Raw genomic sequence first — 69,773 nt, forward strand, 5'->3', positions numbered from 1 at the left:
GGTGAAATGCTGGTGGGAGGTTTGGCTGGAGCCGGAACGTGGAGCTGAGGTCTACGGGGATGAAGGAGGCTGCCAGCTCCTGGCCTGACCTGCTGCTGAGGAAGAGGAGGAGATCCACCTCCAGCCCTGTGGGTCAGTTAACGACCTAGTAAAATGAAATGGGTTTGTGCTCCGTGGACCTCTCAATGAGGACAAAAATAGCCCCCCCAAAAATTTAATCTGAATTTAGTGATAGTTCCCGGGTTTTCATGCTAGTTTTTCTTTCATGTTGTGTTAAATGCAGCATGCCTTTTTTTTTTTTTTTTTAGGTTGTAAAATTAATTCATCCCCTTGTAATGCTTCCTTTAAGAGATCTTCAGAAAGTCCCTCATTTAGCATGCTGAATTTCTCCTTGATAAGAGGCTCTTTCAGTTCTCCTTTTTCTTGAAATGCATCTCTTGGAGTGTCCCCCTCGGAGGATGCTGGTTCCATCCCCAGCCCCTGTCCTGGGAGATGTACGGGCCAATCCAAGGCTGGTCCTGAGTCCCCTTCGCAGAAATCCTGTGGAGCAACTGCTTATATCATAATTAATGATCTTTTGAGATGCTATGTGCTCTCTAGCTGCTTTTCAGTGAAGCCCTATTGGGTTGATTTGGACTGGGGTCCCACTTCAGCAGCAGAGCCAGGGGCAGCCCCCAGTGCACTGGAGAACTCGGAGCAGGTGTCATTTTTATGTTAAAAAGCATTTTCTGTAGATAATGTGCAGGCACGTCAGGGCTTCACAATGCACCAGGTACTGCCAGCACGCTATGGCAAAGGGTATGTGTCAGAAATGTATTTTTTTAGCGAAGTGCATCTCAGATGTGCTTTTTGCAGTTACGAGCAGCCTTCTCCGTTTCTCCCTTATTGCCCAATGGGAAGTGATGCAGGAAAACGCTCTGCTCCTCTCCTAAATGAGCTCATTCCTTGAAAATGAGTAAATCAGCAGCTGCAGGAGAGCTACAGCCTTTTTGTTAAGCAACAACCAGACGGCCTTTATGTTTTTAGTTAGCTCTGCAAATCAGATGCAGCGTCCTCAAGCTGTTGAAGTTCCAGGACAGTCAGAGTCCTTTAACTAGTTGAATTACCATGTGGCAGTACACCCTTCCAACTCATTTGGATTTCCTGGCTCATCTGATTTTCTCACCTCCCTGTTTTGAATGCAAATCCATTGGAAAGCTATTAAAGAAAAAAAAAAAAGTCAAAAGCACACAAAATAACCAAAACAAAACAAAAAACAAACAAAAAACCCCAAACAAACAAACAAACAAACAAAAACCAACCAAACAAACAAACAAAGAAAAAAAAAACCACACCAAAACAAAACAACTAACTCCATCCTGATTCCGGCTGTGTGGCAGCTGCTGGAAAAGCAATTAAAAGGAATGGAAACTGAAAAAAAAAAAAAAAATAAAATAAAAACAAAGGGGAAATGAGAAACAAGAAATAAAAATTCCATTGGTACTCAGATGCAGGATTCACCTCTGCAGAGGAAGGAGCACTTGCTGCCTCAGGCTCTGAGCAAGATGGGGAGAAGGTGGTGATGTTTTCCCTCCAGAGACGCTTGGGCAGGGACCAGGTTGCTTTGCCACCGATCAGGAGCTCGCGTTCGCCCCGTCTCAGGGCACGCAGCTCCCCTGCTGCGGCTCTCCCCGGGACTCGTAAGCCTGGTGAAAACACGCTGTTATATTGCACACAGTGCACGTGTTACATGAAACACTGCAAAAATGTAGTGTTGATATCTGCAAGCTCGGGGCCAGCTGGTTGTAGGTATTGCTCCCCGGTTGGGTCATCACTCCAGAAGTGTTGAGAGTGTTTGCACGGCCGGGACGGGCCTCTGACGTCAGGCTGGAGGGGGGCATGGCCATCGGGCTGGGCTACAGCACTGAACCCTCTCCAGGACTGCAAGGGGATGAAAAGCCCAGACATCTCAGAGCTGTAAGAGACATCTTTCTAATGGAGAACACATCACCAGGTAAGGAGCTTCATATTCCTCTTTTGTGAAGTGAAAAATTATACCTAGGGTATTTTCATGCAGAGGTGGTGTTTGATGATTAAGTTTTCCTTGTTTTTTTAATACAGTGTTATGCTGAATGCAGAAGTGCTGTACTGTCCAGCTCTGCTTTCTGACAAACACTGAGCTTTGCATCAAAACGTTTAAGAGGCAAAGGAGCAAAAATATTCTGCTTTTTGGGGTGTACGTGGATTTTGATTCTCGCCACTGATGTATTTTGGCTCCAGGTGAGGAGCCACAGGTTGAGCACTGGGTCCTTCCAACTAATCATCCCTCCCTCCACTCCAATAAAGACTTCTAAAAATGTAGCTTCCCCCCCCCATTTCACTTCTCTGTATGAATTAAAGTGTTGAACTTTGATGCAGGGCAGGCTTAGAACTGTTTTTCTCGAGAGTAGGAAAAAAACTTTTCTCAAAAACTGTGTGTTTAAGAGTAGAATCAGTACAAATCTGTCTTGTGTTTCTCAGGAATTAAAGACAGGGCTGCAGAGGGGCCGGGTGAAGTTTTTTTGTGTTTGCAGTAGCTGGTGAACAGGAGGGTAGGGAGAGGGCACGCTCAGCTCTGCGCTCCCCACGTGCAGGGATTAATCATCTGTCTCAGAACACCGGCAGCTCCTCCGGGGAGCCCGAGATGCAGCGCACGTTGCTCTCTCCGTAGCCAGCATCGAGAGGTTCCTGCCAGTGCTCCTGAAGAGCAACTTGCTTTTAGGAATTAGTCTCAATATGGGCTGTTCAGTTCTTATTAGAGGGGAAAAAAAAAAAAAAAGAAAAGTCTGAGGAGGTGCCAAGTAGGAAATCCCTGAGACGGTAAATAAATTAAGCGGTTTTATGGGACACACCTTCCTGGGATAATTTTTGGTGTAACAGAACTAGACCCAGGATCCCAGTAACAGTTATCGCAGTGCCCAGGGAGCGCGTTCCTCGAGAGCAAGAAGTTTGGGTGAATTTACTGAGCCCTCAGGAGGGGAATGATTCCAGAGACACCCAGTTTTACACGTGATGCTTGTAACTGGCTTAAAGCTTCTCAGACATCATTGCCTACAAATAAATTTCTGATTTTTTTTTTTTGTCTTCTGAATCTGAAGTTTTGAAACTCAGGGCTTGTAGAGGCGTCTCTCCTGCTTACATTTTATGTGTTCTGCTACCTGATTGAAAGTTAAATTCTTATTGATGAAGTTCGTGCATTTGTAGGCAGCACCACTTGTTTGAATTTCTGGCTTCATGTTTCAGCTTCCAGTGCTATCTGCTTCTTGCTCCACAGGCAAAAAAAAAAAAAAAAAGATTAAAGCTGGTAGAAATTTAGTTGGAATTTTCTAAAAATTTTTAGAATTACTCCATCCTTTTTTTTTTTTTAATGAAGTGTTTGTTACATGTGTTGAGGTTCAGTGCAGTTTTTACAAGACCATCATGTTTTCCATGTTGTTCAAATACTCCAACATGAACCTCTGTTTACTGACCCAACATCCTGGGCTGGGCGGCTGCTTTCAGTTCTCAATGACTGAAATCCAAACCTGGGCAAAAAAAGTAGCACATCCTAGAAATCCCTTCCTAATTGCCTTTAACCTTCACTGTAGGCTGCGGTGGGGAAGCACGGGAGAAAGCTCCAGGCAGGGAAAGCAGAGCACTGGGGAGATAAGCCTTGTGCTAACAGTCAGAGGGTAAACAAGGATTCTGGATCCATCGCCCCTGGAGTATGCAAATATTTAATTCTTCCAAAAACAAACAATGAAGGGAACAGAGTAGTAGAACCGTTTATTAACTCCAGCTGCCCAATCCGTGAAATCAGGAAATAATGTCCAAGGGGAAAAGAGCACTACGCTTTTGAGGTTGCTTTGATTTTTGGTTTCAGCCATTTTAAAGGATTAAAATACAAAAACATGTTCCGAGGTTCCCTCCCCTGCTCTCCTTCTGGGAAGGTCATGAAACCAGTCACTCTGAAATTGCTGTTGTTCTTGCACAGGATATTTGCTGCTTGGCCATATGATCAAAGTTGAAGCTGAAATAAATACTCCCCATAAAAATATCCTCAATAAATGCTTCCTGCTCAGTATTTAGGAGGATATCAAGCAACACATTGGTGTTTTGATGCTGCCCTGCTCTAGCTATACTAGAGTTATAAATCATTATATTAGCATTTGGGAGAAACAGAATAAAACACTCTCTTATCAGCCTGCTTAAGGGAGGCAGTGGCAGCATCTATTTTAGGCTACTTGTAGCATCTAACCAGTGCTTCTAACTTGGCCTCCTGGGTGGCAGCTGCCTTCCCCCTATAGACAATAGGGGCACAAGGCATGTTGGGGAACAATGGGGATGTTTTAGGGGCTAGTTACAATATCTAGAGCAGATGAGTAGTGGCTTGCCAACAAACCACATGTTTAAGGCAAGACATAAATTCACTGCAAGAAATGCAGAATCTGAGGCTCAGCTCAGATGTGCGGCGTAAACCAGAGCTACTGCACACAGGAGCTGGACTTGGCCCTGCTGCTGTAGATCATGTGTGTTTTAAGCATTTTGGATAACTGCATTAAAAAAAAAAAAAAAAAATGTATCTTCTTTCTTCTATATGCCATTCGATCTTCTCACATTTTTAGTACAGGATAGACTGGCTTTTCTGTTGTTAATTTTATGCAGATGAAGAATCAAACTACAGCCAGTTGAATGTCTCTGTCTACAAAGCTTGTTTGGGATGAAGAAGGATGAATCTGTGCACGTGGAAGAGGCAGCTGATAACCTTTGGCATGTTACTGGCTTCCTCTGAAGTGATGTTTACCCAAGTAAATATATTAACTTCCAGTGATCTGTTTTATTCTAAATTATATTATTTTCTTTCTCATCCTAGGTGGGAAAATGCAGGGGATATTCAAGAAAGCATCAAAAATATTTCAGCAAACCCATGCTCTACTATGGAAAAATATTCTTCTGGTGTGGAGGCTGAAGACAGAAAGTTTTCAGGCAAGTATCAGTTCTTCCCAAGGGAAGTTAAGATTTCCACTACATAGTATTTTTACATTGCATTGTTTTTATGCTAGGTGATATATGAGAAGCCTCAGCTGGCAGTGTGGTTCTGTGGAAAATGTCAGCAGTTATGCTTCTTCCTGAGGCACTACAGTATCACAGCATAATAAGGGTTTGTTACGAAGCTGGCTTGTTGCTTTTGGTTGTTGATCCCATTTCTGCACTGTCCAGAGGAACACAATGTCCGATTCATGATTACGGGTGCAAAATTATCATCAGACCTTGTTGGCGCCGGTACTAAGAAAACATGTTTTTCACTTGGAACATTCCTCATATTTTAAAATTATTACACCTGTGAAACAGCTCTTCCTCATTTACAGAAAGAAGGCATTCATGGCTGGAGGAGCTGGACCATGGAGCCAGACCAGTGCTGGATGAGAAGGGTCCTTGACACTTACCGTGCCACCCAACCTCCAAGTCACTAGGCTGCCACTCACCTTTGCATTTCCTTCCTTTCATCTAGGAATGGATTACATTGGTGATTTTGCTTTTAATAATAAAAACATCAACAACTATGATATTCCACTATCCAAGGCAAGAAATCCCTTACAGCTTCCTCGGCCGATTAGATGATCCAGCCTTTAATGCTACGGGAGTTACACTCGCGTACACGCCTGTAACAAACACCACCAGGCAAATAATGAGCAAAGTGGCTTCGGATTCTGCAATGACGGGTAATGCTGCTCTTAAATCCTTGTTACAGCTGCATTGTCTGAACTGGCCCTGACACATCCCTCCCTCCTTGTGGTGGTGGGGGGAAAGCATTTGGACAGCACAATTTTACAGTTTCTGAGGGTGCAAATTGTGGCTGATGCCCATGTTTATGTTGTTGCATGACAAATCAAAATTCCAGCTGTGGTGATGTTATTCTTTTTGGGTTTCTTAATGACAGGTATAATAATAGAAGAGGTGGAAAATGAGAAAAAACTGGAAACAAGAGGAATTTTTGAGGAAGACGTTATTGGCGTTGTTTTTAAGGATGATTTCTCCTACCGTCTCAGATTTCAAAGCTACAGTTTGATGACTTCAAATGATGCCTTTGAACACATCGGTAATGACCAAACAGATGAAATCAGAGAATTTGATTCTACATTTAAAAATGCTTGGATTTTTGTGCTGCCATGCCACTCAGAAGGGATCAAGGCTGTATGTGCTAAATGCTTCAAGAAATATATTAATTAGAATTTGAGGTTTTGTTCACTTAAAAGGAAACAAATGACAGAGAACAAAGTTTTTAAGAGCACATACACATTATCCACAGTCCTTTTTGTCCCTTTCATTTCTACATCTTACCATGTTAAATCATGCCTGAAAAGTGAGCATTGTGTGTGCAGTAGTGCACTAACATATAGCACACAGGCATATATTTTATACATTAAAACATAAACCTGAATACACATTTGTACACATTACTGCTACTTTGACCAAACATACCCCTATTTACTGACTAAAAGTAGTAAACTATCCGAAACTGAAAGTAAGCTTATTATCAGATAAGAATCAAATGAGTTCATCAATTGATGGGCAAAAAGAAAGTATTTTGCTAAGAACTGGTCTTGGAAAATGGAAATGATGGAGAGGCTATTTATTTTGTCTACACAAGTCAGGAGTTCTTTGCGGATGTGACACCACCTCCAGCGTGCTCTGGATTTCCTAGAGGTGCTCCTCTCCCACCCTTGGCCGTGGGCACGTTTACGGTCGCTGTACGTTGAGCCTGGGCTCCTGCCAAAACACTCGAGCTGAGCGCGGCTGGCTCTTCTGAGCCGTGGAGACAGGGTTGGTGCCACATCAGGTGGCCCATCAGCCAAAGCCACCAGCTCCCAGTCCTGCATTATTCTTGGAGAAAAATGACAGCTCCAGGAAAAAGGCTGAGTAAAACTAAATGTTGGTTTCCTGACTCTTAGGTCAAATACATTTTCAACCCACACTTTATGCATAAGCATTTATATACACATATATATGGAAATATATATCAAAAATTCTTCTATTTTTTTTCTTTCTCGCAGATACCTGCTTCAATTTTTCATCAAGTTACTGCAAAGTTCCTGCATACTGGTATGTGGGTTTCCTATCAGTGCAGTCCAGCATTGATGCAGCACTCATAGAAGTAAGTATAATTATGATGTAAAATATGTTTTCTGCTGTTTCTAGAGTTAGCTGTAAACCTGAAAGAAACAACCAGCCAAAAAAACCCCATCACCAAACCAGTTCATTTCCTGTGATCATTAACTTTTTAAATACACAGTGTGATTCAAAAATTAAAGGAATGATAGATCATTCTCATGGCTCAAGGCAGTGTTAGTGTTTATTACAAGGCAATACAAAAAGATACTAAAGATTGAGGTTATTTGCCACTTATAAATGTAACATTGCTATTGACTAATAATTTTAATGCCTATGAAAACCTGTTTGCTCTGATGTTGGCTGTTTCATTACAGAAAATCAAATTAATGGTTAATTTCTTTTCTTTAGATGAAAACAAACCATTCCGTGTGGGAAGAGATGAAGTCAATAAGCGGCATTCGTCTGAAATCACCTTTGATCAAACCTCTGTACAAACTGGATTATATTTGGTTCATTATTTTCACTACATTGTGCTTCTCCCCATATATGTACTTTTTATCAGTGAAAGTTATAAGAGAGAAAAAGAAGCTCAAGGTATTAATGAGAGCAATGGGTTTGCAAGATATTGCATTCTGGTAAGTCTTATTAAAATGAACTGTGTAATTACAGGAATTATATTATCGTGTGTATATAAGATAATTCCCCAGGCCCCAGCAGCAGTTGTCTGCAAGCGCCTACCCATTCGTCTGGGCCCTCTGAAGCCAAGTTTTATATGTTGTTGGAGCAAAACCTTTGCTGTTTTTATCTGTAAATTTGTTTTTATCTGTCCGTTTGCTTTAGGACCTCAGTTTCCAAACTCATTGCTCTGATGCAGGATTTTTTGTTGTTTGTTATACTTAGCTCTGCTTTCCTCTCCCCAAAAAAAAGAGAAAGAGCACTCTTCATGTAGCGGAGATGTGCGTAGCAAGGTTCTTGGGGTTGAGGTGTTCCTTGCCTCCAGGAAACTGGTGGATGCACACAGACAACAAAAAGGAACGACAAATTTTGGTGAAAATTGCAAATGATGAAGCACAGGAGGAACATAGGGTCTATCAAAACAGGCTTCCAAAGCCACCTGAGCATAAGTATTTCATGTTATTAGGAAAAGCATCAGAATAAATGATGCTGGCTGCAGAGCCTCTGCCAAGATACCCTGTGGCTCTTCGCTGGCATCGTTGCCTCTGCAGAGACCTGGGTAGGTGCAAGACATGGATATTTGCACCTTTCCAGTCTGGAAACTGTAAATGGGAGTGTATTTGGAATTATGAAGTATTTGACTTTTTAAAAGTGTCTTGTATCTGTTATGTCCTGGCAAATTCTGTCCTGTACAGAGGCAAAAATAACTGTGCCTTCATTTGTAGGTTATCCTGGAGCTTGCTGTACACCGTTTACATTTCAATCACGGCAAGTCTGCTGACACTGTTCACGATTACAGGAGTCATCCATGATCACAGCTTTTTTAAAATATATTTTTTTTATTTCTTTTATGGCATATCATCTGTAAGTCTGCTTTTGTGTTCTTAAATGATGCACATTTTTTCCCATTTCCTAATTAAAACCTCTGAAAATCAAAGACTGCAGAGTACTCTAGGGTTGGGCATTATATGAGAAAGCAACAAAAACTTCTCCACTACTGGGATTTACTGTTGTAATTTGTAGGCTAATATATCACTCCTATTACATTTTGGGAGATTCTGACTTGAAATTGGAGTAAGGAGAGGTACTAACAGCAGCATTAATGGGAAGGCTGGGGCTGCCTCTTTGCATCCTTGGGAGGCTGAGAGGGGTCTGATCTGTCTGCCCCTATAAACCTGCCCTAAATATCAGAGCTGCCTGCTGAATGATGCAAGCCTTATGCTGTGTCATGCGCATTCGTAGGGGACAACTGAAACTCAACTGGGGCTTTAATTTTGCTCGTTGGATGTTCATGTTTTTTTTTTTTATCACCGGCAGAAATGCATCCTGCTAACTACTGGTTTCCTCTGCTGCAGATTCACTTCTGTTTCATGCTCAGCTCGTTGTTAAAACAGCCGAATATTGCCAGTTTCGTTGGATTTGTCCTTCACATCATCTTTGGATTGCTGGGCTTTTTGACATTGTTTGGAAAACTACCACCGTCTTCGGAATGGATTTTAAATCTGTTCAGTCCGTTTGCCTTTACAGCTGGCATCTCAAAGGTATGTTCAAATAAAAGCCAGCACATCATAAAAATCCAGCCCACAGCTAACGTGCTGGAGACTTCTGTCAAATAACAATAGGTGCCATATATAATTTTCTTTGCAGTAATGACCCAATCACACCCCTCTGCCCTAGATGTTTTGTAAAAAGAAAACTTGACTCCAAAAAGTACATGCTTATTCATAAAAAATATAGCTGGACTTTCAACTGCATCATAAATTTTACCAACTCTGCATAGACAATACATTTTGATCTCTGGAAAATTATCACAGCAGTGGGATGTGTCTGGTGGGTACCAAGATCTGCAAGAACCGTAAGGTCTTGAAGAGCTGACTTAGCAAATACCATGTACATAACTCTTCTGGTGGTGTAACTTCTTCTGCATAATTTTGAATTCAGCTTACTGAAGCACTTCTGATTATGTGTGGTCATAATAAAGTGTTACCTTGCTTAGAAAAGGCATTGTGATCACGAGTGGAAGTGGTTTTCTGGCAAAAACAGTCATGATGACACAGCATTGACTTACACACAGTGTTTCTGGCTAAAGGAAGTGTTCTATCTGGCTTGTGCTTTCTTTTCCCCTTAGATGGTAAAATTGGGAAAATATGGACCAGCCTTTTCAGCAGAATTGTACCCTTTCTTTAATCTATACATCATACTGAGCCTTGACAGTGTCTTGTATTTGCTGTTGGCCATCTACTTCGATAAGGTTTTGCCTGGTAAGTAGAAATGTGAGGGAAAGAATACAAATTTTCTTGCATTTTTCTTCTATAATCCTCTCCCCTCATAGGGGGAAAGCTACCAAAGGGGCCATGGGATAGAGCTGAGAAAACTGTAATCTACATGAAGCAACAAAAAGTGTCCCAGTAACAAGCTAGTCAGGTTGTGGAAGGGCATCTTAACACCAGTGAGCCTTGCCATGTTATGTTAGGGGATGAAAACTGGAATTTCTGTATTGCTCAAGAAAAAAATGGTTGAAAAGAATCCCGTTTTCCCAGAAGCTGGGTGTATGTAGCTGCCTCATTTGGTCCTGCCTCAAAAACAGGCTCCAAAAGGAATATTAAAACCCTCCAGTGGGGCACTGAGATTCTACTCCAACAGCCCTAACCACTGGGTTTAAAAGGATGTTGTAGGACTTGATCTGATTTTCCTATATGCTCTGGGCCAAGGAGGTGGTCAGTGAGGTCTCTGCTGTGATTGTTCCCCACCTGCATTTACAGATATGGACAAGAGGACAACTTATATTGCGGAACTTCTCAATCCTTTTACACAGCTGAAAGCCTGTATTGTGCAGCTATAGAGGAAGGGATGGCTGAACATGGCATTTGTGAAAGTTGAGTTGTCAGATAGCAGGTTTTGGTTGATATTTCACCTTCTCTGTTTCTGAATTAGGCAAGTATGGAGTACCATATCCACCTTCATTCTTCCTGAGACCATCATACTGGTTCAAGCCCAGGACTGGGTACGTGGGGCTGCGAGCTGGCAGCGAGAGAAGCCACGATCCTATTCCCAACAATAACATCGAGCCAATGCCTCCAGGCTTTGATGGGAAGGAAGCAATTAGGTAAAGACTCCCGTAGGCATGAAAAATATATGACTAAGCATTATATTTGACTCTAGAGAGCATAGCCATGTTGCACTGGTAAATGTTAGACCAAGCCATCCTACACATACAGATAAGGTTAATGGCAAACATGTGGAGGGGAGGGTTTGTTCAGTGTTTCATTCTCCTCCAGAGCTTGATTTGAGTATTTCTTGGATGTGGTGCATCCTCTGTGCCGAGGACCGACTTGCTGCCCAGCACTTTCCTCTTGGCAGAGCAGCACCAGTGAGGCTGCTCCCCTTCACCATTGTCTTTAAGAACACTGTGGATGGAGTGTGCTCAATAAGATACCGTTATTTACATCCTTACTGGGCTTGGTTTGGCCCATTGCTGCTGCTGCCCATTGCTTATTACTAGAAAGCAAAAATAAATCTGCTAAAATAACAGCTAGGTCATCACTTTATATAACCACGTGTTATCTCGTTCCCTAGGGCTTCCTGCTTCATCCACTAAGTGTTCACTGCATTTGACTTTGAAACCTTTTAAACATCTTCTCTAAAAGTAGGTTAGCTAATTCTGCTGGACCAGTTTGAGGAGGAGGCTGAGAAATATGCTTCCAATAGCTTTCAAAGGTTATTTTGAGGCAGGGGAAACATGCCAAAATTGTGAGATTCAATAGTAATGGCTTGTTTACTTTCCTTTAGACTAAATAATATTACAAAAATATACAAGAAGAAGGACAAGAGAACTGAAGCTTTAAGGGGTAAGAGAGGTTTCGTAATTCTTTTAATGTTATTTTTCACTAGATATAAACCCAAACTGTTTTGAAATGTACTGGATGTACTCAATTTTGCATCCAGCACTGTTAAAATACATTATGCAATGGTTATTTCTGCTGGGGTAAATTACTGGCAAATTTCTACCAGGTTGTTATCTTCCCGTTCACTCCAGGAAAATTACTATTTATTATTTTCTGCAACAGCAGAAGTGTCCGTAAAAGATGTGGGGTTTGCAGCTGTGAACCACTCTAAAATTCCACTCCTAAACCTCCCTTTCAAAATGTAAACTATTTTGGGCAAACAAAACTTGGTTTTTTGGTCTCTAGCTGTAGCTGAGTCTGCTGTCAGTGGCTCAGCTGTGTTCTCAAGGCACTTGCACATCTGCCAACTGCAGGTATACAAGTAGTTGGGATAGTCATAGCATGGTTGTGAGATATTTGTTAAATGCCTTTGGTTAACAAGATCTCCAAGTGACAGTGAAAATACCAATACAGTCTCAAAGGTATATATTGAGTAAACTCAAACAATCCACAGAAATACAGAATAAGTTTTTGAGGTTTGGTTGGTTTTTGGTTTTGTTTTTTTTTTTTTTGGCTTTTTTTGTTTTTGTTTTTTTGTTTTTTGTTTGTTTGTTTGTGGGTGTTTTTTTGTTTGTTTTTTGTTTTTTGTTTTTTAAAAGGAAACTATGTAGCAAAGTCTGGTTGCTTTGAAATATCTCCTGAAATCTCACACGTTGGAAAAGCTGTGAGCTCTTCACTTTCTTTGTACTTTCTCTTGAGCCATGATAAAATAAAAGGTCATAAATCTTGTAGAAAACGGAAGTCAAATTCTTTAAATATTGAAGTTAATACACTTTAATCAAGACATGACTGCAAGTTCCTTACTAAGTTTAGTCCTAACTTCTGAAGAGTGCAACCCATGTTTTTGATCTGTGTTTTTGCCTCTTAGCTTCAAAAAAAATGTCACTCCTCTGTCATACTCTGTCATACACTCAGCATACTACAGGTACAAGTCTATTTCTCACAAAATTCCTTCCTAATGTTATCTTATTTCTATTCTAGGTTTGTCCTTAAATATATATGAAGGCCAGATCACTGCATTACTTGGTCACAGTGGATCTGGAAAAACTTCTCTCTTAAATGTGCTCAGTGGATTTTCCAAGCCTTCAGCAGGTAAGATGATGGACCTTAATGCTGAAGAGGAGAAGCTGGGTTTTTTTCCAAGTGTAAGGGGGTGAGGATGCAAAAAAAAATCAAGTTTTCCCTCAGTTATTCGCTCTGGTTTGTTGTCAGAGCAGATTGCTCCTTTGACACGAGCTTCAAGGCTAATGCGTCCCTCGTGGATATACTCATGTGTGCAAGCACACACAGCTGGTTAGTTCTCCATCTGGATAGCCTGATGTTTTCCATGAGCTGCATACCTGTAGGAAATATTTTTTAGTTCTTAAGGGAGAAATTTGGTGCTCTGAAATCTTTTGGAGTGATATTAAAGCGTTGGACAACACATAGTTATTTTGCCTTTTTTTTTTAAAAAAAAAAAAAAAAACACTTGAGAAACATCACAATGCTGGAATTAATGTCAAAGGTATGAACACAAACCAGTCTGCTTTCCCTTTGTAACTGGGAAATACTGTACAGTCTGAGATTTCTTTCATTCATTCCTGTGTGCAGGTTCTGCAACAATATACAACTACAAAGTTTCTGAAGTATCGGATATGGAAGAAATTCAGGCAATGGTTGGGATTTGCCCCCAGTTCAATTTGCATTTTGAAGCCTTAACGGTGAAAGAAAACCTGAGAACTTTTGCTCACGTCAAGGGGATTCAGTGGAAGGAAGTAGAGCAAGAGGTTGGTATGTGCTTGTCAGTCACTGACCTCTGTTTTGCGGCAGCTTGGGCAGTTTGAGCTTTACAGAAGATCATCACCAGCATCTTGTTCTATGGAAATTAGAACAGCCCTAATTTATGGTAGAAGTGTTTTTCAATTCTTTCCTAGCTTCATGTTATAAGAGTTAGAATTCAGATTTGGAGTATTTATTTCTAAGCAAAGCCATTTAAAGTAAATAAGCTTTAAATCTTGGAGTTATACTCTCCTTCACAGTGTGTAGCCACTTACGAATTAAAATGTGACCAGTGCTTTGGAAATCTTGTCTTTGTATATTGTCAAGGTGCAGAAAGTTCTTGTGATGTTGGATCTCACCGACCTTCAAGACGTTCACGCCAATACTCTGAGTGGAGGACAAAAAAGAAAATTATCGCTTGGAATTGCAATTTTAGGGAATCCCCAGGTAGGGATGGGTCATATTTACACACGCACACAACATGTACTGTTTTAGCACATAATTTTGCTTTTTGACTTGGCACACAGACATTCATACTTTTCCCCTGGCATTTCAAGTCTGCTGACATACTAATTCACTTGGCTGCCAGAAGGATTAAGGAGCCTAGGTCAATGAGGACCGTATTTTAAATTAAAAGGGTAAGAATATTGTAAGAGGAGACAGAGAAATAAAAATGGCTGATATTTAAAGATGTGTTTTATTCTTAGAGTGAGATCATCAAAAGCATGAAATGAAATAAAATAATGTAAACATGGAACTGCCAGCTCAGACACAAGGAGGTCTGATCTGTTTGCCTTTGCAGGTGTTGCTTTTAGACGAGCCGACGGCTGGGTTAGATCCCTGCTCCAGGCACCACGTGTGGAGCCTTCTGAAGGAACGCCAGGCTGGATGCGTGACGCTCTTCACGACCCAGTCCATGGAGGAGGCCGATGCTCATGCTGGTGAGCCCAGATTTTCACCCGGTGGTTGACTACAGTTTGCAAACGAGGGTTTCCCGTTGCAGAGCCCACGCACAGGTCCTGCCGTGATGCAGTCTGTGCTTGCTGGACACGTTTTGTCTGATAGCAGCCACCCAACCCAGGCTGAGCAAAGGCTAAAACTGATGTCTAGCCCCTCCAAGACCTTGTTTGTGCTCTGCTTCAAGATAAAGCAGTTGCATATTATCTGGATATACCACTACCAGCATCTATACAAATCAGTGATATTGTTTGAATTAATATCTCTCCTATTTCTTCATTGCTCCTGGGCTGTGTGGGAAATTTTCCACAAACCTTTAAGAATGCATAATTAAAAGATTAAAACCTGGATGCCCAGGAGAAAGGCAGCAGTTTAAAAAGAAAAAAATCTTCAGCACTGGCCTGGTTTTATTCCTCTCGACTTGATTATGAAAATGTCTGTTGAGTTCGGGAGCACAGTGAGGTCAGTCTACTGCACAGTTGTAAATCCCCCCCTAAATCCTTTGTATCCGTATCTCCTTAGATCGGAAAGCTTTCCTCTCAAATGGGACATTACAGTGTGTTGGCTCATCTATGTACTTGAAGAGAAAATGGGGAATTGGCTATCACTTAAGGTAAATCCTTTTCTTATTGGTCATCACTCTTTTTATGAAAAGTTTCTAGTTCATGTGAGTATTTTCTTGTAATGTCTGTGTCTCTATAGAATTTCTGTATAAAGTAGTAGAAATCTTGACTGTTCATTGTAGAGGACTTTTGAGACTGTCCAAAATATCTTGCTCTGGATAGCAAGCTAGTTTTCTTTGGACCCCAATTCTGAAAGCTCTGAGCATGTAGCTAAAATGATTTTGCAACTTCCTTTGCCAAAGGGGGACCAGAGTAAGCTGAATTGAAGTTTCCGCATATTCTGTGGTGCCGGAGTGTTGTAGAACATCTTTAATGTGAAGTTGTTTTTCTTTGGATTTTAATTTCTGTGTTCTTGGTTTAGCAGTACTGGCCACGATCATTATTCTTAACCTCAACTATTTCTTGCATGCATAGCAAAACCAAAGGCTCTGCAGATGTCTAAAAATTCCCAACAAAATTCTGCCCAGGTTTGGATGTTTCCCTATGGCTTGAGGAACAATCGCTGGCTTTGTATTTTAAATGGATGGTGCATGCATTTTTTTTTTCTCATTTAATATTATAGCAATTGCTTTTTAATGCAAACAGGATGCACATAAATGACCTGTGTGACCCTGAGCTTACGTCGTCCCTGGTCAGACAGTACGTCCCTGATGCTGTGCTCAAAGGACAGAAGCGGGGCGAGCTGTGTTATATGCTACCTCTGGAAAACACTGATAGCTTCCCAGGTAAGAAAAGCTGTCGTTGTGCCAGGGTTGTAAAGGGAAACCAAGTGGTGGGAAAAGCAGAAAGCAAAGTTGCTGTGAAGGGGATAACTATATTCCCTGGTCTGTACTGCATGGGATTAGGAATCCCAGAGCTGCATAAACATCAGCTTTAAAGAAAGCCTTTAATGGACATGCTAATATTAATAATGCAGATGAACAAAAGAAAATCCACCGGCTAGTCTACAAACTAAATTCCACTGAGTCTCCTCTGGTTTCAGGATGAGATTTCTCCCACCAGAAAGAAAGGTCCATGGTAATCAAGAGCACTGAATTTTCTACTACTTATCTCTAAAGAGTGCAATAATTTTGCCATTGCTTTTAAACTATGGAGATCAATTATGTGAATGCTAGAACATACAATATTAATCATGCCAGTCTGAGTTTCTGCTCAACATTAGCCTTGGTCACTGGGCTGAGTCTGGTTGTTTCTATCGTGCAGATCTGTTCAGCCATCTCGAGAGCAGTCTTTTGCAGGGGATTGTTAGTTATGAGGTTAGCAGGACAACGCTGGAAGATGTTTTCCTGAAGCTGGAGGGTGAGGAAGCCATCAGTCAAGAAGGTAAAACATTGGCTCCAATTTGCAAGTGTGGTATGATTAAGATTCCATATATACATATGTTTTAATTGAATATCTAATGAGTTTGTTAAATGTGAATTTTGATACTTTTTGGTAGGTCGAGTTGTAGTTGTATTCAACTTTCCTCTAGTGAAGAATATCTCCTTGGAGAAGTCTAGATGATTCAGTCTAGACTTCACAAAGGCTTTTAAGCACAAGAGTTGAAGACTGATGTTGGAAGGGTATTTGCCTTTGAAGGGTATACTGCCCAGACCAGGAGGTGGGAAGGGATAAACTAGACAGAAGGCACATCACAAAACCAGTGAAGATATTGGATGTGTTGCCATATGAGCCCAGGTTCAGCCAGTCTGAATTCACGGTTTCAAATTATGTTCTGGATAAATTATGGACCCTTTTCTCTGCCCTTGTTTCTTTTCTGGCTAAAAAAATAAAAGTGTCCCTATATTCAGAACAGAAGACCCTTGTTGATTGTTTGCAATTAAAATGTGTCCTTTGAATGCTCTGTGTGGATAATGGTATTTCTCATGATGAACATGCAGAAGATGGAGACCTCGAGGAGAGGGACCAAAGCCATCTGGTGTTCTCCGAGCAGGAGAGCACAGCAGTGAGCGGGATGGCTCTCTGGAGGCAGCAAGTGTGTGCCGTGATGAGAGTTCGCCTCTTAAAACTAAAGCACGAAGGAAAGTTGCTAAGGTCCATGTAAGTACAGGAGCTCTCGCCTACTCTGCAGCCCTCGGGCTGGCTTGGGGACTTTCCTAGGATTTGATTATTCCCCTGAGTGATTGAGGGAAGGCTTAAATACCGGTGGAGATGTTTGGAAGCAGAGAATTATGTGGAAAATTACTAAAAGCTTCAGTAATAAGGACAGTTGGCACTTACTGGTAGAGCTCTGAATTGCTTAAGTTCTAAATTTCCCCTTGTCTTTCTCAACATGAATCACACAATTCGTTAAAGGTGAAGTTCCTGTGGGCCCACTTATCGTCTGTTTTTCCATCTAGATTGCTGTTCTTTGGAATATTTATCCTTCCAATGATGATGCTGTTCACTGCATTTCAACTGTGGGACAGCTCCAGTAACTGGGAAATCACATCTAGCTTGTATTTTCTTCCCACTGAAGAGAAAATACTAAATAAGTCGACAAACCTTCTCATCTTCAATGATACAGGTGAAGAAGAACATGTGATGTTGATTTGCTTTCTGCACCACTCTGAGTCCTCTTAGAGTTGATAGACCAACCTTGTCTTACTCTTTCTGTGCATTCCTTTGTGGCTTTGGGAGGTATTTCCTTTTGAGCTAAAGCAAATTCAATTTTAGTGATGATAACCGAGTAGCTGATATTTAAAAGAGTAATGAACCAGGCAAATTGAAAAAAAAAAAAAAAAAAAGTCAATAAACAAAATAAGGAAACATATATTGTGTTTAACCAGTTCAATTAAAATAGAAAAAGATAGAGAAAGTGTTTGCTTAGGTTCTGAATGGCTTAGGTTTTTTAAACATACCTCTGCTTTGCAATGGGAACTTGTCTATAGGAAATGGTTATACTTAAAGGAAAAAACTCTAACTACTCTGATTTCTGTTCTTGACTTGATTTCAGGATCAGAAATTGAGGATTTCATTGCTGCTTTGAAGTCACAAAACATAATCCCAGAGATAAGTCTTGAGAAAAACATCACAAGCATTCTGCTATATAATGGAGCTATAAAAATATCCTTGGAAGGCAAAGTGAGGGATATTTTTGTTTCTTTCATCTTGTGTGTCTGAAATGTGTTTAAATGAGGCACAGCAAAATACACACACCAGTGAAATACACACACCAAATTATATCGGTAGTCCTGTTTGTGGGAAACCAGGATTATATTTGATTCTTTTCACTGGAGGCTTCTTTACAGTGATCTTTTGAGAAGCACTAATGACAGTCTTTTGTGCTTTTCTCCAGAAATTACTGTCTTTATCAATCATTTTGCTCGTGGTCCCACCAATAAAACTGCCTGATTGCCTTTATCATTGCTTTGCTCTAAAGCCCTCACTGAGGTCAGCTCCTCCTCACACCTCTCATGGGCATGAAGGTAACACCTTTTGCTCTTCCTTCTTCAGAGCTACCGATTCACGGTCATGTGCAGCGCAGAGCCTGTCAACTGCTTCCCCGTGCTCCTGAATATCCTCAGCAACACCTTCCTAAAGCTCTTCAATTCCACCGCGCGCATCCGCGTCTGGAATGAGCCTTTTTACAGTGTGAGTGTCCTGCCTTTCTCGGTGAAAATGAAATAAAATAGCCATGCTGAAGTGATGAGGACTGGAGGGGTTGGAAGCCTGGTTGGATGAGCAGCCTCCAAGGGGTTGGGGTCAGTGGTCCAACTGCTGGCTGGTTCCTGGGGGCATTGCTCAGCGGTCAACGCTGGTGCTATTTAATGGCCATTTCTTCTGTAGCGTTTAAGAGCGCTATAGGGTTTCAGTGCCATTAGACATTTAAGCTTGTGCTATGTGTCAATATGGTAGGAATACAGCAATAATAATTGCAAGCCCCACCTTCCTTCAGCATCTATTGGCAAGAATCAACATCAAAAAGATGTTTTTTCTTCTCAACAGTTTATAGTAATTCCATTACTTTTTACAAATTCTAAGAGGCTAAATGTTTTTTCATATTGCCTTGTTTTGTGTTCTTAAACACAAATGACTTACTATTAGTCTTATTGCTCACTTGTGTGTTTAACCATCCTATGAGTGTCAAGCTAGCCAGATTTTCCCTGTAGGCAGTAGCTGATTACTGATGACTCTGAATTTCTCTCTCACAGACAGAAAACCCAGAAATAAAGGGCAATATTTTTTTCATCTGTCTCAGCTACATGCTGATTTTGGTTGCTGGTTTGCCTCCTCAGTTTGCAATGAGCAGCATGAAGGATTACAAGGTAAAAAAGTGTGTGCTGAACGTGGTCTTACACAAGAAGTGAATGTAAATGCAATGTCCCCGGAGAGCAGTTCATGTACTGGTGGGCTGGCCAGTATTCCTAGGTAGGATGCTAGAAAAAGATACAGCCACATGAGCAAAATGTGGTACCAAAGCACGTTACCCTGCACCTTGGGGAATCAGCTGGGGTTCGGGGCAATTTAGGTGTTGGTAAAGATTTGGGGGTCAGGAGGATTTTTTTTTTTATTGTTATTACTTCTAAGAATGTTGTGGGCTTAAACAATAGTAGAAGTAAGAAAGAATTGAAAGTGCTTGGAAAGGAGAGGAAGGCTCATCCAGGGAAGGCAGGAGCAAGGGTAATGGAGGAGGAATGATGTTGTAGGCTCTTCTAAATCAGCTCTCTTTCCCACTTGCTTTCGCAGCTCCGGGCTCGTGCCCAGCTGCGGCTCGCGGGGCTCTTCCCCTCGGCATACTGGTGCGGGCAGGCGCTGGTGGACGTCCCGCTCTTCTGGACCCTGATGTGCCTCATGTTCGGGGTCATGATGATCTTCAACCACACCTGCCTCTTGCAGCCCAGCACCATGCTGCCCCTGGTGAGCTCTTTGCGTGCGGGAAAACGGGCAGATGCAAATCCCCCTCCCTCGCTTCGCAGTGAGTTTTTGCTTCAGATATTTTAATCAGAACAGACTGCTTTAGGCAGGTTTTTATATATCCACACCCATCTTCTTGTCACTGACATCACTCTCTCTCTCTAGATAATTTGCGCCATTGGCTATGGAGTATCTCTTGTCCTCCTCGTCTATTTAATTGCCTTTAAATTTCGCACGGGACGAAGCAATCGTTACATTTGGTCTTCCATCTTCATTCTGGTAAGTGAAGTGAATCTTCACTCTGAAGTGATTGATTTATACATCTTACCACTCGAGGTTTCATTTCAAATATACCGATATTCAGCAGAATAACCCAAATCAATGACAAATAGCCTATTTTTTAACATCAATACTTTAATGTTGGAAATACTTTTTTATTCCAGGTGAACTTCACTCTCTGTATGTTCAGTGACCATCACATGACACTTTACTTCACCTTCTGTACTTTAATTCCTGTGTTTCCACCACTGGGCTGGTTGCTCTTCTCTACACCAGTAAGTAAACTTGTCTTACTAAATTCAGTAATGGTCCTAATGGTGCAAACTGGAAAAGCAAGAAGTGCTTTCCAAATTCCCTGTCTCAAAGTTCCAACTGTCACAGAGTGAGAAAAGACAAGAGGAGAAGAAAAGGTCCAGGCTGATGAGTGAGAGAAGAGACTAAGAATTGATTTGTTAATCCTTTGTTTGATTGGGATATTTTTAGTTTGCTTGGTTACAAGAAGCTGTTACAAAGACTGTATTTTGGCAGCCAGGGTAGCATGGGAGGAGGGGAAGGTGGTGGAGTGGAAAGAGCTGGAGGGATGAAGTGAGCTGACAGGAGGTGAAAGGATTGGGAAGAGCGAATCAGTGATGGATAAAGGTCAATCTAACCTGGCTAATATTAGAATTAGCTGTAGCCAAGGAAGCCACAGCTCTCTGAGGCAGTATGAACCCCCCAAAATAATTACAGATCAAAGCTCCTTTGTTCCATCCTGAAGAAAAGCTAAGCAGCCCTACATCCCACACCTCCTCTGACTCTGCACTGAGGCACACCATGCTAAGGAATTTTTCTAATTGACTGATATTTTTTTCTTATAGAATTTGTCCTTGTTTCCCAGTAGCCATCTTCTCGACTCCTGGAATCATATCTTCATAGCTGTCTTTTCAGTAAGGAGCAATTTGATGATGGTTGTTTTGGAAAGGATGACTGTTCTAATGCAAGGGACTTGCTCTGGGCTTGTATAACTCTCCCCATAAATAAAGAATGGGTTATGTGGTCAAAGTTTCACATTAAATGTTGGCAGGGGAGGTACATCCAAGTAATCATGGGCTTGTGTCTCATGTGACCCCTGGATACTGAACCATATGCATTAAAATGGTGGGGGGATTAAGTGGAGCTTATGTATAAGGCAGATATTATTAATCAACCAAGTAGTCTAATGCTGCTTCTACAGAAGAAAAATGTGATCTCTGACCCTGCAGGATGTCTGTTGGGGTGCAGATTATCTGAGCTAAAAGTGCAGGATGAAGCCAAGGCTTTTGCAAATAATCTGTGTATGAGATGGAAACGTATGCAAAACATCAGTTTAACTTCTTCCCCTTTTAGACCTTTTCAATAGCTGAAGTAAATGTGAGAGGTCCCCCCATCCCCTTATAATTAAAACTGATCGAATGTGTTATTACCTTGTCTCCATACAAACCTAATTAATTTTTGCTTTTTAGCCTTACATCCACTGTGTGATTTTTGCTTTTCTCCTGCGCTGTTTGGAGATGAGATGTGGAGAAGCAGTTATGAGCCTTGACCCCGTCTTCAGGTGTGTCCCAGGAGCCGGCGTGCCTTGCAAGCCAGTTATCCCAGTCTGCAGAATGGGCTCAGTGCTGCACAACCAGGCAGGACCCTTCTGGCTCACCCCTGACAGCAGGAGGAGGGAACTTAAAACATTTTGCAAAGTGTGGATAAAGCTCATATTTTTAGTTTCAACCTGTTTATCTGGAGGGGAGGAAATTGAGGATGAAGGGAGGATTCCTTTGGGTCATTACAGTTTCCAACTTTACTTATTGGAGCTTCCCTGTATGTGTCTGGAGGCAAAATCCCACCCAGTGTGTTGCAACAGAAGGTCGGTTGAACTACAATGTCCTAGAGAGAATAATGAATGTCATTTAAGCTTTTCTTTATTAAATTTCATAGCTGAGGTTTCAGGACACTTCAATGCAGCTGGCTGAATTAATAGTTAGGAATTGAACTCCAACATTTTAACTCCTTTTCAAATATGTTGGTATGGTATTGCTCTCTGTAGGACTGAGACTTCCCCTAAAGCTTCATCAGGCTGGGGTTGTCTGCTACCTGCTCTCTGCTGATCTGTCTCCAACAGCATGAGACTGACCACTGAAGTCATGTGGAAGAATCTTTGTAAAAAAATATGAAGTTTTCAGACATTAACAAATGTGGCTCAGCTACGAGTCAGATGCACAAAGGGCTTTGAAACGTATTTTAATTCTCCTTGAACAGATCATTGGCACAAGTTGAGCAGGGGACCAGTCAATATTTACTGATGAAGGAAAAACTAAAGCAGGACTTTATTTTCTCATGCGTGTCAGTGGGATTTTTTTTTCTTCCCCCCCTCCGCCCCGAGTAAATATTTGAGGTGTGGAAAAGCCCCCTGAATTCAAATAAATTTTGTGGGGTGCTGCACTGGTGCTGCCTTAGGAGCCAATTTGTAAACCTAAGCCTTTTTGGAAGTGTTTCCCAGTAACACCATCTATCCTCCTCCTTGTAGGATCCAGCAGAGGCGAGCAGTTGCCCACCAGAACAGGGACCACCCTGGGGATGAGTCCCCAGAAGTCCAGGCAGAGAGGGAGAGGGTGAGGAGCATGATGGCCTCTCTGCAGCAGGAGGAGGTGAAGCCAGCCTTTTGGTTTGTTTTCTTTTTCACTCTCCATCTTCAGGTCTGTCTCTACTTTCTTAGCTCATGTATTTATTGTTTACTGATCCGATGCCCAAGTGCACCTCTCACCATCCAGCTCACGGTCACCCTGACACCAGAAGGAATTTAGCTGGCACTATATTTTTATTCCCATTCTGCTTTTTAATTTTTTCTCTGTTGTTCTGTTTCCTGGATTTTTCATTTAGAAATTTTCTCCTTAAAAAGTCATACTTAATGGTAAGAACAGATGAGTTCTCTCATGGAGGAGAGTTATTTCCCACTTCATCTCTTCACAGGAGTCGGTTATTGTGGTCAACAGTTTGCGCAAGGAATATGAAGACAAGAAAGCCAGTTCCATCTTTAAGAAAAAGAAGAAAGTTGCTGTCAAAAACCTCTCTTTTAGTGTCAAAAAAGGTTCAAGTATTTTTCTGCACTCCCTATAAATGACTAAAATCTGTGAAGGTCACATTTGGAGACCATATTTTTGTTAGAATTTTCTTTTGTGCAACCAGACCCAACACACCCAAGCTCCTGCATTCACAGTTTTAATTTATGGGATAAGTTAATGAGCAACCCTTTCTCCTACTGTACTTTTAGACGTTGCCTAGCACACAGGGAATAATAATTATTAACAATAATTATTATTAACAATTCTTGCATATTTGTTCCAGGAGAAGTATTAGGTCTGATAGGACCCAATGGAGCTGGAAAAAGCACAACTATAAACATGATTTCTGGAGACATAATGGTGACTGCTGGGGAGGTAAGTGATTCCTCTGCAGCTGGGGAGACGACCTTGATGCTTTTATAAATTAAGGATGTGATAAGGCAAGCTGGAAATGTAGCCCTTAAGTCAGGGAATTGATATACATGCAATCCTGGATATTTACAGAAGTAATAATAAAGTGTTGAATTACTCAAAGCATATTCTAGTTTTCATCAAAATCAATGTTACAGATTTAAGGGTCTGAGCTACACAAAATCTCTGCTGTGCATTTGAAACCCATCATGAAATTTCACAAGCCCTGTAAGAAATGTTGACATCTTAAAAAAAAAAAAAAAAAACACTCTTCATAAACAGCCTTGCAAAACCAGGAAATTGAAAACGAATGTGAACAGGGTTGGGCCAGTAACAATCCGTCACTTAATTATGTGCTGATTAATGACATGAGCTGGGGGGAGGGGAAATACCATTGCTGTTACAGATTTGGGACTGAATGTTTGAAATAGGCAAGTATTACTAGGAAAAGATTGTTTCATGTTGGTACTGAAACCCAAAGTTTTACGGTAGTAGATACTGTTTGGTTTTGTGAAAACGCTCTCCTGGACTCAGGAGAGAAGCCGTGGTGGCTGGAGATGGTCACTCCGAGGATGCTGGCCTTCCTTTCCCACGTGCTAACGAGCTTCCTCGCAAGGCAGGAGAAAACACTGCCGCGTTCCCAGGGGGTTCGCTATCTCATCCCAGGGTAACCCACCGAATTAGGGAGGCGTGTGTGTCCGTGCAGGTGCTGCTCCAGGGCCGCGCCGCGGCGGCCGCCTGCCCGGGGCGCCTGGGCTGGTGCCCGCAGCAGGACCCGCTCTGGCCAGACCTCACCGTGCGCCAGCACCTGGAGGCGTTCGCCGCCGTGAGAGGGATGAGCAAAGAAGATGCAGCTGTCAGCATCAGCCGGTACGAAGCCTGAAAGGTTCTATAGCTTTCGGTGATTCTTCTCTTCAGAGATACAGGACCGGGAAAGGGTTTTCTGCAAACCGACCTGGTGAGCTGGTGTGATTAACAGACGGCACCCTACAAGGCCTCTTCACCTTGGAGCTCCTTCTGATGAGATCTTCTACTTTATACTGTTCTCAAACCCTTGTCAATTAAGATTTTAGCCCTAGTTTATCTAGGCAACTTCAGAAAAAAAAAAAAAAAAAAAAAAAAAAAAAACCAACTTGCTCCAGTTCATGGCCAGTTACATGAGTAACTCACTTCATTCATCATCTTACTGTCTTGAGTTTCTGCAAAAACTCCTTATTTTACTGAGCTAAGAGTAAAATCAGCAGGTAACCCAAGATGATATGTATCAGCCAAACCAAGTATGTTAGTCTGATTCTTCTGTACCCCAGACCACAGCGTTAGCAGACAGAAATGGCCATCTCAGTATTTTTCCTTTCCATTCCTCACAGCATAGAAAATGCCTTGGATCTCCAGAAGCATTTAAAAACCCCAGTTAGGAGATTATCTGCTGGAGAAGCCAGAAAGGTATGTGTTATTTGCATTTGCGACTTGAAGCAAATCCTGCTCTTTCTTCCTTGAACAAGGTGCACAGGAAACCTTCAGCAGTGTGGGTTTCTGGCATGATTTGTTTTCATCAATAGCTTTTGCTTCCAGCCTGGCAGGATCCCCCTCTCTCCTCTTCCCACACTCTCCTGCATTGTGTGTTTAATAAAGGCTAACCACAAATTAGATTTACAAGGTAATCACCTCTTCATGCCCTACCATGTGCATCTACCAGTAAATTCAATGGAAAATCACATTCAGATCTTTGGCAGGCTTAAGAGTTTTAGGGAAAGCTGATTTGGGGAGATTAAAGTGTTAACTAAGAACACCTGAGGTGGCTTTTTTTTGAAACCCTGTTCCTCCTGCATTTTGGAATCTAGAGCTTCAGCTTCTAAAAGATTCATAGGGATTGATGTAGCAGTACAACTCACCAGTTTTGCAGGTAAAGTACAAGCAGACCTGACCTGACCTTGGTGTCTTTCCCATTTCAGCTGTGTTTTGCACTGAGTGTCCTGGGAGATCCGACGGTGATGCTTTGGGATGAGCCATCAGTGGGCATGGACCTGAAAGGGCAGCGTCGTATGTGGTGAGCAGCCGTGGCTTAGCAGAACTGAGACTTCTGTAACAGAGCAAACAGGATGCGTCTTATCCTCCCTATTGTAGCAACTGCTGGGCAGGCAAAGAGGTTCTGCCTCAGTGGCAGAGTACATCTGTATTTTCACTATTTCCTAATGCACAGGGGATGGGGTACCACTCGCTAAACTCCTCACTCAGCAGGCCGTAAGCTCTTGCTAACCATCAGGTATAATCTTAATGATAGCGCACCCAAAAAAACCTGCGTAGACACCAGATGAACCCATACATTTGGTACAAAAGACAAAAATTCCTGTTTTTTTCAGAGCAAGAGAAAAAATTATAGTTAATCCTTCCTTTTCGTCATTCCCCCCAGTGCTTGCTCTAGCTTTTCATCAACAGTTTACACTGGAAGTGAAAAATTTGAAGGGATGCTGACGTTCTAAATTGCAACATAGCATTGACATCCATGTCATCTTTAAGCAAGATAATGGAAGTCTTTTAAACAGTCATCCACTTTTTTATAATTTTATCATTCCAGTTGGCTTTTGGGAGAGAGACATAAACCGGGAGATTTTCTTTGGTTATTCCTGGGAAGTGACTGTGATTCCTCTGTTCCCAGGAAGGTGATTCAGACTGCCATGAAAAGCAAGGAGCGGGCAGCCGTCCTCAGCACGCAGTACCTGGAGGAGGCGGCGGTGATGTGTGACCGGGTGGCCATCCTGGGGCTGGGGCAGCTACGGTGGGCACCGGGGTCGCATCGCCGTCACATCGGTCACTGGGATACCCCTTGCTTTTTAGTCTGGGGCTTTTTGAGTTTTGTTTGGGTCTGGGTTTGTTTTTTTTTTTTTCTTAATCTAATAGAAAAAGTTGGTTTGGATTGTCCCAAGTATGTACCGACTGCGAGGAGGTAGGTTGTTGTAGCAGCACGGTACAAACAGCTGATGAATAAGATGACGTACATCTGCTGCTCATATCCAGTGATTGGTTTATTTGCTGGTTATGATGGCTTGAGCAATGTTTTCCCACCTCTGCAGGTACATCGGTTCCCTTGAGGACCTGAAAAGTAAGTTTGGCACAAGTTACCACCTAGAAGTCAAAATGACAGACATGGAGCAAAGCGATGCTCTCCACACAGAAATTCTGCGTCTCTTCCCCTGCGCGGCTCGGCAAGAAAGGTCACTACCCCATGGGCTGCACACCCAGCCCAGACTCGTGCTGGGACGCTCTGTTGCTCCTACTGACCTTGCTCGATAATTTACCTGGGAGTACAGTAGCCCTACAGAGCATCCCTAAACCTTGGTGCCGAGGCACAAAATGATTAATTAATTTTTTTTGCTACTTTTTCAGGACTTCTTCTTTTCTCATCTACAAGATACCAATGGAAGATGCGCTACCTCTGTCGCAATCTTTCTCCAAGCTAGAAGCAGGTACAAGGAAACAATCAATTAAGTAATGATTGTTTTTAAATTGTTCATATGGATTTGTTTTTTAAGGATGCCTTCTCCATCCCTCCACAGCTAAACGGAATTTCAGGCTTGAGGAGTACAGCTTGTCATTGCACACTTTGCAACAGGTATGTTGATGTAGAAGTTACAGGTTAGAAACTTCCTATATAAAAAGAGGAAATAGCCTGTGACAAGTGTAAATTTTGTCAGTCCTCGGCAATAACGGGGTTGTTTCCCCTGTGGCATGTTTTAGGCATTTGTAGACCTCACCAGGGACCTGGAGGAGCACAACCTGGATGCGGCATCCGATGGGGCTGTGGAGCGGAGACTACTTCACCCCTGAGCTCTTGGAACCACAAAGGAAAATATTCAGCATATTTAATCAGTGTTACTGGTACATGTGATCAGATATAGCCCTAGGACTTAGTTACCCATGTCACAACACATACCACTCTTCAGGTTTTCTGCCTTAAGAAGAAAAAAAGAGTTATTATTTTGATAAATAAAGCCTTTATCCTTTGACAAATTGATGCCTGCCGTTCATCTGTACCCCTGCTCAAACTGAGTTGTGAAGATCTGCTGTGCTGAGGAATAACCCTGCTGGGATGGAGTGCTGGCCCCAAGGCATCAAGGTGGGGACTGCAGCTGTGCACAGGGCTTGGTTGTTGGAGAGAATCATGTGCAAACTCAGACAGGGCTCTGAAACCCTTGCTCATCTGTGGCAGGAGGACACCGGGGCTTTGGCGTGCTCAATCCTGAGAAGCATCTTTCTGGCTGGCGTAGTGTGGCCAACAAAGGTGGTGTTTTCTGCTGGAGGGGTGTGGGGATGTGATTTGACCCAAAAAGCTGCTGTGGCTGTGTGTTCCAGCCCAGACCACCTTGCCCAACCTCTGGTCCCCACCACTGGGGACATGGAGAGAAGAAAGGACTCAGCAGTTCCTGGAAAAGAGTCATGAAAGCTGGCAGCTCTTAGATCACCATCTTTAAGAAACCAGTTATTATCTGAAGTCAAAATAAGATGTGCTTTGACCCACAGTAAAGCTGGAGCAAGACAGTAGGTTGAACAGGTTCTCCAGCCATAGCACGTGTGTCTGACTTGCTTTGGTGATTGGGAAGACAGGGTGAGCTCCTCACTAGCACCCACCCTCTGTGGGGGCACTGGTGGGGCGATGGGGGCAAGCACCAGCACCCTGACCTTGTCTGATCAGATTAGCATTTCTTTTTACATATCTGCCTGCCAGAACTAGCATTAAATAATAAATAAACATATAAAAACATTAAATAGAAACTCCCTGCATTCAGGTGTCCAGGTGTTCTCCCTGTTGCCCTGTCCCCCAGCACTCCCAGTCTCGAAAGGCTGGGCTGGGGACCCACTGGAGGATAGGGATATTGCCACCCCATGGGGACAGATGCAGCAGCAAGACCCTCATGCAGGCTGTGGGCTCCCCCCATTTGTGAGGATGATGCTGGTGATGCAGGCACAGATGGTGCAGGTCCAGGCCATGCAGGCAAGGAGGATGCCAGTGGCAGGAGATGTGCCCAGGCAGGGATGCAGGCAAGCAGGTACCAGGAGGTGGCTGCTCTGGCTTAGTGATGGGCTGCTCCTGCCAGGAAAAGCCTCCAGAGCAGCCACCCCACACACCCAGCGAGCTGCTTTCCATATGGATCTCCAAACATCAGTTCCTCTGTCGAGGAGATGGGCAGGGGGGTGTCTTTGCTTGAGATTCACTGACTGAGACCTGGTGTATCCACTTCTCCACCTAAGGTGTTGTTTTTCCCTTTGTGAGGAGGGGCTGAAAGTGGAGGAGAAGGTTTGTGCACCTAGGAGATGTACTGGGGACAGGTCTAAACTTCATTCTGTTTCCTAATTTATTATGCCTCTGGAGTCTGCCTAGCTCTGAAACATCTGAATGTTGTTTAAATCCAAGGGGTGACTTTTTTCCCTGTAGGCAGAGCAAAGGGAAGCAGATTCAGCTCCTCCATGGAAGAGCTTCACTGCTCTTCCTGCACTGGGGCTGGTGGCACTAAAACAGTTTGCAAACACAACCTTTGTCATAAACAAGGGTCACCGTTTGCTTCTCCACCCACAGCAGTGTGCCATGGTACTGCTGTTGACTTCAGCCTCTCTTGCTGCACCGAGAAACATAATGGAGTTTGCCAGAGAAAGGATTTTTGTGTGGTTTGTTGTTGGGCTCATTTTTCCTCTCTTGGCCAAGACTCAAGAATTTTCTGAGTAACTTTTCAGAGAATCTGCTCCAGCAACTCAACAGCAATATGCTCTGTTTGCTTTTTATAACATAAATAAATCTGAAGATCTGCCAAGGAGGAAGGGGGGAGGAACCCAGGGAAAAGCAAAGTGATGGTGTGAGGAATGCCTTTTGGCAGAAGTGTCTGAGTGAAAAAACGAGTGCGTGGACAAAGGAGCACTGAGAGTCGCTGGGACAACCAGCAAGTTCATCCCAGGGAGGCTCAGCATCTCCACTTTTACAGCAACGCTGCAGACAACAGGCTCTGGATTCCTTTCAAACCTGCCCGCTAAGGTAAGGCTTAAACATTCTTCTTAAAGCAAATAAAAAATGTTATTTAGAAGGTATGAAAGCATCCAGTAATTAGTAACACCATTACTAATACTGGGTGAGAATACGAATGTGTAGGTGGGACACTGGCCATCTTTCTAACAGGCTGAGTTCATCTTGTGATTAAGCTTAGTAACTGTTTAAAGGCAATAAAGTCTTTTTAACTTAACTTTGATACAAAATAACACACAAATTGAGCTCAGTTTACCGCAGAGGTCTATTTCCAGTTTTTCTCTGTACTAAAAGAATGCAATAGGTTCGGCTCAGCTCAGTATTGTAAGTAATCCAGCACACATGAGGAACAGATTTTCCCCCCAACATTCAATGTAAGATAAAGGTTGAATTTTAAAAGTCTTCTGTCCATCTTATGCTCTTAAAACTTCCCCCAGAAATAGTGAAGGAGCAAGGAAATCAGTTCTGCCACATTTCCCTCTACTGCCCAAATTTTGCAGCAGCGCTGTTGGGGGTCAGGCAGCACTGTGGGGTAATGAGGAGGGGGGACAGATGGGACATCTGTGATGGGTACCTGGCGCAGCTCTCCATCCCTCCCAGGATCTCCTGAGTGTGAAGCTGAAAGTCCAGGGGTGTGTCAGCTTGTCGGGGTTACTCTATGTGACTATTAAAATGAAGGACAAACTGGAAACCTGCTTTAGCTGTGACAAAATCCCATTTCAGCTGTGGAGATGCATACAGGTGACACACCGTCTTACACCTTGCTTCTGTTAGGTGAAAGAGCGACCAAGCGCTTGCAAGTTTCCTTTCACAGTTTCCTCAAGGAGATCTAGAGATCATTAGCACGGGCTAAATTTAAGTTTGTATACGCCTGGATTTAGTGAGATCATCTGTAAGAGAGAAATCTATTCAGAGTGATGGCAAAATAGCAGATTTCTGACACTTAGACAATGTTCCTGCCCCATCCTCCCGACGGCCCATGCCAGCGCGTGTGTTTGCAGCACATACCTGGGGAAGATCATTTCTTGTAGCAGCTTTTCCAGCATTTCAGTGCCTGCTGCCTTGTTACAGCAGAGACATGCCTCTCCTGTGGGCTGAATATAAATATTTGGAAGAAGATAAACTCTGTCTTGCCTGTCAGCACTGTGAGGTGCCATCCCCCAAAGGGAACAGGACAACGTAAAACCTCCTTCCGTATGACAGGAAGGTTTGAAAGGATTAGGTCTATAAGTGCTCTGATATTTCTACCCGAGACTTCACTTATTGAAGATCAAGATCTTGTTTGAAAGCATATTTTAGCTATGTATGTGACAGAAGAGCAGTTTGGCTATGTGAGTGTAGCTCTTTCACGTTTGGGTACTTTTGCTCATAATTATTTTACTGATGGTTAATATGGACATAGCTCATCTGCAAAACTTACTCTGGCAGAGAGCTTTATCCCTACTTCTTTAAGTTTCTGCCACCAGCATTAATCCAGGCAACAAATCCTTGTTTTGCTTTGACCACGTCTTTTTAAGGATGCTGCCACATCTTTTGCAGTAACACACCAGTGCATGCTCGTGTCTACCTGTTTCTCCCTTGTTTTTCATTAATAACCCTGACAACAACAGCTCTCCAGACACACTTCCAAGAATTTGTTCTCTTGTAGCTCTGAGTCGTCTTCAATAGACGCTGTTTTCTGTATGAGCTCAGCTCCCACCGCAGCCAGGAGCTGCTCAACACTTCTTGGTGTGAAGCCTATAACATGTTAAAATTACATGCAAAAAAAAAATTTGGTGGTTTTAATTGACCATATTGTTGTCATTTCTTGGATATTAAAGCCACCCAAGCCAATTAGGTCATGTAGTCTGATCTGCCATTTTTTATTTCATAAATAACTCCTCCCAGCCTTACCATGCTACAGCACAGAAGTGTGAAATTCTGGTTATAATCAGTGTCTTACCGTTGAGCTGCGAGGGTTGGGAGTATGTGGAGGACAGCGAGGTCTCCTGGTCCCTCTGAAAGAAGCTGTGCCGCAGGGCTGGCTTGTGCTCAGCGCACAAGGTCTGGGTTCCTTCAGCTCTCTCTCTTACAGTAAAAAGGGAAGGAAAGTATCACTGTGCACATGCAAAGACCGTGCAAATAAAATCCCTCACTGCTGTTGTAGCTTTTGTTGTATTTGAAAGTAATTTTTTTAAAAAACTGTAGGTTCAAAGATGAAGACACTTCAGAGAAATATGAGTGTATTCCAGCAAACTAAAATTCTCTTATGGAAAAATGTACTTATCAAGTGGAGGATGAAAATGCAGGGCTTTCAGGTAAGCTAAAAAAAAAAATAAAAATGTGAGTAGCTAACCATTGAGACTGTCCAATCCCTGCCTGCCCCTATACACCGATTTCTTTTTGTAAAGTTAAGAGTTAAAGTACTTCTGAAAAGCCTGGCTGGTAACAAACACTTTGAGACTCTACTTTTTTGACTGATAATACTTCTGTCTTTTATGTGACATATGAGAGCGCAGATGGGCTCTTTGAGCAGAGTAATTTACTGAGGTGACAGGCACGATGCAGAGACCTTGTTAGCTAGCCAGCATCTAAGAAGCTGGTGTGACTGAGTGCCTCTTGTTTATATTTTAATCCCACAGAGAATATGCTCGTACCCTGTTGTATTATTAAACTCCCTTCTCTGCTCTCCCCCTTCCCTAGGAGTGGATGCTGTCTCTGCTCTTTCTGCCGCTGACGTTCATAACGTGCATATTCATGATGAACATCCGCTACCCCGAAGTGCCTTACAGCTACCTCGGGCAGTTAGATGATCCTGCCTATGACGCCACTGGGGTCACCATCGCTTTTACACCCATCACTGTGACCACAAGGCAGATAATGAATAAAGTGGCCCTGAACTCTGTAATGACAGGTATGTTTTGCTTTTTAAATATTTGGCTTTGTCATTATTTAACCTATTCTACATGTATTGTGGTTTAGTGGTTCTCCAGCATCTTTGGACAGTAGACAAAATTTATCCCAAATCCTCCATTCTCAAAAATATTTTTTCTCTAGTATTTAAATTACTAGTGAGACCAGAGTGTGCTTCCGAACTGTAAAGCTCTACCTTACCTGATATTCACTATGTAGATAACCTTGGTAAGACCCCTGGGTTCATTCTTTTGAGATAGACTTCTCAACTGGTAAAGCGTGAAGTATTTAAAGGTGCCACCCTGTCCAGTGCAGGGAACAGGAAAGGAAGAGTTGCAATGCCAAAAAAGAAGAATATACAACCAGTGCCTGTGCACACATTTCTAGACCTACTGAAACTCATTGCAATATTTTTCTTACACACTACAGGTATAAAATTAGAGGCGCTGGACAATGAGAGAGCCCTGGAAGAAGCCTGGATTTCAAATAAAGAAATTATAGGGGTTGTATTTAAGGACAACTTCTCCTATTACCTAAGGTTTCCTTCTGAGAATGTGGCTATTCCAAATGAAAACTTTGGATATATAGGTAATACAAAATGAGAATCTATGGGTGGGTGATTGTCTGGTATGGATAGGCATCACTTTTTTGAAATAATCCATATATGTTAAGGGATTTAATAAATTGTTAATTTTTGATTTTTTTTTTTTTTTGTCAGTGGGCCACTGTCTATTTGAAGAATTTCCCATAGTGCATATGCATGCTTATTATCTGCTTTTTAGTGAAAACCAATTACGTTTCACTGCTCTTACCTGTGATGCCCTTAACCTCTCACCCTTGCAGATAACTGTTACAATTTCTCATCGCACTACTGTGACAGCCCAAGGTATTGGTACAAAGGCTTCCTGTCCCTGCAGTCCAGCATCGATGCTGCTATTATAGAGGTAAATTGAATTTATGAGCTGATGTAGGTCTCCTGTTATTTTAAACTTGGTCCAGAAAAGACAAATTGTTCTGTGGCAATAGCAAGGGATGTGCTTGTCAGAAAATTTTGCAGAAAAACAAATATTTTAAAATACTCAGCCATCTGAGTATTACTGGCAGTGACAGTGAGAACTTGAATGCACTTGGCAGTTCCTGCAGAAAAAGACTGCTTCCAATTTAATTTTGGAGATTTGTACTAACTTTCTTTTTTCTTCAGAATGACTATTTCTCTTAAAGGCTAGCCACCAAGTGTGATACCTTTATTTTATTTATAGTATTTCTCAGATACCAAGGAAAAGGCAGTTCTTGCAGGAGACTGGGATCTTTCTAGTATGCATATCTGCTAGATGACTTGGTTTCAAAGTAGGCATGTCTGTCATTTCTTGTCTTTCCAAATTATTCCTCAAAAGTATACCAGGGTCAGGGTCATTCCTCCTGGCTGTGCACCTCCAGCTGCCCAGGCTGCTTTCATGCCTGGGGAGAGAAACAGGATCTTGGGGATCATGAGTCATTTGTGTGTCTGGATCCGTACCTCTGGATGGGTGCTGAAAGATTTATCTCTCTCAATAGAAAAGTGAGGGTGTCTATAAGAGTTGCAGACACAATAGTGAGTGAGATGAGCCCTTCCCATAGGGCTTTATTGCATTACTTGTTGATGTTTTCTATAGAGTTGCATCAAAAAAAAAAAAAAAAAAAAATCTAGGACTGATGAATCAGAAAGTTCCTATATAAATATGCCTCACTGTAGAAAATAGTTAAATACTAAGATGTTGACCTTGAATTCCTTTAGGTGGTGGCAAATCATTCTGTCTGGGGAGAAATGAAATCAATTGCTGGTGTCCGTATGAAGTCACGGAGTGTCATCTTCTCGATTACATTAGAGTATGGTTATTTCATGATTACTGTCGTGATGTGTTTCTCTCCGTTCATGTATTTCTTATCCATGAATGTTGTAAGAGAAAAGAAGAAGCTCAAAGTATTGATGAAGACAATGGGGCTGCAGGATATTGCATTTTGGTGAGTTCTTTTTTAACTAGAGTATCTGTTTGCCAAAAATCAGTATGCTCTTGGGCATTTGTGCAATGAGCTAGTAAGTGAAATGAGTTCACAAGTTTTCCCCAGTACTCTAAGGACAAACCAGAAGGCTTGAGCGTGGCAGCTGCATATTCTTCTTCCTTAGGTGTTTCCTCCTAAAGTGGGTCATGTTATCTGTTCTGCATAGAGTATAAAAGAATTGACCTTGGGGAATAATTGGTATTTTAATTTAAAATGGTTCTGCCGTGCAGATGAAGTTGTAACAACAGTTCTTAGTTAAACAGAAGTGTAATTCCACCTTTTCATCCTCAGGCTCTCCTGGAGTCTGCTCTATGCTATTTATGTGATGGTCCTCTCCTGCCTGATGACAGCTCTCGTGGTGCATGAGGCTTTCTACCTCAGCAGCTTCCCTGCGGTCTTACTGCTGTTTTTCCTGTACGGCCTAGCATGTGTAAGTCAGGTTTTAAAGCCAAATTTTCTCACCATATGACGTATTACTATGACAATGAGGCTAAAGGTTACTCCAGAGCTTTTTTCACAGTGCTCAGGATTGTATCCTTTGCATGGTCATACTAATTGAAATAGCTGAGCGGATTCTCTGACTCAGCAGCAGTGATTTGAATTGCAGGCTGGAGGTCTGACAGGCAGTAGGTTGGCTACAAAAGACCTGATTTGAAACTCTCAGCTATTTTGAAACTCTCAAAAAGCTTTCATGTATTTTATTGCATGGACCCAGCTCACCAGTGATCTGTTTGCCTGGCAAAGGGCGGTGTTACTGTTAAAGATATTTATTTCCTTCAGTGACTGAAGGAAACTTCTGTTCTTACAGATCCACCTGGTTTTCATGCTCTGCTCCCTCTTAAGGACCTCCAAACTCGCCGGTTCCATGGGGTTCCTCATCACCTTTCTCTTCGGATGTGTGAGCCTCGTAGTGCTGATAGAAAATCTTCCAGATCCATTGAAGTGGTTTCTCGGGCTCTTCTGTCCTTTTGCATTTAATGCTGGCATTGCAAAGGTATGGGGCATGTTCTCTGCAGCTGAACCTCCTTAGTAGTTTTCTGCCCGTGGCCCTCTCAGTGGGACAGAGTACTTTTTGTCACAGACAGTGGTGATAAAAGATCCTGCTGTACTTCACTGATAGAGAAAGGCATAGGGAGTCGTAGTCCTCATTTCAAAAGACCAGCTTTTCCACATCTGTAAAATCTTCAGGTTACTTCCCATTCACATCCACGTCCTGTTTTGAAACGTCCATGCCAGCTGAGCTGCTGTTAGGCAGCAGAGAGGCGCTCCAATGCCCCTATCCTATTTCCTGTTTGAAAAGATAATGAATGCAAAGAAAACCACAGCCCTCATCACAAATAATCTGCCGTTGTGCACTTCTGTAGCGTCCGCGTGAACCCGAGGAAGCCCCGGCGAGCCCATTGCTGCACACAACAGCTCCATTATCCGCCGGGGCCAGGCCCAGGCAGCCGGCAGCGGGCTCGGGGACATCAGCTCTTCACCACCCGGTCATTCCCCTCTCACTACAGCGACTCTTCCTGGCAACAGAGGCCGTGTAATCATAATTTGAGTTTTCTGTTGCAGTCAACTTTCCTCCATCCCCGCTTTGGATAATTCTGTGCAGTTTCCCAGTTTTCCATCAGTCATAACTCCTTAGCTCTAAGTGATGCTTTCTAGCTCCAGTTATTTAATATTTGATTTCCTGATATATATAAAAAAAATCTGCCTGGGAGAGGAGATTTCTGCACCAGCAGAAAAAGAAACTGAGTTCACTGCTAATTTACCATATGGTTAAATCAATTGCTATGCAAAATTATACTGTTTTCGTCGTGACTCTGTCACGTCAAGGGTGCCAATATGTTTCTTGAATGATTCTCTATAAAACTGTGATCTTTTCTGCTACTTCTGGATTGTTCTGGAAAATTAGGAAAGAAAACAGAAGATCTCTGCATGGAGTAAATTTATTTCCCTTCCTCACTAGAAAGAAAGGATGAAAAATTGGTTGGCGCTGCAGATGATTTCTGGGTTAACAAAGTCAGTTGCATCCATGGTTTGATGGCATGTGCATAGTTTTCCAGCCTGAAAATTATTCTTCTTTGACCTTTATTTCAGGTTTTCCACTTAGAAAAATATGGATTGGGTTTCTCTTTTTCTAACCTTATGGAGGAATCATACTTTTTATTTTCTACTTACATTATGCTGGTCTTTGACTCAGTCTTGTACATGCTGTTAGCTATGTATTTCGACAAAGTTCTGCCAGGTAGGTGTGATTTATGCTTAAGATCATACTTTCTTCTTTTATACTTTTGATTTATACAGATTGCATGTAATAGCTCCTCAAGGAAATGATGGGCTGCTCCATTCTCTGAGTCAACCAAAATAGGTTTTGGACTAAAAAAAAAATGTATTATATCACTGAGTGGCTTTTCTGCACCTGGCACACACTGGTAATTCCCAAATCAAAGGCAACAAAGTATTTAATGGTTTTTTTATTTCTAAATATACTGCTCTTGAACTGTTTATGAGAAAATAGTGTAATGGGATGTAAAAGTGTCTGGGACAATATTTGAATTCATTAAATAAAATATTGAATTCATTAGATATAGCCCTGAAGCCAAACTTCTTGTCTTGTCTACCCCAGCTCCAAACTTCTTCTCTTTACTGCACAAAGTACCAATTTTGAGGCAGCCAAGTACTTATTTAGAACCTCCTAAATGGTCTAGGATGGTGTCTTGGTTGTGGCTTTGCTTAATGACGGGTGATCTTCTTTGCTTTCCTGTCAGGCAAATACGGCATCCCAGATCCCCCTCTTTTCTGCCTGAAGCTCTCGTACTGGGTGCGGAGCAGGAGAGGCTCCGCCAGGGAGATGCCCAGAACAGCAGCGAGTCCTGAGGAGCTCCTTGGTGATGACGTAGAGCCGGTGCCCTCAGAATTCATGGGAAAGGAGGCCATCAGGTTAAGAGAGAAGGAATTGCTGTTCATGTTTTTTGAGTTGGGTAGCTTGGGTATAACGCTCCCGCAGATCACTGCTTCTGCCATCAGCTTTGGTTTGACTTATCCAGACAGTTTTTGTGTTCGTAAGGCTCCTGCAAAACATTTTGTTTCACAAAGAGAAGTGAGAGATAAAATGCAGATGAGATAAATATATAATTCAGACTGATCATTAGTGGTGAAATGCAGATAAGTTCAGATTTTTAAAAATAGCAGGTTTTTTTTTGCTGCGGACTTTGTTAAATGTCCATTAGGGACAACAAGGAGAATGCGGGGGGCAGCCCATTGCAAAACAGCCATCTGCTGCAATGGGCTTGACTTCGCAAGGCTTGGAGCTCCAGTATTGAGTGCCAGGTAGTGATACTCCTGCCTGTGTATAGAGCACGCCAAACCCTGCCGAATCTCAGGGTCGCTTCCCAGGACCTATTATTTTCATGCCATTGCTATCATTTTAAATAGAGGTCCATAAAAATGAAAAAGAGCACCAGGGAAGTGTATTTACAGGAATCCTGAAATAATATCCCTCTTACCTTCCTTTTAGACTCAAAAATATTAAAAAAGCATATAAAAAGAAGGACAAGAAGACAGAAGCTTTAAGAGGTATGAAAGCTGTGATATTGATTCCTGTTAAGAGGAGAAAAACAGTTGTGCAAACATTTCAGTCAGTCAAAGAAATAAAACAATATTTGCATTACTTGAAAATTTATGTAAAATATTAATTGGTGTGACTGATTACTATTTTATTCAGTTTTTACTGATTTTCCATTTTTAATAAGAGTAAAGAGAAGAAAGATTTTTTTTTTCCTATTGTATTTATATCTTTTCTGTTAAATACAGAGCAGCTTCCTATGCCTTTAGTTAAAGTTTTGCAGAACTTTGCACCACATTGCTTAGTGCACTTTTGGCTAATTATTGATACTTAGTTCCTATATTTCTTGACTTGTCTTGCCTTCAACAATGAGTTAGAGGCAAGTCAAACCTCATTTCTTCTCAAACTTGTTTTTTGTTTTCATTTTAGGTTTGTCTTTAAATATTTACGAAGGTCAAATCACTGCCTTACTTGGCCACAGTGGGGCTGGAAAGACAACGCTGTTAAACGTGCTCAGTGGACTCACTTTGCCTTCTGAAGGTAGGATGGCAAATGGTGAGATGGGGTGGGCTTGATACAAAAGCTGTAAAGACCGGTTCGTTCCACCTCATTATGTTTATTCCTGCAAGCAGGCTCTGCAACCATATACAACTACAAACTCTCTGAAATAGGAGATAGGGAAGAGATTAGAGAGATGATTGGCATTTGCCCACAGTTCAACATACAGTTTGAAGTCTTAACGGTGAAAGAAAACTTGAAAACTTTTGCAGAAATCAAGGGCATCAAGTCCAAAGAGGTAGAGCAAGAGGTGAGTGTGTGTTCCCCTGGAAAACATCACTGCGCAGCAGCGTGAGGCTGCAGGCAGACCCCACGTTTCAGTAAAGGCTCCTTTTGCACTGGGAAGCTCAAAGAGTCCACCTGGCTGTGTCTTCTGAAAATCAGAGCTGGTGTTGAGCTTTGACCAGGTTAGTAGACAAGCTTGTGGGCTTGATGCAACCACAGTGATCCCTCTGCTCAACCCAAAGAGATGAGGGGACGTAGCAGCCCCTGTAGTGGGTTGTCAGTGGTGGCAGACCTCAGTACATGCTCTTAGAAACTGTGCCTTCAGTCCCAGCCAGAGCTCCTTCATGGCTAACAAAGGACAGCTGGTGCTCAGACAGAACATCTTTGTGCTGTTCTAGGTGCAAAACGTTTTGGAACTGCTGGATATCAGTAACATTCAAGACACTCAAGCTGAGAAACTGAGTGGTGGGCAAAAACGGAAGTTATCCATTGGAATAGCCATGCTTGGAAACCCCCAGGTAAAGCAGCAAGCACGGCTCTGTAATATAGGGAATATTCAGGTCCAACATAACTAAAATCTTACACATGTACTTGGCTATGAGTTCATGCATGATTTTAGACCTCTTTAAAGCACTCATAGTTATTAAAATTGATAAATTCAATAATTTAATTTCATTAAATTCATAACCTATCTTGCTAGTCTAGTTTGAAAGCAGATTGATAGTTCCCTGACCTCTTCACAGCTCCTGGAATAAGTGCCTTTATATAGAAGGTGTCCAGGGACTCTTGCCTTCAGGACCTGAGGCTTTCAGGGGAACACCAAACCCAAAAGATGCGCAATTGCTCTGGGAATGAGGAATGTCTGATTTCATCCTTTCCACAGGTCTTGTTGCTGGATGAGCCAACGGCTGGGTTGGACCCTCTTTCCAGGCACCGGGTGTGGAGCCTCCTCAAGGAGCACAGAGCTGGACGGGTGATCCTCTTCAGCACCCAGTTCATGGACGAGGCTGACATCCTCGCCGGTAAGCACAGGCTCAACCTGTAGCATCTCAACCTGTAGCATCTCTTCAGTATAACCCTGAAGCAGAAAGCCTGCGTGAAGTTCAGTTGCAAAACCAGTTTTGAATGACTGCTCTACAGTTTAAATTCCTTTATTTTTCTCTTTCTTTAGACCGCAAGGCTTTTATCTCGCATGGGAAGCTGAAGTGTGTCGGTTCTTCTCTGTTCTTGAAGAAGAAATGGGGGATTGGCTATCATTTAAGGTATCTACTTCAGCCCCAGCAACTGCTGTCTGGGAACATGCATGTACAAGGAGCCACCAGAATAACTGTAAGGGGGAAATTTTAGAGCAGATGTCATCAAAACAAGAAAATTGACTGAATGAATATTTAGTTAAATTAACTTAAGCGGCACTTTACTCCAGAGTAAGGAATGGATAAAGTATGCTAGTCTTATTTTTATGCATCTTAGCAAATATAATAGTGGTTGTTGTTTGTTTGGGTTTGGTGGTTTGTTTGGGTTTTGTTTGGTTTTTTTTTATTTTTTTTTTTTTATTTTTTCAAAACTAAGCATCTGTTTCTTTTCAACTGAACAGGATCCATGTCAGTGACTCTTGTGACTTAGAGAACATGACATCTCTGGTTAAACGGTACATCCCCAACGTCATATTCTCAGGACACAGTCAATATGAGCTGAGATATAAACTGCCATTAGAAAACGTGAATAAATTCCCAGGTAACGTATATTAAAATAATTGAGGATTGTCCATAGAGATAAAAAAAATCACAGATGTGGGGATAGAGAAATGAAGAGGGAGATTTTCTACAGGAGTCACATAAGGACAATAGAACTTTTGCATTTTGGTTTTCTCCCCACAGTTTTAGCATCCATACATTTAAGATCAAAATGTACAACAAATGCTTTTCTGCTGTTTGTAATGTAAAACCTATCAGGCTAAACTGGGCTATGTGTGTCCCTGAGAGTTTATTTTTCTTTCTGTTGAAAGAGAAAATGCCGTACAACTGGTACAGCTCCACACCTGCAGTGGCACCAGGCAGACCCTCGCGCACCGTGTCCACCACACTCCGTGTGATGGTCCCACAGCCCTGCTGCCTCAGAGGGTGCATGGTCTGAAGTGCTGGTGCTGCGTAGAAAAACATCTTAAATGAGCTATGGATCTGGTAGTTTTGTGTTCCTCCAGACCCTTTGCATCGTGGCAGCTCACTGCTTTAGCCTTTTCCCTGTCACTGGGGATGCTCCAGTCAGGTTGACTCAGTTGAACCGAAGTCTGGTCTGGAGATATATGCTCACGTTTGAAACCTTGAAGGCAATTGTATTATCTCTGTCCTGCAGACCTGTTCAGTGGCCTCGACAGCTGCTCTGACCAAGGAATTATCAATTATGGAGTGAGCATGACAACCCTGGAGGATGTCTTCCTGAGACTGGAGGGAGAAGCCACAGTGGATCGAGAAGGTACAATCATGGCTCCAAATATACAATCCGCAGCCAAAGAGAGCGGCTGCTTTGCAATAACCCCTGGGCATGCCTCCAACAGTTGATGACTAGGCAGCTCTTAATTTTTCACACATTACAACGTAGAAGTTGGTCTCAGACATAAATGTGCACATGGAAAACTCTCTGCAGATGAGCACGTCCTTGGGGAGGAGTGGGCAGAAGCAGGACCGCGATGCCCCGATGAGATGGAGTTGGGCTCCCTGCTGCTCTCTGGCACGGGGAAGGCAACAGTCAGTGGCTTGGCTCTCTGGAGGCAGCAGGTCTCTGCCATGGCACTGGTGCACTTCTTAAAGCTTAAGAGTTCGGTGAAAAACCTGCGGTCAATGTAAGTACCAAAGTGATTGTCTCTTGCAGATCTGGAACTGGATACGGTCACAGCAGGGGGGGACAGTTTTCACACCCCTGTTTCAATGAGTGTTTGGATTAACTGATATCAGGTCTTGGCTATGAATGATCTTGGTAATCTGCACTCAGAGGAGAGGAAAGCTTCCTAATTTCCAGTGCCAGTAATATAAAGTCTCCTTTTTGTGCATTTTCATTTCTATACAGGGCGATTTATGCAAGGGAAACCCATTTTCTTTCTGAAGAGTCATTTAGAAACACTTTAATTTTAGATGGAGGAGGAAGTTTTAAAATAAACTAGTGTATACAGAGAGAGGAGAGAAAAATACTGCTTTCAGATTTCCTCTTTAATTTTTTTAAAACTTCTCTCACTTTGTTAGTGTCTGAACTCATTTGGTCACATTGGTCTTCAAACTGGCATTTCCTGGTGGGGCACAAGAAACATAAGGGAGATGCTGGTTTATAAAAAACTTATATCTTAAGGAAGTCAGAAAGGCATTTCATGGCCCTAGGAATTAGGGCACTCCAGATCTGAGGTCCTCTCCCTGCTAAATTTTGAGGACGTTTGTAAATGATCAAGGTTCGAGACTTCTGAGAATAAAATTGCCAAACATTTTTAACAGGAAGAGCGTTGGGTAACCTGCATATAGTATACCATTCCAATACACAAATGAGTTCTGCTGAATACCTGTTTTCAGAGTGTTTATTCATCTCTTTCTTAATGTAGTTTGCTGCTCTATATGGTTTTTCTGCTTCCTCTGGTTTTGCAACTGTCCCTGGTTGCTGCCTGGCAGAGCGTGAGTGCTTGGGAGCTCTCGTCTGCACGGTACTTCTTGCCCCTGGGGAAGAGGGCTCACTTGGAGACGACCAGCCTCCTGGTCCACAACAACACGGGTGAGGGGATGGAGCCTTTCCTCATCATTTTCTGTTCTGGGGCTTCTTGCTGTTGTAAAGGAAAATAAGTGAAAGAGCAGATGGCTGTAGGGGTTCTAAGGGGTGATGAAGGTTTGCGTGACAGAAGAGCGTGAGCACTGTTGTTTTTAAAGGGTTGTGAATGAAACCCACTTTGGTTTCAGCAGCTGGTCAGATCCTGATGCAATGCTGTGAAAGGGGATATCACAGCAGATGAGATTAAAAGGGACTCAGTTCTTTCCCTGCCCCAAAACCAAACCTCTATCCAAACAATTTCTGTGTTTTCAGAATGTGGGATTCTCAAACCAGGTACCATACTCCAGTAAGGGCTCACTAATGCTGGATCAAATTAATGGTCTACTTCCAGGATTTTACCTTCTACATTCCTATGAGTGGATGCTATTTTATGTTATTTGTCCACAGTATGATACTGTTGGTTTCATCAGACCATCACAAAGGAGAACACATTTTGTAGCAATTCAGCAAAAGCAGAACAAAAAAAAAAAAAAAAAAGACAATGTGAAAATTCAGTCAATGAGACTGATATCCATTAACTTCACAAAAATTAATGTGTGATGATCCACCACATATGTGCTGTCTGATATCTACAGTTATTAGACTTTCTCTGTTTTTGTTTGATGGTCATGGATTTTTAAAAAAATCCAAACCATCAAAGACTCTTTTGTTGTTCAGTATTATGATTCCTCTGCTTTTGGCTTTCACATCAGGCACAGGCATTGAAGACTTCATCCACATGCTTGAGAGCCAAGATCTCACAGTAGAAATAAGTGAGGAAAATATCACAGAGGAGCTAAAACACAATGGGGCTATAAAAGTGTCTCGCAAAGGCCAGGTGAGGATTTTTGTTCTCCTCCTCCCGTTCCTTCCCAACAATTGAAAAATTAAGCAAGATGCACTGTCTGTGGGTGGTCCTATCGAATAAGGCCCACAGGTTCAAATATTTGAAGGTATTTTAACCAGTAAACTACATGCTAGAGACGACCTTATCTCCCTCATCTTCCACCTCAAACTTTACATTTTTGTAGCACAGTTATACTGCCTTCCAATACCTCATACTTTGATTTTTAGCAAACAAGGCATAAGCAAAATTATTTCAGGCCTGGATTCTCATGGTATGCTGCTTTTCTACTGCTTCTCTGCAGATGACAAAAGCTGAGAGTTTTCATCCTGTTTTCTTGCTCTCTGAAGAGCTACAGGTTCACTGTGTTATGCCACATGGAGGCCATCAACTGCTTCCCAGTGCTTGTGAACGTCATCAGCAACACTTTGTTGAGAGCCCTCAATTCCACCGTGCACATTCGGATCTGGAGCCATCCCTTTTTCTCCGTAAGTCAGAGCCTGGCAGCCAGAAGGTGTCAGAAAATAGTTTTTAAATCTTCTTAAAGTCTCAGTATGTCATCAGATTTTAATGGGAAGCCACATGGGGCTGTTTGTACCTATACACTTACCTTCCTCAGTGGTGGCTCTGGAACCATCACATTTGACTTCAGGAAAACTGAAGGTAATTTTTCACTTGCAGGTCTTGAGGGTTGCTGAACGAAGAGGGTGGCTGGGAGGGTTTTTTCAGGATATTCCTCATTCTCTACATCATGTTATTCAAGCTGTGGCCCGTAAATGACAGCAGAGACAGCTTACCACAAGTCTGGGATGGAGTGGGACCTGCACCACTCATCTCTCCTCACCAGTGGCAAGCACTTTGCAGCTCAATGGTTTGGGGAAAAACTTCCTCCTGCCAATATTTAGTTTCAGATCCTACTTTGTGTTCATACTGCCCTGTACTTCATGAGAAACGCAGTAAGATGAATTGTGGCATCTAACCATTACATTGTGGATATTTTCTACAAATTCTTTGTTCTTCTGTTTTCAGATAAATGATGCACAATTCTGGGATTATTTTCTTTCTTTTTACCTCACTTACATGCTGTTGTTATTCCCTGGGTTTCCTCCTCACTTTGCAATGGGCTACATGCAGGATTACAAGGTAAATTTCTCAAAATGGAGAAGATTTGGGGTGGGCAGAAGGGTTTACAACTGCAATGCCACAAGGATGTTTGAATATGATGGGCAGCTTGAGGCTTTTTTTCTCTGGATTGCCATGAGCAGCTTCGCAGACAGCACAAAATGCTAAAAAAGAGGCGGAATTTTATCCCAGCATGGAAATGGTAACAGCTTTTTGTTAGCTTTTTATTTCCTGGAGCCATTCCCTTGGATGCAGTTGGCCAACCAGTCACCAACATTAAACTGCCCTTTACATTGTGCCTTCCCAGTTGGGAGCTTGTGACCAGCTACGGATCTCGGGGCTCTTTCCCTCGGCGTACTGGTGCGGCCAGGCACTGGTGGACATCCCACTGTGCTGGCTCCTTCTCTTCTCGATGTTCGGGCTTCAGTTCGCAATGAGCAACAAAATTTCCGGAGGCTTCTACAGCCTCTTCTTACTGGTACGTCCCATTCTTGTGATTGCTGGTTCACTAGGGAGGGATTGGGGTAATATTTTGAGCACGTGTAGGTGTAGCTGAGACACTGCGGGTGCAGACAATGCTGGCACATCCACCTCTGGGTCCCCAGATGCTTTCTGACCTTCTCCTTGTTTCACCTCCCATCATTTGGGTTTCCCCAGCTGGAAATAAAAGGCAGTAAATCTTGCTTTGATATACTCCTTTACACTTAGCAGTAAAAATTGTGGTAATTTCTGAATGCCCTGATTTTAATGTATGATTGTTTACACTGAAACAGATTGCTATATAGAGGTTTCTGGTTCTTTAGATCACTCAGCTTTCTCCAATGAAAGCCCTTTTTTTCTGTAGATCACGGGTACTTTTGGCTATGGAATTTCTATTGTTCTCTTCATCTACTTGATCTCCTTCATCTTTCGCAAAGGATGGAACTGTGATTTTTGGTCTTTTATCCTGATAGTGGTAAGAATATGGCTAAATAATGTGCTGCAGGGTTTACAGAAGTGTATTTTGAGATCTTAAGGATGAACTAGAGATCAAAACACCAAGTATAGATGTAGAACATAAATACGGACATATGTTTTATAGCAGTCAATTCTATATTAAATTTGTGTCACCATGTTCTCTTCCCATAATCCTGCTGTGGCATGGAGACACACTTGTATCCTACACTGATCTGGTGCAGAAACAGAAGTAAAATAGTTATTTATCACTCTGTTCGACACCTCACATTCAAGAGAAGGTGTTCAGACATGAGCCATCGGGTTAGATGCAGATATCCTAAAACTGACCAGGGAGGAGATGGGTTATTTGGCATGAACCAGGATGGGCAAGAACGGGGTGGGATCCCATGCTTCATTCTTCTGCCTGAAGCAGCCCAGTGTCTGGGAAGAAGTTTCCCCAGCTGACCCAAACCATCAGCCTATCTGCAGGCAGAGACAGCTGAGGACCTCCTGAACCCTCACTGTTTCTGATATTTGTATTTCTTGTCCATTTTTAGTAACTTGACAGGGAATTGAAAAGGTAGACCCACACAATTTTTAAAACCAGTGAGGAGCATAACCCTTTCCATGAGCTAAGTTACATTATTGTTTTATTTTTAGGTATGCTTTGTTTCTTTTATCATCAGCAGAGTCCTGGATGTCTCAGTCGACACTACAGTTTCCCTCTGTGTTGTTTCTCTCCTGATTCCTGTGTATCCACTGCTGGGTGTAACGATCAGCTGCCACCAGGTAAGCGGTGGCACTGGGTGAGGAGAGGCACCTCACCGTAAAACAAAACTATGTGTCCTTGTGAGCAAAGTCTGGGAAGTTCTATTAGTTTCCTCTTATGAGGGGGACTTTCCAAATGGCTAGAGCACATCATTAGATGACCATTTCAGATCAGATCTAATTTTTCCAGCTGTTTGTTATGGCTAGGGGCTACTTCTCGTGCAATTGAGCTGTGACTGTGGATTGGGTAAGCCCTCTTAATTCTTTCCATGCGGAGTCGGGCAACTTGACTTGGGCAATTGTAAGAGAAAACTTGAAGTTACACATTTGACTTTGCATGGAAACTGAGTGAGAATTAAGAATGCTCACAAGGCGCTTTATTCCATGTCAGCTGAGGGTGGTTGTGGAAAGTCAGCTAAGAATTTAACAAAACCTTCCAGCTACATGCAAGACCATTTATGAGCCAAAAATGACTGAGGAGCAAAGTCCAGAAGAGACTCCTCCTCTGTCCTGTCCCACGCTACCTCCACCTCTTCTCTGCTGGACCACAAAGCAGAGGAGACCAGATGTTTCCCTGTATTAGGCCATTACCCCCAGAAGGACAGAGATATATGTGCTGAGTGCCACGACACTTTCTGGTATAGGAGTGGAATGCCCAAAGCCAAACGTCTATATTTCTTCATCTGTATGGTGAATATTTTGGGTAAATCAGAAGCTTTTGTATATTTTCAAAGTATTTGTTGTTAGCTTTCAACTCTACCAAAATTAGTCAGCATTATACCAAAGAACTACAGGTCTTCATTGTGTTTTGTTTTGTTTTGTTTTGTTTTTTAACTCTTACAGATTTTTATAGAAGACTTTGAGGTACTTGGTGTGACTCCAGGGAATGATGTACTAATAGCTGTCTTTGCGGTAAGAAAACATTTAAGATTGTTTTTATTTAGGAATGTGTGTCTCCTAAACCCCATCCTCAGTTACGAGGAAGCAGGCAAGAACCCTGAGCTCATTCCATGCGGAAGGATGATTTTGGTGGGTCTGCTGACAGATTACCCCTCTGTGCAAAAACAACCTCACTCCTTTGAAACAGTGAAGGGAAAATGAAATAAGCCCAGGTCACTTAATGCTTCCCTGTTATTTTATGGATTGTGTTTTTCTTCTACCATTGGTGTATTCAGCAATATTGGTAAGTGATAGTAGAGTTCACAGCCTTCAGGTTTACCCTGAGTTTAGGTGTTAGCAGATTTTATTTTCTCATACTGTGTTTTCCACCCACATATTTTATAACACTGCCACCATCTTCTCAGTTTCAGCCGTAGTAGGATAGAAGGCAAGGCTGTTAATGTGGCAACCTCTTTTTTTCAGCCTTATATCCATTCTGTGGGTTTCATTTTTCTTCTTCGATATTTGGAGCTAAAATATGGAAGAACAGTTCTGAGAAAGGATCCAATATTTAGGTTTGTATAAACATATATGCACCACAGGCACATGAGAAATCTAAACTCCTACCACATTGTTTTTCCTTGAAGACAACATTTTGATCAGATATCATTGCCTTTGTGTCCCTATTTTAAAATATTTTTTTTTTATACTGGTGATTTTTTATTACTAAAATAGTCGCCTGAATATTACTATGCTATGATCATATAAAACAGCTCTCAAGTTTGTTAGTACCTCCACACGGTGTTGCCTGTGCTGTGTGGATGCACCAGCTTGGTTCTTTGTACAACACAGAAACATTATAAATATTAAAAAAATAATAAAAAATAATTAAAAACCTGAAGGAACATTGAACCAGAGGGATATTCATTCTTGGACTATCCAAAATGCTTTGGTGGAGAACAAGGGTAAAGAACAAAATGCTAAGACGAATCTGGTGGGTTTGTAGGATTTGCCCAAGAAGAGAAAACAGCCACCAGCACCCTGAGGAGCTCGAAGAGGAAGATGAAGATGTTAAAGCTGAAAGAGCAGCAGTGAGAAATGCCATAGCAGCTCCAAGTCAGGAAGAGGTACAAATAAGTGTCGTCCTTCTCATTTTATTTTATACCAGTAAGAAGTCCACTGTTAAAAGACAAACCACCAAATATCAGTAAGTGCAGGCCAGTGCTCTGGTTGTATTATCCTCACTGGAAAATTGAACTCCCAAACGTACACTGTGGGTCCCCTCAGGACAGAGAAGAAAGCTGTTAAGAGGAACGTGGACAATAAAGCGTCCTGTTGTACCTCATATTCCCAGGGAACTATAAAACAAACTGAAAAATCTTTAGAAGGTTTTCTGCCTTTTTTAATAGAAAAATATTACTGAAGGATTAATGTTATCCAATATAATAGGCTAATCTTTCTTCTTCCTCCTTGCTTTCAGAAATCAGTCATTATTGTCAGCAATCTGTGCAAGGAATATAAAATAAAGCAAGCTGGTTCAGTCTTTAAGAAGAAGAAGAAAATGGCCACCAGAAATGTTTCCTTCTGTGTTAAAAAAGGTGAAAACTGGAACTGTTCTCTTAGACCTATTTTGGACCATACCCAGAGAGTTAATTCTCTACAGATTCTCAGTTATCTGAGCAAGGACATAAAGGTCAAATCTGTTTGCTCTGTGGTTAAGGCATGCTTAGTCTGTGGTTGATGTGTTATTGAACAGTGGGATGTGGATGCATCCTATTAGTTACCTTTGACTCTTTGTTAACTAAAATAATGTAGCCCCCTCTCTCCAGGACCAACTTCAGCAGTCGCTTCTGAGAGACGTGGGAGTGATGCTTAGACTCACAGCATCAGTTACAGTCAAAATGTTTAATTTTATACGGTCTTTGATTTGAGCATGCTCTCTTTTATAGTTTTTCTTTTTTTTGTGGGACTGTGCCTGATATATTTGTTGAATGGGGAATATTACTAAGAAATCATATGTATTGATTCCAGGAGAAGTATTAGGACTTCTGGGGCCCAATGGAGCTGGTAAAAGCACAGCTATCAAAATGATTACTGGAAATACAACACTGACTGCTGGGCAGGTAGGAAGTGTCTGGAGAAAAGGGATAGGTTCGTGATAAATGTGGAAGTGCAAACTTTGCCCCTATGTTACGCTATAATTTCTTTTAAAGCATGAGCACTGATCAAGGTTTTAAATTAATTAATTTTGCTATTAAATTAAATAATGTATTAGGAAAAAATATTGTGACCTTCTAAGCTTAACTTCTTAACTTCTAAGTCTGACAAGCAGTTGCATCTACCCCAATTAGCCATGTTCATATTTAGAAACCATGTAAATGAGGGTTACAAAATCACTCCCTCGTTCTTCGGGTTCCCTCACCCAAAACCCAGTGAAGCCCATAGCCTTCCCCTGAACCAAACCCTTGCATCTGGGCAAGGCCATGTGAGAGCCAACCCATCAGCCTGGTTGTGCAGGTGCTGATGAAGAGGGGAGATGAAGCAACCTCCCACCTCCAGGACCACGCGCCCGCCTTCCTGGGCTACTGCCCGCAGGAGGACCCGCTCTGGCCAGACCTCACCGTGCACCAGCACCTGCGGGTCTACGCGGCCGTGAAAGGGGTGTGCAAGGAGGATACAGCTGCTGTGGTCAACCGGTAAGGATGGAGGGTGTTTCCAGGGGGTTGGTCGATGTTTTATCCTCTAGTCCTCGGGCATGGGGAGAGGACCAGCAAGTCAAAATTCACGGTGAGCCAGAGGCAACCTTGAGAAGAACTCAGGAAATGGAACTGCAAAAGTGATTTTGCACTAAATGTCATGATTAAGTGAGTGGGTTAAGAAAATCTCCGATTTGCCTAAGTGCATTTAGTGTGGATGAATTTACCACTAATGTCCTTTTAAATATGTTATCTTTAGGAAGCATTTCTAAAATCTCTGATGTTAGAGCTTGGCACTACAAGAAAGGGTGCTTAAGTACTGCCTGCTCAGCTGACACTGGCAAGGCAGAATGGATTTATAATTCCATTGACATTAATGATAGGCTTAGAAAAGAGCTTGTGGCTTGTTCAGTACAGTTTGCTTCAAATATTCACTTACATTTTAATAACACAATAAATGTTTAATGAAAACAAGCAATCAAGAGCAAGGGGAAAAAGGTTCCTTTTTCTTATCATTTTGGGAATCCTTGATGAGAGTATCAAGTTGGGAATAACAAATGCGTGTTCTTTTTTCACTTGTTCCCTTTCCCCACAGAATAGTGAACGCTCTTCAGCTGCAAGACTATTTGAAAAAAAAAAACAGAAAATTATCTGCTGGGATAACCAGAAAGGTGTGTTTTGTCTTACCTATACCGAGCACTGCAATGCTCATAACACAAATCAAAAATCCTCTCTGTGAGTGGAGGGACCTACCTGTGCTCTGAGCTACCCAGGAGAGCACCGTGTTGTTTCCCGTGGTGGGGTGGTGGAAACCAGCCTTTTCCAAAGCCACGTCAGAACCTTGATTCCCACAACTGAAGCGATGCTGTCCGCAGCTCTCCGCAGACATAGTGCCAGGGACTGCCAGAGATTTGACTCGAACCCCTTTCCCTGTCACAGCTGTGCTTCGCGATGTGCATGCTGGGCAACCCGCCGGTCCTGCTCCTGGATGAGCCATCAACTGGCATGGACCCCAACGGGCAGTGCTGTGTCTGGTGAGTAGGACCTCAGGCACTGTGCCACCACGGTGGTGAAGGGGTTGGAAGACAAGAGTAGATGCCTAAGGCTAAGCAAAGAGTGGTTTACCCCGTCCGCGGTTAGTGCTGTTCATTATGTGTCGGTGGTTTTCCCAGAAGCTCCATTCTCCTGATTTTCTCTACCTAAAGCACAAGCAAGGAGAGAGAACAAATATTTTACCTTCATCCTCGTTGCAAACTTTAGGTCAGTCATGTATGGGATCTGGAGGGATTCATAAAGGGACTGGAGTCAAAACCATCTTTTTTGTCATTATTTCAAAGTATTACCATGTGCATATCGGTCTAAAGTTGCTGTACGTACAATTTTTACACTTGTTTTAGGGGAGAGGCATTTGGAGGGAAAATGGTATAAGAAAAAGTGTCTGATATTCCTAGGGAGTGCTAGCTTTTTTTTCCCCATCTCTGGTCCTCAGGAAAATGATTCGTGCCACCCTGAGAACCAAGGAGACAGGAGCCATCCTGACGACGCACTACATGGAGGAGGCGGAGGCGGTGTGCGACCGCGTGGCCATCCTGGTGTCGGGGCAGCTACGGTGGGCGGCACTTCGGCCGGCATGGGGCTGAGCTGGGAAACAGCCCACGCAGCAACAGAGACTTCTCCTCCAGCCTCACCTACCTGGGCCCACCACCACGGGCTTTAGGAAGTGCTCCTCGTGATTTCACCAGTGCAATTTGGGAAGGAGCAGATGGTGGGGCACCAAGGGTTTCACGCTGACGTCTCTCTTTTTTTCCTCCCTCCCTGCAGATGCATTGGGTCCATTCAGTACCTGAAGAACAAGTTTGGCAAGGGCTATCTACTGGAAATTAAGGTCAAGGATCCAGAGCACACTGATCTTCTCCATGCTGAGATTTTGAGGATTTTCCCAAGTGCAGCCCGTCAGGAAAGGTAACTATAAAATAAGAGATGAATAGTGGTTTCAACACTACCTCATCCCTAAAAATGTACCCAGTGTGATGGCCAGACACAGGATCTCAGTTGGAGAGGGTTGAACAACTCAGAGTCCCTGTTTGGGGATTTGATTTGCTGATGTCAGCACATCCAACCCTGCTGTGATCCCTGCAGCAAAACGTCCACACATCCAGCTCATAGCGTGACATAAAGTTTAGATCCCAGAATCTCAATACAGAGCAAGACTTGCCTTTTCTTCTTTTTCTTCAAGGTTCCCCTCTTTGCTAGTCTACAAGATCCCAATGGAAGATGCACTGCCCCTGTCTCAGTCCTTCTCCAAGCTAGAGGAAGGTAAGAGCAAAACAAGTTGACTTTTTGAAAAGGTGGAACACAGACTGCTAATTTTCGACTCTCCTTCCATTTCTCCACAGCCAAACGGAACTTCAACCTCGAGGAGTACAGCTTCTCTTTGAATACTTTGGCTCAGGCAGGTGGTTTCAAGGCTAGACGTTCTGTAAAGGCATAAGCAGGAGCAAAAGCCGCAGTGAGACCTGGGCCGGTGCAGCAGCAGAAGGCTGCGCCGCCAAAAAACTGCTTGGGGGTGGTGGGAGAGGGCTCCTTTACTGGGAAAGTGGTGAAAAATGGGCTGGTTTTCATCACTGTTGAGATTTAGCATGGTGGGAACAAACCTGGGCAAAGTGTTGCTGCCTGTCTCCGTTCAGTCAAGACAGTCATGCAGCACATCCAAGGGATGGATGCCCTTGGTAGGTGCCCAGGCTCTGTGGCTGCTCCTGAAGCAGCAGGTTACTGCTGCTTGTACAAGGCTGGTGGTCAAGGTGAGGAATTTTTATGGCCATCCATTGGTGGGTAAAGCCTACTCTTGGTAGGTAAACCCGATGCCTCTCAGCAGATTATACCAGAGAGCACAGGATTCTCCTCTACTGTGTACGTGCTCCCTACATAAAGCTACTTCACATACCTCTCAGAGGGGTTGCAGAGTTGTATCTCCTGTAAAGGAGCATCACAGTGTCTAGTGAAAGTTGGAGAAATCATCAGTTTTATCTTTCCCATTTCAGGTGTTTTTGGAACTCTCCCGAGAGCAGGAAAAGGATAACTTTGATCTGACTTTGGATGGGACTTTCGAATGGAAACAACTTCAGCAGGAGGACTGTTAAAGATCTAAGATGCTCATTTACACATTACTCAGTATTATCCTAACTTGTGCGATACTGCACATATTTACTACCATTATCAGCGTACCAAAAGAGGAGGAACAAGCTCTGCCTTTCCAGCAAGCATCGGCTGAAGGCTCCTCTCCGATGCTGAAGACATTTCTCCTGGACTCTGCAGGTGTCTACAATGAACCCTACCCCAAGCTGCATTTCCAATGGCTGGTTGATGAAATAGTGTCTGCACTGGTGAGAGCAGCGTGAGGCTGAGGGACAGAAAAGTTTGCAGAAAGAAGAGTCATAACCCATCTCTGGGGATCGAGGCTCTGCTTTGCTCAGTGGATCTGGGTGCATCAGGGAATCTGCACACACTGCCAGCCTTCCGGGCTCCCCTCCCACCAACGTGTGGAACTCTTTGCCTACGATGTGTTTAAATACATCTTATTGAAATTTGCACTCTATTTTTATACCCTTCCAATAAATGTCTCTATAGAAACTGCGGTTACACCCTCATATGTCATTATTGCTGTGGACCATCAGAAACAGCTGAGCACCTCAAACTCCTTCCCTGGGGATGGAGGTGGCTGCAGAGGGTGCAGGGCTGCTGGCCAGGCAGTTGTAGCCCCTCATGTTTACTATCCCCAGCAGCGTGGCTTGGCAAGAGCGTTCATCCCTGCCCTCCCTTGATGCTGGGGTGAATGGTTGTCACTCCTCCCTCTGGAAACCAGCCTGAGTTGTTCAGCCTGGAGAAGAGAAACCTCCGGGGAGGCCTTATTGCCGCCCTTCAGTACTTAAAGAGGGCTTATAAGAAAGATGGCAACAAACTTTTTAGCAGGGCCTGTTGCGATAGGACAAGAGAGAATGGTTTTAAACTAAAAAAGGGTAGATTTAGACCAGATCTAAGGAAGAAATTTTTTATGAAGAGGGTGGTGAAACACCGTAACAGGTTGCCCAGAGAGGTGGTAGATGCTCCATCCCTGGAAACATTCAAGGTAAGGTTGGACAGGGCTCTGAGCAACCTCATCTCATTAAAAATGTCCTTCATGGAAGGAGAGGTTGGACTAGATGACCTTTTAAGGTCCCTCCAAACCCAAACTATTCTATGATTTTCCTCCTGACAACTCAAGCACATGTTATCCATGTGCCCAGCTCATTTGGAAAGGTTAAAACTCTCACAGAATATATTAAGTCCAATTCTCTTTATATAAACTGCAGCGATGGCTGTGTTGCAATCACTGCTTGTGCACATTCCCCACTCAGCTTCAAAACATATTTTGGCAGTTGGAGGACACATATTTAGAAAGATCATGATTATTTCCCTCCTGGTTGCACAATAGTTCCGTTTCAACTCCCCACCCCTGGGAAATGTGTAAGTGAAATCACTGAACATTTTGGTCACCTGTTCATACACTCAGCTCTGGGAAATGGGAACTCAGTGAAAGGGAAGAGTTTTATTTAGTGCCTGGGGGATAGCAGTGGTGGTGGTGAGCTCAAGCCGTGAGCCTCCTGATATAATGACAGTTTATTCAATCCATTTCTGTTGAGGGTTTTTTCATCAGCATTTTGTGTTTTGCCCCTCTGGAGATGCTGCTGGTGAGAGGGCATCTGTGCTGCAAGGGCTGCTGGTTTGAGGGGACTTATGAAATATGTTGGCTTCCCTCTCCTCTGCCGTCCATATCTCTGCTCTTTCACTCAAACCCTCACTTCTTTAACTGAGAAATCCTTTTTTTTCTAGCACACAACATGAGGGGACCAGGTCCCTTTGGAGGTCTTTGAATGATGCAAAGATGCAAACAGCAATAAAACAAGTCTCATCCCAGAGAGAGCATCTCTGGGACATGGAGAAGGGAAGAGGAATGCACTGGGATACAGGGAAGAGAAGAAAGCAGACAGCAGGACTGAGGTGTGAAATCTTCTTGTGGCAATTGTGTTTTCTGAGGTGAAGAGCATCTCCTGCCTTGGCTATTCCTTCCAATTTGCACAGCTGTTTCTTCTAAGTAACTACCACCAACACACTTCAACCTCCGCTATCACAAGTTTGGCAGATTATTCTCCATGTTATTTGGGGCTTTTCATTGCAGGGGAAAATAAAGAAAGCAGAGATGGCTCCATCAGCTCCTGCACAAGGAGGGGGAGGAGGAAAAAGACCCTTGAAGGTGAGGTGGCTGGAGCTGGGCTTTTGCATCAGCCTGGAGGGAAGAGAGATAGGGCTCGTGGCATCTCCAGCACACACTCAGGATTTCCAGGTCCTGGCCCGTGGCCAGTGCTTGGAGAAAGGGGTTCTGTCACCAGCACAAAGCAGAGCTTAGCTGGCAAGAGAGAATGAACAAAAGTTCTCAAAAAGTTCATGAAGACTTAGCTTTTCCGTTGGAAAAAAAAAAAAAAAAAAGAAGAAAAAAAGAAAAGAAAAAGAACAAGAGAGCGATTTCCTGGAAATGAACCGGCTTCTTAAATATTCCCTTCAGAGGCCGCCTCCGCCTCTCTCCTTTCCCCTGCCCTGAGCTGGAGCACTGCAGGGGAAAAAACATCCCCAAGCAGCTGCAATTGCTCTACCTGCTCCTTGAGTGCTGGGGCTGACAGCAGCCCCGTGGGAAGCACCCTGCTCCAGCTTGCAAACCACCTCCAAAACTGGCCTAATGTTTGGGTATTCTCCTTGTTGTCCAGCACAGCACAAGCCCTCCATGCACACGGTGTCTTTGCTGATAAACCTGAACCGGAGCGTGTTGGCCGTCCTGCAGCGTCCGTGTGTCCGTTGTCCCAGCACAAAGCAGGTGAGGCAGCTCCCTGCTGCGGATGCTGCACGTCCCCTGCAGAAACTCATGCGATAGATTAGTCTTATTAACAAGGAGATTCTTATTTATTAGATTTAATAATGCCCTCTTTATTCAGCAAAGCAACAAAGGGCCATTCACCACCAGTCGCCTCCAGCGCCGGTCCTGAAACCAAAGAGTCATCTCGGAGCAACAGCAAAGAGCAGCCCGTGCCTTTCAGAGAAAGGTGAGAAAAATGAGAGGTTTTGGGTGCTGAGGACCAGAGGAGCAAGGTACGTGCATGTTCAAGGTTTGGGAGCTTGGTGAGAGCATTTCAACCTGCAAGGTTTTCGGGAGGAAAGGGGTATTTGAAAAATGTCTGGACAGGAATGACAGGGATTTCCAGATCATCCCATCCACTCACAGCTGTGACAGAGCTATGAAGGTCATCTGGTTCAAATGCTAGTTAAGTAACTCCCCTTAAGTGCAAGTAAGCAACAACAACAGAAAGTGATATTTCTGTGAATTTCAAGGAACTTCACAAAAAGCAGTGGTGCGAGCTTCAAAATAACTATGAGACAAACTTCTGCAGGATAGGAGGAGGGTAAAGCTGAGCAGTGTTAAGCAAAGGACTGGTGTCCTGCAGGAAGCCAGTAGCAGGGCTGCCTGCGGGATGGCGTCCTGCCTGCAGACACCCCATGGGCTAAAGGAAGCGTACCCCCAAACCTGTGCACCTCCTCATCCCCTCCTGTATCCCCCCTTCACAGCAACAGTGCCCCGGCCATGCTTGTTTTATCGCAGGCAGGCACCTCCAGATCTCATAGTTCAGCTGAACAAAACCCATCCTTTCTTCAGAGCAACCCGGGGGGGATAAAAAAAAGAAAAAAAAAAAAAAAAATTACGGGATACAGGACCAGCATGAAACAGAAAGTTATTTGTGTCTGCTCTGGAAGGAAAGGCACCGTGAACACACGGTCTCCCTTGCTGCGAGGGCAGCCAGCACCTCCAGCCGGGCAGACGCCGTGCTCCCGCCGGGCAGACCCGTGAGAGGCTTTATCACAGCGAGCACAGCTCATTCCCGCACAACACGACCGGCCATGCATGGCTGTCCCAGAGCAGAGCCAGATGTTCTTCAAGCAGAAGAAATGAGGCAAGGCAGATGTTGGCAATCTCGGCAGTGCGGGAGTCCAATTCTCTTTTTCCACTCGCTTGAGACAAAAGAGGAAATCAGTGTTGGATTTCATCTCCTCGTGTGCAGGGGGGTTGACGGGGTGTATCAGGTCCTCAGCTAATACAAGCCAGCGTACGGCCTCCGGTTTGCAGCACGTGAGTACCAGGATGTTGTAACATGCATCTCTCAGAGTATATCATTTTTAAGGCATTTACAGCTTTAAGTACTATGCACGTGAAAGCTGAGAAGATTTTTCTCTTGTATTGGTACTCTCTAATTATACTCAGCACCTCAAAAACCGTTTAGAGACTCTCGGCTCAAAATATTCTCTTTAGCAGCAGATGGATAAAATATCAGGCAGAAGACTCTGTGTGGCTGTGACAGCAGCCAAACCCAACAAAATATTTACTTCAAAGAAGGCAGAAGGATAGCCTGTCCAGCTGGAAAAAGCAGGAAACGTTTTTTAAAAGAGTGGAAGAAGGGGATAGAGAAGGAGATGATTGTGTAAGTCATGATGTTTCAATTAGGTCATGCTTGAATGATAGCAGAAGTTCATGAACTTGTGTTCTAGGCAAAGTGGAGGTGTCCGGTTTGTCTCTGTGCATCTTCATCCTGGCACAGAGATCAGATGGTGTTTTATGGACAGGTAAGGAAGGAGCTGTGCAGCAGCAGAGCTAAAATTCAGCTGTGTGTCTGTGGTCACGGTGGATGCCACCGTCATGAAGACTCAATATATCCCTCCTGCAGGGTCTTATGTTCTGCAGAATGAATTCTGACTATTTGGAAATATCAGAAGTCATCCAGTCCTGTAATTAATGTCCCTGGAAAGGTCTTGGGTTGGGTCAGAGATGGTTGATGGGTGTCAGTGGGAGCCCAGATGCCAAAGGCAAATCCTTCCTGTGGATTTGGGGCACACTGGAACAGGTCCTTCTGCATCATTGTGGCAGTAAAATATCACGGCTTTGCTGGAAGAATTGTCACTGCCATCAACAACATTGTCTCTCCCAGGTAAATGGATGCAGCTATAGGAACCTATAATGCTATAAATAATCAGCTCTCTTTCAGATGGCCACATCAGCCTGAACCTTGCTTTGAGCAACTTTCTTCTTTGCAACAGTCTTCTTATGTCCCACAGACTTGAGAGCCAGCCCAGCCATCAGCTCCTCCAACCACAAAAGCTGCCAGGATGACCTAAGCCATCTTCCTTCCCCTCCAAGCATGCGAAGGAAGCTATTTTTGCCCACCATCACCTGCCCCAGACCCTGGTGGGATCCCAGCCTCCAACAACCACACATCAGGCTCAGCAGGTCTCCGAGGAGGTAACTGATAGCAGCAACTCCCTGTCCTGAAGGGAGGTAGTACTGTCAGGATTGAGTTGTAAATGATCTTTTTAGGTTTCTGCAGTTATTTAAGTACTGTGTCCACAGATGGACTAAGAGGCAAGGTCTGCGTGGGGCTGCTCTGGAAACAGTCCTTACGTTCCCAGTCCTAGCAAACATTTATTATCTGACTTTAAAGTGAGTGCCATAGGATGAGAGAGGATTTGAGGCAGTGCTCAGCGTCACCTTAGGCAGCTGAAGACTTTTACTCGCCGGTGCTGGCTGCTGGCATGGGCCACAGCTTCCTCCACCCACGCACCTTGGTTTTCTTTGGCCTCACTGTGAGAAATTATTTTCATGTTCTAAATTCAAATCCTCTAAAGAGCTTTCAGGATGCTGAGTAGAAATTCAAAAACAACAACAGAAATAAGCAAGTTGGGGTTTGGGTTGGTTTTTTTTTTTTTTTGCCTTATTTGAAAAATAACTGGCCTTGAAACCGCTGTTTGTTTCTCTCTCAGGACAGGAGAGAAGACTCCTGCCAACATTACGTAGCAGGGCTATACCGCATTTCACATGAGGATTTGTAATCATCTCTCACAAGGGACTGACAAGCGAGAAATGGACTCCGGTGAGCAATGATTGCGCAACATCTTCTTCATCTGATTTCTTACATTTGCAGAACATCTATCTACTGTCCTGGGGCTTTTCTGGAAGACTGGCTGTAGCAGTGACAGAGGTAAAACAGACAGGGTCTCTCTTGGGAGCAGCTCCGTGTCGTGTCCCCCCCCCCCGTGCCCTCCATGGGGGTGTCCTGCACAAAAAACATCACCCATGGGGAGCTGCTAAAGCCCCCCCAGCTTAGGGGACCCCTGAGCCGGGGAGCAGCTGGGGAAGGGGCAGCAGCCGCTTGCCCTGTCCTTGTGCTCCTGTGCCCAAAGGACCCCAACAAGTTGCCAAAGGGGGTGCTTGGTCCCTGTTCTCCTGGGACCCCATTAAGTCACTGTTAACTCTTTCTGTTAACTTTTGATGTGTAAATCCATGAAAGGAAAATTGGGGACAGAAGGAAGTCTTTTCTGGGAAGAAGTCACCATATTAACCGGGCACGGGCCCGGTGGCATGGTGTATGGTTTACCAACAAACAGTAGCAGTGCACTTCAGATTCATCTGCTCAAGTGAAATATAGACAGTGATTTTCTTGAAATGCAATGGCTCTAGCAGAAGCCCTGTAGATCAGTGTTTCATTGAAAGTAAATCTTTCTTCTGGTCTGTAATGGCTGTTTTCTTCCTTCTACATCACTGTTCTGCCTTTGTTAGAAAGGGGAGATGGCCAATGTTTAGAAAAAAATACTGTTTTGCCATTTCCAGCTGTATCACCTCAGTCACAGGTGCCTAAAGAGTCCTCCCACAAGGGAAGATGGGCTAAACACATCCTCTGGGGAAAATGCATTTGATCCCATCTGGGAATCAGCAGGGCGAGACGTGCGGGTGGGAGGCTCGGGGGCCACGGGCTGTCCTGGCCCTGCTGCTGGGTCTGCTTTTGCAGGAAAAACCTCTGCAAGCTGCCGGCTATTAATATGATGTAAGCCATAAGTGCAGTTTGCTTAAGGAATGGGATATTAGAGCAGTGAATGAGGGCACCGGGCAGTGGAACAGGAGTCAGCAGAGGCTCTGGTCATGCGGAAAGGACACGGGGTCACAAGGCAGTGGATGTTCTGACAGCTGCATGTTTTCAAAAGGGGGGGGAATGTGCTCATTTTTTCCCTTCTCTGCAAATAAAATGTGGGTTTGTGCCTTTTTTTTTTTTTTTTTTTTTTTTTTTTTTTTCTCCTTCCCCCACCATGTGAAAGGATTTTGCGCGCTGGGTTTCCGAGAAAGACGACGCGAACCTTTTTCTTCTCTTTCCTGGAACTGCCCTAATGAATGACTGCGCTCCCTTTGCGCGGTGCGCGGTGGCTCCGCGGGTCCCGGCTGCAGCATCTCCGTTCGCGCCGTGCCACCTCCTGGTGACACCGCAGCGGTGCACGGCTGCGAGCCCTGCTCCTCCACCCCCCACCCCCCCCGAACCACCGCCGGGACACCCCTGCCTCCCCCAGCAGCCAGGCAGCAGCAGGATATTTTTTTTTTTTTTTCTTTTGCCACCCAGTTATCCTGCTGCCATCCCTTATGGTGCTGGACCAGCCAAGGGGGAAGGGGGGTGGGTTAAGGCCACTGTGCCCCCCAGTCCCTCTCCATCCCATGGCATCCCTCACCTCTGCTTGGTGAGTCGAGCTCTGGCACTGAGGTCACCCTTCGGTGACACTTTGCAGGCTGAGGTAGGTGGCAGAGGAGGGTGTCACTGGGACTGAGCCCCCCCCCCCCCACCCCATGCTGCCAGGCACAAAGGGATGTGAGTAAAGGAGTGGGTGGCGTGGGGGTGAGCTGAAGTCGTGGAGCAAGGGTGTGAGCAAAATACTTGCTGGGCTCTTATGGACCTGGGCCTGAGAAAGGGTTAAGTAAAAAATAATTTTTAAGATTATTCCAGTGAGCTGCATGGGGATTCTCCCCGCCCAGCCCGTTGCTCCGGGCAGGCAGAGCAGCCCAAGCTGCTGGGGTCAGGATCACTTTTTCCTTCAAATACTTCCCCAACCCCAAAGGACTGTGGCTCCTACTGTGTTATCGCTGCACGATGGCTGCACTGGAGACAGCACTTATGAGAAATGAGGGCAATGAAGGACTGAATCACAAACAGCCTGGAAGAGATTTAGGACTCTGGTGCAAGACCAAATTATATCTTAATTTTCCAGGCAACTACCAGGATGCCAGCGATACTCTTGCCCCAGAGCCATGGTCTATGAGCACCAGCCAGGGAGGAGTGCTCACCGCATGTGACCACAGGCTCCAGAGGTAGAAATGTGGGAGATGAAGAAGATTGTAAAGGACCAGGCTGAATCTGAGGAAAATTCATCAGGTAATGCTGTGTCACTCACAAAAAAAAAAAAAAAAAAAAAAAAATCACTGCTCAGAGTTTTTCCTTTCTTCTGGAAAATTTAGAACAGCAGCAGAACATTTCCAATTTTCTGTGCAATGTATCCAGCTGAGGGCAAACCCCAGCTGCCAAGCGAATGCTGCCCGGCCGGGAGAGCCCCTGCCCGCTGGGAGAGGGGCTCAGCCCCCCCGGCCCCGCTGCTCTGTGCTGGCGGTGCCACCGCCGCCTCTCCTGCGAGCGAGAGCCTTGCTCTGCAGCTCCACGCTGCCAGCCAGCGGCTTTGGACGCACGCCGAGGATTTGCAGGTGGAAGGAGGAGGTCAGAAAGCTGGACCGCAGATGCTGTGGACGGGGCTGGTGGCCACAGGAATGTAGCAGCCACCACCTTCTTCAACGTATCCACGGTGAAACTCCCCGAGGAAGTTTCGTTTGTTCAGTTTGCCAGCAGCACCAGACCTGGTCCCAGTTTGGGGACAGATGGAGCCCGAGACTCCCCTTTGCCAGCGGGATGGCACATATCAAGTATAACACCTTGATGCTGAAGGAAGAAAGAGGAGAAGTCGATGGATATTATTCTCATATGTTCCTCTTTTCTCCACGTCAGATCCGTGTGCCAGCTTCGTTGCACTGCTGATGTGATGAAAAGGTATCCCGGCACTTTCTGCTGCAGTTTGGGATTATAGCTATCTGCAACCTTTAATCCCTGCTCAGCTGAGGAATGTTTCTGGTCACTTGTGCATTAATGCTGCCCAATCAGTCTCTCATTTTTCACAGTCGTAAAATTCCACCTGGTCCCATGCTGACTTCAGCAGCCATAAATCTGTGCCCCCTTTCTACTTCAAGGGGCTGAGGATGCCCCCAGTTCAGGGAAAGAAGGAGCAGCCAGTTGGTACGAAAAGAATAGAGAGTGTGGGCACAGATCCGAAAGCAGGATTTATTTAGGAAGATTTTCTGGTTATTATCTACTTAGGAACAGAGGATTTGTCAGAACAGCTCAGCGCGTTTTCATCAAATCTGGCATCCTGCATGTAGCAGAGATAGTGAGAGGAGGAGGTATTAGAGGAAAAACTCACTCCAGCCTCTCCCAGAAGTGCAGGTACGGGGCCCGGCCGTTGGGAAGGGGAGCAGAGGCAACGCTGGGAGTAGAACCAGAACTGGCTGCAGATGCCCAGTTGCTGTGAGACTGGAACCAGAAAAGCAGCTTCAGCCTGACTCGAGCCTCAGCTCCAGCTGACGCAGCCAAAGCAGAGGTGATGCTCCCCTCGTGCCTGCAGGCTGGGCGAGAGCTAGCCTCGGGCTGACTAAACCCAAATGCTTTTCCAGCTCAGCCCCAACACGGGCCACATCCAGCTGGCTCAGCTGAAAGGATCCGTCGGTCCTCTGCCTTACAGCTGGCTAGTGGGAGATGGGCAGCACAAAATCCACAGGCTCCACTAAGAAATGCATTTTCTGACATTCGCACTGATGTTCCGGTAACAATAACAGCATCTGAAACATCAGGCTCTTGGGAAATGTTTGTTTTACAAAATGGGGGAGGAGCAGCTACAAAAACAATCCCCATTTTAAAAAAAAAAAAAAAAAAAAAAAAAAAAGAAAGAAAATATTCCCTTGTCAGCAAGCAGAAAAAAGGGGGAAAAAAAAAAAAAAAAAAGTGTGTATCCAAAGGCAAGAGCCCTGGGAAATGCCCTTTCCCAGGCAGGATGGCAGGGCTGTGGTGGCTCTGGCAGGACAGCGGGGCTGAGCAGCTCAGTGGCAGAGGCTGAGAGCTGTGCTGTGGTGTGGGAGCAGCGGGGCTGCAGTGGGAGCAGAGTCCCTCGCTGCTGTTCTCATTTATAAATAGAAAGGCAGTTAGCTATTATTAGAGCCTGCTGAGCGGGTCTGGAGGAACTACAGCAAACCTTTCCAACTGAGCTGCTTTCCAGTTCGAGCAAAGCTCCTGGGGTCACGTCTGGAGAAGAAAGTCAAGAGGGGAACCTTGAGCCTTGGAGGCAGGGCTGGGCTGGTCTCGGGATGAAGGGCTTCGCCTTTGCGCCAGGTCATGGTGCTCCCAGCGTGGCTGGGGGTGGTGTAGTGGCACCTGAAGGGTGGTCTGGCCTCACCCTACTCTGTGCACCCGTGTTTCCCATTCTTACGATAACAAGGCAAGGCACCAACAGAGAAATTGTCTTGGGCTTTTTATCTCCAGCACCTTCCCCAGGACCTTGGAGGACACAGCCAGCTCCTGCACGGTCCCACCATCCCACGATGGAAGCTGTTTCCCACACCAAGTAGGTGGCACAAAGGGGACCTTTTCATCACATCTTCAAGCTGCCCCAAGACCCCTGTGGGCTCACGGATGGGCACAGAAAGAGGAAGATGTACACCTGGAACACCCAGGTGGGTCAGCTTTCCTGGCTCTGGCAGAAGAAACAGGTATATTGGGGTGGCTTTTGTGTGTGTCCCATGTCCTCATGCCCGGTCACTGCCACCCTCCTCCAAACCTCTCCTAGAGAGCAGCACCCAGGCTGTGCCCCGGGGCTCTCAGCCATGGGATGGGTTTTGGCCATTTCTCCCATAGTCGTAGAGGACAAGAGCTTTTGATAGAATTTAGCTCCAAAAAGATGTGCCTACACACATCAGGGGCTATCTTATCATGTCCAAGCTGCTCTGTACCCCTAATTGTAGAGATCCTGCTTTTAAATCTTATTTTTCTTGCCTGTCTCTCTGTTGGAAACCACATTTTTCTTTTATATGTATATAATACCTTCTAAAATCTGTCCCTACATCTAAAAAATTGCACACAGTAATGCACAGAGATCCAGGACTGAAAGCATTTCATTCGTGACTGTCCTTTACGGAGCCAGCGGGGTCAGAGGAAAAGAAAAACAACACACACATGATCAATATTTTTTAAAATAGGATTTGAAAGTAAAGCAAGAGAAGCCTCTATCTGGTTTTAATTTCAGATGAAAAAATATGGTTATTAATATACAGCAATGCTACTCTACCATAAGAACAAAATGTTAGATAAAACCTGCAAGCTTAATGAGGCTCAGGAAAAATAAAATTTGAAAGCAAATCTTTGAAAATCTCTAGGTAATCTCTGTTCCATTTATCATGCTTTGGCAATCAGAAAGTAAAACCAGGCTTAGCATAATGAAAAAAATCAAATAGGCTTTTTTTTTTCCCTGCTGCTCTAAAATCACAGAAGAATATAGTAATGGAAAATAAAAAAAAAAGTAGGAACCTCTGCCCTCTCGCCAACGCACAGGGAATCTAATTGCAAAGGTTTCCTCCTGCATGTCTGAGTAGACTATGCGAGACTGGAATTTTTTAATCACAATACTTAAGCTCTCCTTGGTGACACAGAACTAATGCAGTGGTCCTCTCTTGATTTGCCAGAGATGTGAAGGTAACAACGGTTGGTAACTGAGTCACAAGTTCAAATGTGAAAAAGCCCCCCCCAAAACCACTTCCCTTGACATCCCTGCCTGGCCTGGTCGGCAGCGCAGCACCGGCCCTGCCTGGGCTGGGGAGATGCTGAGGACACGACACTGGTGGGCAACATGGCCAAGGAGGCTTTGCCTGGTTTTTTGGGTTTTGTTTTGGTTTTTTTTTTTTTTTTTTTGCATTGTGAAGTGCTTTGATCATTGCAGACCCCCTGAATCTCCCAGGCACTGGAGGGGGGGGGGGTCGTGCTGTGCATCCCTGGAGCTGCCACATGCCAGTCTGGCCAAACATTTTTGGGATAGACATGGGTGAAGACCAAGGCATCGCATCCAGCTGCTGCCAGGACTCCTGCTGAGTGCTGGCCCACAGAGTTGGTTCTCCCTGGGTGTCTTGGCTCAGTGGCAGGGGCTGTGAGCACAGAAGGGAAGCTGGTATTTGGGAATTAGGTCTCCAAAATCCCCAGGTGGTACCGCTGGACCCTGCGATGGATGCTCCCCATCATGATGTCGCTGGTCCTGCACAGCTGGAGGTGACCCACACCAGGACGGGGCATAAGATGTAAGTCTCCAGGGACCACAGACAAGTGGTGGCTCCCAAAAATTTCCGCTCGCAGCCCCATTTCCTGGGCCACCCCAGATCTTAGCAGGAAAGTCTTGTTAGCAATTGATTTTCTGTTGGGCTGGTAGTCCCAGCACAGCTGCTGGTCTCTGCGTGGCATTGCAACCCTTTTTTTAGAGACCATTTCTCTGAGGGCATTTCCTTTCACTGCAGAGCCACATCGAAAGCCACTCAGCAGCCTTTAAACTACCTCATTTGGCTACTGACAGCACCGAGCTCAGCAGGAGGCTGTAGCATCACTGTAACGTGTCCAAAACATCTCCAAAACATTGGGCTTGGCCTATTTGTCCCTTCTCAGCTCCTCCAGCTGTAGTTTCCCCATGGAGCACAATCACAGTACAGCTGTCTTCCTTCCCAGTGCTACAAAGATGGACTGTTTCACACCTTCCATGTCTTCTTGCCTATCTCATCAGGGCTGTGTGGGGATCCTTCAGCTAACGGTTCATTGGAAAGCAATTTTCGATCCTTGGGTGAAAGATTAAATATATAGTCAATGCATTATTCCAGCACAAACTGTGTCTGTTGATATAGACAAAGAACACATGTGGGGCCATTTGGAGGTAATAGGAGTTGGTTTTATCTCCTATTCCCTTTAGCAGTGGCCATAATTATTGTGCTTTGACATCACTCCTGCAGAAAATGAGGAGGAGGGGGGAACTCTCAGTAATTAGTCACTCTAAATCACATATGAGCTTAAAAATAATAATAATTGCGCTTCTTGAGCTCACTGCAGTGAGATTGGATACGTGCAACTCAAGTATATTCATACTTTGTCTCCAGAGCTAACACTACTAAGGATTTGTTTTTCAGCAGTGCTGAGTGCACGGTGCTGTAAAATGGGCATTGGAATGTCATCTCGTTTCCCAAAGGTGCTGTAAGGATGAGAACTGCAATGAGCATAAAGCATTTTAAGATTCTTCAAGCAGTGTTACAGGGCTCTTCCCATTGCTGCCCTTAATTCTGCTGGAAGATGGGTGTAAAAAGAAATAAATAAGTAATGATCCAAAGCAAACAGCTCCAGACAGAAGCTTGTCTGGTTGGGGCTTTCTGCCTCCCTAGGCTCATGCCCTTGGGTAGGACAACAGTCATGAGCAGCTTGGGTGGTCTACTGCAGAGGGAAGACAGGGCCAGGTTTGGACTGTTGGTGCTAGGTGTCCAGCTAGCTTCACGAAGCTATCGTGATAGCTTCTCGCTCTTCTCTTCTCATTACATTACTATTAGAGTGAATTAGAACGTTCAAAGTCCGGATCTGATGAAGCCACCAAGCTCAGACTGGAACTGGCCCACACCTCTAGGGCTGATGCCTGCAGCCTCCTCCAGCTACGAGCAGTAGGAGCAAATCACAGCTCCTCTGACTCTGCCTCCCCTCCTCGGGTGCTGCAAGTCTGGGATGCTTTCTTGGAGACGTGCCTGCAGGTGCTTGTGCTGAAGTGCCTGTGTCTGCAGCCCAGGGCAAACATTGGAGAAGGGGGATTTTCCCCTCACACTCGTGCAGCAGCCTCCCTGCCCCCTCCTAGTCTTGTCCGCGGCATACAGCGGGATGTTAAAGCTTGCCCGTATCAGCAGGCATGAAGAAGTAGTGACCCACGTAGCCCTGCAGTGCTGTGCTCTCTACAGCCCCTCCACGCACCAGGGCAGCCACCCCCATCACTCCTACCAGAAGTGCAGGGAGATTGGTCCCAAGACAACCATCCAATTTCAACAGAAATGCAGAATTCAAGCCCCATTAATTGTCAGCACTCCACACACAGGTTTGCCCTCTATTAGTTAGTGAAGAATGAATAAAACCCATCTCCAGGCTGCTCTCTCCGATGCTGCCCAGTGTTTGCTTTGGACCCCACTGCATTTTTAGAAAACAGGTCTAAAAAATTGCATTTTTTAAACCAGGTCCAAAAAACTGCATGTAGAACTGCAATGCCTTTCTTTATTTCTTCTTCTATAAGGACTTTCCTCAGATGAAATCTGCTGAAGTCGTAAGTCACAAGGGGGCTTTTTCAGGCACCAGAGAGATGTTTTCTCCCAAAAGAAAGCCAGCAATCTAGCTGGGACAGGTTTTTACAGACTCTCTTTGGTCCTGCGCCGCCCCCAGCACACGGGCTGCTCCGTGCACCACCGAAGGGCAGGGCCAGCCGGCGTCACACACAGGAGGAGGGGGCCTGAACGCGTGCACATATCATCCCTAATAATGGAAAAAATCTGCAATTGCAGCCAATAATAACTATTACTGCAGTACAAATGCACACAGTGGGAGAGACTCCAGCAGACCCTCCTGAAATCTTTTTTGTATGACTAACTCCAGGAAAGAGGAGCCCTTCTGCGAAAGCCAGGCAGGGCTCTTCCACGTGCAGCCAGACTAAAGCAGAACCATGTACTGTCTTCTGTAACAAGACATTTTAACTCCTCTGTGCTGCACCTTGCAAGGAACAAGTCCTTGCAGTGAGGGGGTTGCAGCATCCTCTGGAATCCGAGAAGGGGACAGTGCTGCAGCTGGCCCAGGGCTCAGGAGGTGCTGAGGAAGCAGCTGGGCACACATCCCTAGTCTATTATTTTTGCAGCACAAGGAGATGGCAATACAGTGAGACCCACTGATGGTGCTTTGCTTGCTCCTCATGTCATTACTTTAACCTCTTTCCGAACAAAGAAAAAGACACCAGTTGCCACCAGCCCGTCCCACCACGGATGCCACCAGCAGTGGGATGCTGAGCAGCGCGGCACACCCGGCCCTGCTTGTTTACCATGATATTAGTCACTCGCTTCCCAAATCCATTGGAAAAAAACACAGCCACAGGGCCAACGCTCCAGCCTTTCTGCTGCCAGACCAGCAACAGAAGCCACAAGAAACAAATGGACCAATTTTGAGGCCGCTTGCACCCTGCAGTAAATGGAGAGGGTGAGGCTAAAGCAATGTCCCATAAACCTGCCTGAAAAACAAGTTCCAAGTGCCTTTTAACTTTCTACCTTTACAGGTCCCTAAGTTCCTGCCATGGTTTGGCTCCTGTCATGTCATGTTTGGCCTCAGCACAGCATCACCACTTGGGATCTGGGATGGAGAAGTGCTTGGGTAAGGTTGAAAAACAGTCCAGGAAACCACCCCCCCACTCCCGGCTGGCGTTCGGTCAGTCTTGTGCACGGCATTACCTGGAAACTGCTGCTAGGATCCTTCAACATCCACGTCAACCTCTTCAACAAGGTTAGGAAGGGTTTGCCATCCTCTCCTGCTCCTGCAGCCATCCGCAGCCTCCAGCTTGCTGTACCTCCTGGGGGGACTGGGATCCACCACGGAGCCTGGCAGCATCCTCCTGTCATGGGTCCCTTGCAGCACGCACGGCCTCGGGCACCCCGGTACCCCCAGCTGCAAACATCCTCCTCTTTCTTCACCTCTCCCATCTGCTGCCTTCAGCCTCCAGTTTTCACACCCATTCAAGGCTTTGCCTGCACCAAAGGAGAACCTGTTACCAGCCCAACACATGCCTCCCCCTGGAAATGCTCCTAACTCACTGCAGTAATGAAGCACCCGACCCTGATCTTTTATGGCTATATTTGGACTATTCCCCACTTTCACAGTCAATAAAACCCAGCACAATCCACACGTGAGCTCTGTGTTACTGGCTGCTCACTGCAGGGTCTAATAGGGACCGTATGGAGCATAAATTAGCATTTACCTCCTGGGGCTTCCTCCTGGTTGCAGCAGGATGGGTACCACGCTAACCACGGCTCAGCGTGCGGCCAGAGCACGTCTTGCCTCCCCAGCCCAGCAGCAAGTGGCACCCTCCCCACACAGAAGCCCACGGGCAGTGGCTGACGTGGCCCACAGGACCACGGGGCTTCTTTTTCTCAAAAGCAGAAGGAACCCATCATCCAGCCAAAGAAGATGTAATCCTCCTGTACATGATGGCACGGGGCCAGTTCCCTTCTCCGGCCACTCTTCGTTAATCAAAGGCAAAGCGCTGCAAAGCAGAACATTTCACAGCAAGTTCTCCTTTCCTGGCAGGTGGGGACAGGGTCTGATGGCTTCACCGTCACTGTGTGGGACATTAGGTTGTGTGCCAACCTCCCCTCTGTGGGCCATGCTCACGGGAGGGATGACACACACGGTCCTGGAGAGCTCCCAGCACAGGCTGGTTGCAGCAGGACCGAGACCACCACGGTTTGGGTGCTGACCCAGGGTTATAATCCAACCCCACACCAGCTCAGGGCTGCTTGCCACAAAGATTCCTCCCTCCGGGGGCAAACAGAGTCTTAGCCACTTGCTGTGGATGTTAACAGGGCTTTTGAGACTACATAGATTTATTCTGAGGTTGGGTCTCCAGAAATCAACTCAAAGAGTCTAATAAAACTATTTTTAAAATGTTCCTGTTATTTGTTTAATGAACCTCAGAAGAAAGCACGGTTGAATTGCTCTTCTCCAGCAC

The 69,773-nt window shown here is 44.2% G+C and overlaps 2 protein-coding genes and 1 long non-coding RNA gene across 6 annotated transcripts; all 3 read left to right on the forward strand.

The window, feature by feature from the left end:
• The first annotated feature begins 1,852 nt into the window (after positions 1-1,852).
• On the forward strand, positions 1,853-27,672 carry LOC104359122 (ATP-binding cassette sub-family A member 9). Its single transcript, XM_042802552.1, has 39 exons — positions 1,853-1,993; positions 4,871-4,983; positions 5,510-5,720; positions 5,939-6,097; positions 7,053-7,153; positions 7,519-7,745; positions 8,511-8,649; positions 9,141-9,326; positions 9,914-10,046; positions 10,720-10,891; positions 11,575-11,633; positions 12,711-12,821; positions 13,320-13,495; positions 13,815-13,934; positions 14,290-14,428; positions 14,967-15,057; positions 15,653-15,792; positions 16,271-16,390; positions 16,948-17,107; positions 17,407-17,573; positions 18,003-18,130; positions 18,503-18,640; positions 19,201-19,314; positions 19,736-19,906; positions 20,069-20,182; positions 20,347-20,457; positions 21,040-21,108; positions 21,664-21,755; positions 22,719-22,839; positions 23,162-23,279; positions 23,537-23,628; positions 24,371-24,534; positions 25,032-25,107; positions 25,617-25,711; positions 26,321-26,440; positions 26,736-26,876; positions 27,049-27,128; positions 27,219-27,274; positions 27,400-27,672. Exons 1-39 carry the CDS (start codon positions 1,879-1,881, stop codon positions 27,487-27,489), a joined length of 4,929 nt encoding a protein of 1,642 aa, XP_042658486.1. The 5' UTR covers positions 1,853-1,878; the 3' UTR covers positions 27,490-27,672.
• Positions 27,673-29,486: 1,814 nt separating this feature from the next.
• Positions 29,487-53,606, forward strand: LOC104359123 (ATP-binding cassette sub-family A member 10). 2 transcript variants are annotated; one of them, XM_042802553.1, is made up of 39 exons: positions 29,489-29,686; positions 31,862-31,971; positions 32,357-32,567; positions 32,996-33,154; positions 33,410-33,510; positions 34,341-34,567; positions 34,898-35,036; positions 35,415-35,600; positions 36,698-36,845; positions 37,369-37,540; positions 38,118-38,176; positions 38,595-38,705; positions 38,798-38,973; positions 39,347-39,466; positions 39,832-39,970; positions 40,120-40,210; positions 40,543-40,682; positions 41,301-41,420; positions 41,592-41,787; positions 42,532-42,698; positions 43,445-43,569; positions 43,926-44,063; positions 44,605-44,718; positions 45,005-45,175; positions 45,542-45,652; positions 46,294-46,422; positions 47,245-47,313; positions 47,764-47,855; positions 48,287-48,407; positions 48,761-48,878; positions 49,312-49,403; positions 49,798-49,976; positions 50,572-50,647; positions 50,916-51,010; positions 51,466-51,585; positions 51,798-51,938; positions 52,213-52,292; positions 52,373-52,428; positions 53,018-53,606. In XM_042802553.1, exons 2-39 carry the CDS (start codon positions 31,870-31,872, stop codon positions 53,114-53,116), a joined length of 4,890 nt encoding a protein of 1,629 aa, XP_042658487.1. In that variant the 5' UTR covers positions 29,489-29,686; positions 31,862-31,869; the 3' UTR covers positions 53,117-53,606. The 2 variants fall into 2 exon arrangements, with proteins under 2 accessions (XP_042658488.1, XP_042658487.1); XM_042802554.1 differs by lacking the exon at positions 52,373-52,428 and having other exon boundaries at positions 29,487-29,686.
• A 2,433-nt stretch (positions 53,607-56,039) lies between these two features.
• LOC116964043 lies at positions 56,040-64,299 on the forward strand. Of its 3 annotated transcripts, none has more exons than XR_004408519.2 (5): positions 56,040-56,153; positions 58,167-58,350; positions 58,869-58,978; positions 61,134-61,297; positions 63,500-64,299. It is a non-coding gene; the product is annotated as an uncharacterized LOC116964043 (long non-coding RNA). The 3 variants fall into 3 exon arrangements; XR_004408518.2 differs by having other exon boundaries at positions 56,046-56,107; XR_004408517.2 differs by lacking the exon at positions 56,040-56,153 and adding an exon at positions 56,955-57,186.
• Positions 64,300-69,773: the final 5,474 nt, after the last annotated feature.

Source organism: Tyto alba, unplaced genomic scaffold (genome assembly GCF_018691265.1).
Source record: "Tyto alba isolate M040663 unplaced genomic scaffold, T.alba_DEE_v4.0 Super-Scaffold_39, whole genome shotgun sequence".
NCBI classification, from domain to species: Eukaryota; Metazoa; Chordata; class Aves; order Strigiformes; family Tytonidae; genus Tyto; species Tyto alba.

Excerpts from the sequence above, each read along its gene's own strand:
- LOC104359122 (XM_042802552.1), top strand. The coding sequence starts at position 1,879 with ATGGCCATCGGGCTGGGCTACAGCACTGAACCCTCTCCAGGACTGCAA. Across the intron at positions 19,907-20,068 it reads CCAGCACCATGCTGCCCCTG|ATAATTTGCGCCATTGGCTA; the intron begins GTGAGCTCTTTG and ends CTCTCTCTCTAG. Across the intron at positions 23,280-23,536 it reads CTCTTTTAGTGTCAAAAAAG|GAGAAGTATTAGGTCTGATA; the intron begins GTTCAAGTATTT and ends TATTTGTTCCAG.
- LOC104359123 (XM_042802553.1), top strand. The coding sequence starts at position 31,870 with ATGAAGACACTTCAGAGAAATATGAGTGTATTCCAGCAAACTAAAATT. Across the intron at positions 35,037-35,414 it reads TCCTGTACGGCCTAGCATGT|ATCCACCTGGTTTTCATGCT; the intron begins GTAAGTCAGGTT and ends CTGTTCTTACAG. Across the intron at positions 43,570-43,925 it reads AAGTGTCTCGCAAAGGCCAG|AGCTACAGGTTCACTGTGTT; the intron begins GTGAGGATTTTT and ends TGCTCTCTGAAG.